Source organism: Notamacropus eugenii, chromosome 4 (assembly GCF_028372415.1).
Source record: "Notamacropus eugenii isolate mMacEug1 chromosome 4, mMacEug1.pri_v2, whole genome shotgun sequence".
NCBI lineage: Eukaryota > Metazoa > Chordata > Mammalia > Diprotodontia > Macropodidae > Notamacropus > Notamacropus eugenii.
In genome coordinates this window covers 370,967,255-371,039,343 of record NC_092875.1, presented here as the reverse complement: position 1 = coordinate 371,039,343, position 72,089 = coordinate 370,967,255, and positions in this window count along the sequence as shown.

Here is a 72,089-nt window from a genome sequence, read left to right as displayed (position 1 = left end):
CACTAAGAGAGTTCACAAGAGAGAGGGATCATGTCTGGCTCATGCTATCAGAGGACTTGGGAGGATGAGTAATATTTCAGGTGCCAGAGATGAAGGGGAAGAGTATTCAAAGCAGATGAGAATGGTGAGGGCATAAGCATGGAGGTAAAAACTCCTAGCAAATTTTAGGGAATGACAAGTACACTGATTTAATTTAGACTTCAAAAAAGATTTAAAATGAAATTTGAATTGAGTTCACTGTGTGATGGTTTTAGGAAAGCTTATGGAAATGAGGCAGCTTCCTTTTAAGTATTCCTATATCACCCCTCACCAGAGTACTTAGGGCTTGAGCAAGAAGCAATGAAGACATTTGACCTACTTCTATATTATAGCTACACTTTTTCCTGGGATTATGATTGCAACAATCTAAATTTTTGTTTTAGGATAAAATAAATGCTATATCTGAATATTAACTTTTATATGTCTTTCTATATAAGCCTGAGTTTTACTATTGTGTTCATTCTGAGTGTCGTAATTTAAGAAAAACATTGATAAATTGTAAAGCATGCAGAGAGGCAGCTAGGTGGTGTATTAGATAGATCCCCAGACCTGGAGTCAGGAAGACTCAACTTCCTGTGTTTAAATCTGGCTTCACACACTTACTAGCAATGTGACCTTGAGCAAGTTACTTAAGTTTATTTACCTCAGTAAATTGAGCTCCAGAAGAAAATGGAAAACCATTCCAGTATCTTTGCCAAGAAAATCCCAAATGGTGTCATAAAAGAACAACAACAAAAAATAGAGAGAAAAGGCTTTAAGACAATGTTCTATGAGGACTAGTTGAAGGAATTAGACTTATTGATGACTGCTAGGCTAAGATGAAGTAGGAGGAATATCAAAGCAAATCTCAAATGTTATAACTTTTCTGCTAGAAGGGATATTAGATATACTCCACTTCATTTACTTTTCAGATGAAGATACTGAGATTGAAAAAGGTAAGGATTATTGAAAGTCAAAGAGGTATTAAGCATTGGGGCCAATATTTGAACATAATAAACCCACTCACTGAGTTTGCAGTACCTTTTCAAAAGGAAGTGCTGGTAACTGTTCACTTGACTTTCTAAAAGAAATGTAATTCAAAATATTTTTACATTAATTTATATTAACATTTTCTCTCTCACTTTCTTAAGTTTGGACAATCAAGAAAACAATAAATCAAGCCCTGATATTTATTGCTTCACAATTTGAATATGAATTAAAAAGTTGTGAGCATATTATAAGTCAGTTGGACGTGACTCCATCCTTTCTACTCCACTATAATGGTTACATTTTTTTTCACTTTTCAGTCACTTATGCTGATTTGTTGACATAGCCTTAATAATGCAATTGAGCCTTTGGCATGTTAAAATAAATATTTCTCCATCGTCTATTATGTCTGTTGAGAGATATGTAACAATAAAAACTATTATTCAAATTCAATATTATGATCATAAATTCATACCCTCTGCTACCTCTATTGATATAATCCTAATTTTGGCAAAAATCAATTTATAAGTCCCAATTAAGTAAAATAGAAAAAAGTTTTCACCTGGGCATGAAATTGATTTCTCCAGATTTAAGAATAGCATTTGTAATAAATGTCACCATATGAAATACTAAAAGTACCCAAATTTTCAAATACAGACTAAGCACAAAAATTCAAAATCATATGGGAATAGAATGAATTATATACCATGCCTAACATTCTGCTTGCTACTAGAAATTAGATTTAAAATTCTTTATGATTATCAGTAAGTGTCATGTAAATATTATGATACTTTAAGGTACCCTGTTTAACAAAGTAGTGGAAAGTATAATAGAAAGAGAGTAGATCAGAATCATCAGTCTTAGATTTGAGTCATGATTCTAACACTAAGGAGCTGGCTGGGCATGGACAAGTCTTTTTATCTTTCTAATCTTTATGATTTTTAAAATCTGAGAAATGGAAATAACTGATTTCATTGTCATTAAGATCAAGTGAAATAGTATAGTAAAGAGTTTTATGAAATTAAATTTCTCTACCTCTGTATCTCTTATTTTATACATCCCCTTCTGTCCTCTGACACTACCTCCAGGCTGGTATAGGTCTTCATCATAGCACATCAAGATTATTGCAATAGCTTGCTTGTGGGTCTTCTTACCACAAGTCTCTGCCCACTCCATCCATCCTATATGCTATTCAGCTATAAAAAATTACCCTTCTTAAAATCACTCCTTTATGACAAAGAGAGAGCATGGCAAAGTGGATAGAGTTCTGGTCTTAGAGTGAGAATATGAGTTCAAGATCAGCCTTTGACACAAATTGACTTTATGACAATGGATAAATCTCTTCATTTTTCAGTGCACCAGAAAACTCCCAAAGAATATAAATTGCAGAGAATTAGCTATTAATCTGTCTTGTTTGAGGGATTTTCCTCACCAGGTTTTCTTATACCAAATAAATCACAGTTTCACCAAAAATAAGGAACAACAACAACAGAAAAAGACAGGGAGACCAACTACATCTGTGTTTATGGCTGAACTCTATCAATAATGTAAATGAGATAGTTAGACTATGTCCTTTGTAATAGAGACTTGAAATATAAGGAAAATACTCATTGCCCAGGCTTATGCATGTCATGGCATATTTGTGGATTGTTGTTTAGATGTCTGGAGCCCTTCCTTATAATTGCCCTTCATATAATTCCACTTTAACTGCATTTGATGATAGAAGTTCTAAAAAGCTGAGTGAAGATCCAACATGTACACATTAGATTAAGGGGGCCTTAGAAAATTCTGTCTTCAATATGACCAAATTAAGAAGGTGAGATATATTGTTTATTGCTTAACTGTGCAAATGGGGACATGAATGTACCTTTTTCATAAGCCTATGTTGTAGGTCTTTGTCCTATCATTTCTTTAAGCAGGTATGTGGTGGGGTGAAGGTTTATAGAGCATGTGTGTGTATCATGTGTGCTTGTGAGAGAGACAGACAAAAAAATGATAATAAGACCTAGAGAGACTGAAATAGGCAGAGACAAGAGAGAAACAGGGAAAAAGAGAGTGATTGAGAGTGGCTGAGAGGGAGGGATTTGGGACATGGAGAGAGAGAGAGAGAGAGAGAGAGAGAGAGAGAGAGAGAGAGAGAGAGAGAGATTAAACTTTTGCTTTATTGAGAGATTCATCAATTTGTATAAATGTAATTCCTCAGTCAGAAATGCTTGATGCTTACAGATAGAGATAATCCTGACGTGTCTAGAACCAAATTTTATGTGATTCATCAGACTGAAATTTTAAGTGAAAATTTAATTATCTTGACTGAGTCAATGAGGCTGACTGAAAAAACAAATATTTTCAAAAACACATTGAATAGTACGTATTTGAAGGTTTAATGCATTATTTTTGTTCTAATGTGTTCATATCACTAAAAAAGTAACAACTTGAAGAGAATGAAAAAAAACAGAGAAGTTATTTGGGTTGAACCGGATTTATTGTCTGATTGTGTACTGAGTTCAAAAGAATGAGTAAAATAAGAGGCTTTGCAACCCTTCACTGAGCACCATTAAAGATTCTGTCACAAGTATTTAACAGGCTTTGTTAAAGAGCATGCTCTGACAATTTCACAGCAATTAGTGCGCTTCTTAGCCAATGCCAAAAAGATGAGAAATGTAAGAAAACCAGCTGTAGTCAGGAAACTTATCTTATTTTCATATTCAGTAATAGAACTCTTAAATAGTGCATTTGGTGAAACAGGGTAGGTTTAAACAACTTCAATACCATAATAGCAAAATCCCTAAGCATTATTCCAGAAAATACCACCTAAGAGCCTTTTACATTACCTAATATTAAAGCATTTACTATACAAGATGCATTTGTCTAAGACAAGGGATATATTTTGTCAAAGCTGACGAAAATAGGTATGTTAAGCATAGAGAAGAAAAGACTCAGGGGTAACATCTGTGATGCCTTGAAGTATTTGAAAGACTGTTTTATGGAACAGGGAATAGACTTACTCTGTTCAAACTACTCGTTCTGCTTGGCCTCACATGACAAATTGAATTATGAATATGAGTTACAAAGAGGCAATTTAAGCTTGAAGAGAAGGATGGCATGGGGGTACAAGGGGGCAACAATCACAAAAAGTAAACATATAAATGAATGAATAAATAAATAAATGAAATAAAACAAATTTAATTAGAACTATTCCAAAATAGAATGAGCTGCATTAGGATCTAGGTACTTCTCTTTATTGGAACTCTTCTGGCAAAGTCTGGATGACCACCAACCTAATTCTGGTTCTAGAGAGATTCTGGTTCAAGTATGTGTTGGATTAGAGAGAGCCTCTGAGATCTTGGAACTTAGCATCTCCACTAATACCTAACACTTTGGCTTATATGTAGCAGAAGTTTGGCACATATGTATTGCTCTTGTTCAGTCATTTCCATTGTTTCTGGCTCTTTGTAACCCCATCTGGGGGTTTCTTGGCAAAGATACTAGTATGGTTGGCCATTTCCTTCTCCAGCTCATTTTATAGATGAGGAACTGAGGCAAGCAGGCCTGATTTGAACTCAGGAAGATGATTCTTCCTGTGCTCTATCCTCTGGGAAAACTAGTTGCCCCTGGCACATGTTTAATCAAGTGGTAAATCCAATTACAATCTCAGTTAAGGATTTATCAGACATTGACTTTTAAGGTAAAAAAAAAAAAAGCATCGGGGGCGGAGCCAAGATGGCGGAGTAGAAACACACAAATACGCTACCTCCGAACCCACAGCCCATGAAATATCTGTAGTAAAGAGCTGCCAATAAATTCGGGAACAGTAGAAGCCAAATAACAGCAGAGCGGATAAGATTTCTGTTCCAGAGTGACCTGCAAACCTCTCGCAAAAGGTCCGCAGCGCTGCGGACGCGGAGCCCAGCCCAGCCCAGCCCTGCCCCAGCCCCGGCACCAAGAGGAGAACATCCAAGCGGACTTCAGGGACGAGATCTCCAGCGGCCGCGCAGGTCCCTCCACCCACAGGTGACGGGGGTCGGTGAGAAGGTCTTTTTGGTGGGTCGAGAGGGGAGTGGGGTGCCCCCATACTCAGGCCCCCTCGGGAGGCAACAGCGGAGGTGGGAGCAGACAGGGGCTCCCCAAGCAGGCAGGAGCCCGGATCCATTGTTGAAGGTCTCTGCATAAACCCCCTGAGGGAACTGAGCCTGTGAGGCGGCCCTGCCCCCACCTGAGCACCTGAACATAATCTCACACGGAATAGCAACCCTGCCCCCGCCCAAAGCCCTGAGGCTGGGAAGCAGCATTTGAGACTCAGACCCCAAGCGCTGGCTGGGAGGATCCGGAGGTGAGGTGGGTGCGAGGAGAATATTCAGAGCTCAAGTCACTGGCTGGGAAAATGCCCAGAAAAGGGAAAAAAACTAAGACTATAGAGGGTTACTTTCTTGGTGAGCAGGTTTCGCCTCCCCTACCTTCTGATGAGGAAGAGCGGTGCTCACCATCAGGGGAAGACACAGAAGTCAGTGCTTCTACATCCCAGCCCACTCAATGGGATCAGTTCTGGGAAAAGGCCATAAAGAGCTCAAAAAATTTTCAAAATTATGTTAGAGAGGTGGAGGAAAAACTGGGAAGAGCAATAAAAGACTTGTAAGGAAAGTATGAACAACAGATCAGCTCCCTGCTAAAGGAGACCCAAAAAAATGCTGAAGAAAATAACACCCTGAAAAATAGGCTAACTCAATTGGCAAAGGTGATTCAAGAAGCCAATGAGGAGAAGAATGCTTTCAAAAGCAGAATTAGCCAAATGGAAAAGGAGATTCAAAAGCTCACTGAAGAAAATAGTTCTTTCAAAATTAGAATGGAACAGATGGAGGCTAATGACTTTATGAGAAACCAAGAAATCACAAAACAAAACCACAAGAATGAAAAAATGGAAGAGAATGTGAAATATCTCATTGGAAAAACAACTGACCTGGAAAATAGATCCAGGAAAGACAATTTAAAAATTATGGGACTACCTGAAAGCCATGATCAAAAAAAGAGCCTAGACATCATCTTTCATGAAATTATCAAGGAAAACTGCTCTGATATTCTAGAACCAGAGGGCAAAATAAATATTGAAAGAATCCACCAATCACCACCTGAAAAAGATCCAAAAAGAGAAACTCCTAGGAATATTGTGGCCAAATTCCAGAATCCCCCTGTCAAGGAGAAAATATTGCAAGCAGCTAGAAAGAAATAATTCAAGTATTGTGGAAATGCAATCAGGATAACACAAGATCTAGCAGCTTCCACATTAAGGGATCGAAGGGTGTGGAATAGGATATTCCAGAAGTCAAAGGAACTAGGACTAAAAACAAGAATCACCTACCCGGCAAAACTGAGTATAATACTTCAGCGGAAAAAACGGTCTTTCAATGAAATAGAGGACTTTCAAGCATTCTTGATGAAAAGACCAGAGCTAAAAAGAAAATTTGACTTTCAAACACAAAAATGAAGAAAACCATGAAAAGGTAAACAGCAAAGAGAAGTCATAAGGGACTTACAAAAGTTGAACTGTTTACAGCCCTACATGGAAAGACAATATTAGTAACTCTTGAAACTATTCAGTATCTGGGTACTTGGTGGGATTACACACACATACATGCACATGCACGCACTCATAGAGACAGAGTGCGCAGAGTGAATTGAATAGGATGGGATCATATCTTAAAAAAAGAAAATGAAATCTAGCAGTGAGAAAAAAATATATGGGAGGAAAAAGGGAGAAACGGATTAGGGCAAATTATCTCTCATAAAAGAGGCAAGCAAAAGATTTTTTTAGTTTGGGGAAAAAGAGGGGAGGTGAGAGAAAAACATGAAGTTTACTCTCATCACATTCCACTAAAGGAAGGAATAAAATGCACACTCATTTTGGTATGAAAACCTATCTTACAATACAGGAAGGTGGGGGACAAGGGGATAAACAGGGTGGGGGGGGACGATGGAAGGGAGGGCATGAGGAGGAGGGTACAATTTGAGGTCGACACTCATAGGGAGGGACAAGATCAAAAGAGAGAATAGAAGTAATTGGAAACAGGTTAGGATGGAGGGAAATATAGTTAGTCTTATGCAACACTACTATTATGGAAGTCATTTGCAAAACTACACAGATTTGGCCTATATTGAATTGCTTGCCTTCCAAAGGGAGGGGGAGGGGAGGGAGGAAAAGAAGTTGCAACTCAAAGTTTTAGGAATAACTGTCAAATACTGTTCTTGCCACTAGGAAATAAGAAATACAGGTAAAGGGGTATAGAAAGTTATTTGCCACAACAGGATAGAGGAGAGGATGGAGACCAGGGCAGAGAGGAATGATGGAGGAGAGAGCGGAGTGGTGATAGGGGCAATTGGAATGCTCGGTGTTTTGGGGTGGGGCGAGGGGACAAGGGGGAAGACAATTTGGAGCCCAAAAATTATGTGAAAATGAATGTTAAAAGTGAAATAAATAAATAAATTAATTTAAAAAAATAAAAAATAAAAAAAAAAGCATCAACAGCTAGGAAAGTTAGAAAACATTCCCTATAGAATGGAACACCTAACCTAAGTCTAGAGTAGTTATTTGGAAAACAATGTCTTGAATGTTACCAAAGTGATTTCTAAATTGAATCACTTTTGCACTGAAATGCAGGCATTGCCCAGATAATTGAATAATGATTCATATTGTTTATAATTTAACATATAAAGACTTCTAGAGACCTAGTTTCTGGATAATTAATAATTTTATTAATTATGGCTAGCAAATAATAAAAGGATGGTTTTGCAAACTAAGAGACTAATCATGGAGATATCTCAATGCTTGTATGTCCTTGGTGGAGTGGGTGTTCCTGTCAGGCAGCAGTCAGCTATGATTAGTTAACAGTAATGGAATGAATATTATACTGAGGTGGACCTATTCTAATGAGAAGAGCTTCCCAGATTTATTTGACGTACCCCCCCCCCTTAATAAAAAAGCAAAAAAACAAACAACTACTCTGTACACCTCTGGAAATCTACTTTCTTTGATCTTTTAACTTTTTTTTGAAATTTTGCAATGTTAATTAGATCTCCCCCCGCCCCAATAGGCCTAAACTACCTTTTGTTGATTTTATTGAGGCACTGGCTCAGAGGGTCCTGCCCTCTGATTCTGAAAAGTGCATAAATACTCTGAGGTAAAGTTTTACTTTGGAGCTTACTTATTGAAAGTGTTTGTTTGATCAAAGGAGACACTGGGCAGTGGCTAAGGAGCCCCCCTCCAGATGTTGCTTCTTCCCTCTCGAATAACTGTGTATGTATAATCAGACATTTGGATCAGTCCGTTGATCTGTGATGCATGTATTGCTTACAGTCAAACAATTGGAGACCCTGTCTGTTGATTATTATTTCCGTGTATTTTCTCTGAATTTCAAGATGCTGACTTTTTCCTCTAAACTAAGTGAATGATACATGTGCTTAATTAGAGTGATTGTTGACCACTCAAAAGTTGCTTTCCTTTCAGAAAAGCAAGTCTAAGAACCTATACAGCAGTCCCTCCTGAGTGTATTAAGGTCCTTGCTGAAGCAAATTAGCTTCATTTCAAAATATATAAAATATTTCTTTAAAAATGGTGCATGTTGAGGGGTGGAGCCAAGATGGCGGAGTAGAAAGATGCATACATGCTAGCTCCGAACCCACAACCCATAAAATATCTGTAAAAAAAGAACTCCAAATAAATTCTGGAGCAGCAGAAGCCACAGAACAACTGAGCGGATGAGAGTTCTGGTCCAGAGAGCCTTGAAAACCTCTCGCAAAAGGTCTGTTGCACTGTGGACGTGGAGCCAAGCCTGCCAGACCTAGAGGCCTGTGGGCTACCCGAGTCTTTCTTACCTCACCTCCCGAGGTCTTTGGCTGGCCACACTGGGTGCGCATATGAGAGAAAGGACGTTCCAGAGTCGAACAAGGGTTGAGCTTTATTTCAGGGTCTCGGTTACAAGTGCAGGGGATTCTTCCTTAGGAGGGAGAGAGAGAGGGATCTCCCAAGGAGGCAAAGATCTTACAATAAGAGATTGGAAGTAGAAGTATAAGTGAGGAGAGAGGGGGAGGGGAGAGAAGAGAGAGGAAAATGGGGAACCTAGTAAGCTCACACGTGGCCCTTCGCCCAAGAGGCTTTTTCGGGCTTTCCTGGACCTACTTAAGCCCTCTGTCGCGTAGTTTACATATCAATATCGAGCCTGTTAGGAGACAACAGGTGTGTCCAATCCGGGACAGCCTCAAGAGCAGGGAGGCTTCACCCATCACGTATCTCCCGGGAAGAGGCGGAAATACCCGAGCTAGCCGAGCTAGCTCGGTCTGACCTTCTCGATTCCCTGCAGTTTTCCTGGGGGGCCTCGTAAGAACTCTAAGATTTAGAAGCTCCCACCTTTACCCGCCCGAGACCGTCCACACGGAATTGAACTTCCAACCTTCACACAAGCCCAGCCCTCCATTGGCCACCTGGCACTGAGAGGAGTGGCTCCCAGCAGGCTTCAGGGACAGAATCTCCAGCGGCCGCACGGGTCCCTCCACCCACAGGTGACAAGGGTCAGTGAGAGGGTCTCTTTGCTGGGTCGAGAGGGGAGTGGGGTATCCCCATAACTCAGGCCCCCTTGGGAGGCAGCAGCAGAGGTGGGAACAGACCAGGGATCCTCAAGCAGGCAGGAGCCCAGATCCATTGTTGAAGGTCTTTGCATAAACCCCCTGAGGGAACTGAGCCCGTGAGGCAGCCCTGCCCCCACCTGAGCACCTGAACTTGATCTCACACTGAATAGCAGCCCTGCCCCCACCCAAAGCCCTGAGTCTGGGAAGCAGCATTTGAGACTCAGACCCCAAGCTCTGGCTGGGGGGATCTGGAGGTGAAGTGGGTATGAAGAGAATATTCAGAAGTTAAGTCACTGGCTGGGAAAATGCCCAGAAAAGGGAAAAGAAATAAGACTATAGAAGGCTACTTTCTTAGTGAACAGGTATTCCCTCCCTTCCTTTCTGATGAGGAAGAACAATGCTTACCATCAGGGAAAGACACAGAAGTCAAGGCTTCTGTATCCCAGCCCACTCAATGGGCTCAGGCCATGGAGAGCTCAAAAAGGATTTTGAAAATCAAGTTAGAGAGGGGGAGGAAAAACTGGGAAGAGAAATGAGAGACAAGCAAGCAAAGTATGGAAAACAAACAAACACCCTGCTAAAGGAGACCCAAAAAAATGCTGAAGAAAATAACTCCTTGAAAAATAGGCTAACTCAATTGGCAAAAGAGATTCAAAAAGCCAATGAGGAGAAGAATGCTTTCAAAAGCAGAATTAGCCAAATGGAAAAGGAGGTTCAAAAGCTCACTGAAGAAAATAGTTCTTTCAAAATTAGAATGGAACAGATGGAGGCTAATGACTTTATGAGAGACCAAGAAATCACAAAACAAAACCAAAAGAATGAAAAGATGGAAGATAATGTGAAATATCTCATTGGAAAAACAACTGAACTGGAAAATAGATCCAGGAGAGACAATTTAAAAATTATTGGACTACCTGAAAACCATGATCAAAAAAAAAAAAAAAGACAAAAAATGGTGCATGTTAAAATTAATAATTTAATGCAAATTTGTGGGGTTTTTCCTGCATTAAAATTTTGATGGCTCAATATTGGGTCATGAAATCATAGAGTATTATAAACAAGTCATTATATGCACGTATTCCTACCCATGCATGCTGGACTTCCCAACAATGCATGTCATGCTTGACTGCCAACACTTGCTTGTTAAGACCTTGACTTGACCGCTGATTGGCTACAATTTTCATTTTGTGTGTTTATTTGGAAAATAATGTAATCTCTGCTTGTTTAACTCTGTTACACAACAGATGAAACATGCAAAAAGTTTTTAAAAGATTTTTTTTTAATCTTCCTTTCCTGTGTTCCTACTGCCCCTTTATTTTGACCCAATGCCCTGAATATACTGTTCCAGTGCCCTGGGGTGGGGGGAGGGGGAAGTATCACCCATTTTGGGAACCTCCTACTGGGAGATGTTACTTTGATTGTCACTCTTACTCCCAAAACACTCCTCAGCCTATGACAATATGAACTAAGGGATCTACCCCCCCAACCCAAGCTTGCCTAAGTGGAACACAATGAACTCAAATTTACCTAGATTAGATTCCTTTTACTCTTTAATCAGAACTAACTTTCTCCAGTAGGGTAAGGTCTCAATCAAGATAACAAATTATATATCCTGTAGATTTGGGCAATCTCATCTATTAGCAATGTACTTCAGATATTGGCTGAGAAGCCTACTGGGTCCTGATTTCTGAATGAGGAAATGGAAGGGGGGACGGAAATCTTACTCTCAATTAATAATTGACTATTAATGTAAAAGAGAAATAATAATTTTTCTCAATAAAAATCAAATGAATGAATGGGATAGACCAAATCTGTCACATGAAGACCTATATGCACCTATATTGGTCTTTATTGAAAATTAGGTCAAAATTCTTCAAACCATTATTAAAAGAAGATGCACAAAATATTAACAACTATATGAAAGGATATTCAAATAACTGTGATAATGAGAAAAATGCAAATCAAATGTCCCTAACATTTCACACCATACCCAGCAAATTAGTAAAAATGAGATATCAGAGATAGGGATATGTACTAGATTTATAATTTTATTAGTCAGATGAACTCCTAATTCAGGAAACTCCCTCTTTCAACACAAGTGGGCATGTTGTCTGCTACACATTAATTCTTCCAGGGTTACCCAAAGCACTGAGCCTCACCCAGGGTCACACAGTGTACTTCAGAGGCAGAACTTAAACCCAAGCCAACCTATCCTTATCCCTGGCTTTCTCTGGCTCACTGGTTCATTCTATCATGATGCCTGCGCTACATAAACCTTACATAAATTTACGCACATTCTTAGTAACATTATAGAAAAAGAAAACAAACCTTTTATAAGAATGTGTTGTGTTAAATGCCTGTCATTACACCTGCCATTGTAATGATCACCAGTCCTTGTGTTCTGCTATTGACGTAACTTTAAATGAAAACACTGTATGTCATGGGAAAGAATGCATCCTGATGATGGGAGGTAGAATGAAATGTGTTTGTATGAAAACACCCGAACTGCAATGGATTCTTAGACATTTGCATAGTTTTCTACAAGATGGAGTATAGAATGTACACATTAATTCATCTAAGTACAATGTTAGTCAGTTTCTTCAAATTTATTTGTTAAATCAAAGGTCAGTGTAGTTATCTCCATATCAATGTCTACATCTTTTAAAATAACATTTTTAATGATTACCATCAGTATCCTATGTCTTCTCAGACACAAAATTTTAGCTATGATTTCACTAACATAATAAATTCCTGATCCTCACTTTGAAAACATATCTTTATCTCAATAACAGTTGTGTGTGTGTGTATGTGTGTGTTATATGTGTGTGTATGTGTGTAAGGCTAAATTTTAACCCTTACCATTTCAAGAAGTTGTGCTGTGTTAACCTGTGGAAGGTGTACTCCAAAGCCTCAAATTCTTTACCAGTGGATGACTCTTCTGCAGATATCACAATAGAATGTTCCTAAACACTTATTGTTTGAGTTTTAAAAAGAACTTCAGATATGCATAGTATGAAATATGACCTGTTTGATGTTACAGAAAAATTGTCAACTCTGTAAATATATGATTGCATACATGTTCTCATAAAATTTCTTCTACAATTATACTTAACATTTTGAAAAATACCCTAGTTCTCACAAAGAATAAATGACATGATGTTGCAAGAGATTTTACAAAAGTAACCAGAAAAATAATTCCTTAAAAAGATAATTAGACAGATGGAAAATGAGATGTAAAAGTTAACTAAAGAAAGTAATTTGATGAAAATTAGAATTGGACAAATGGAAGCTAATGACACTATAAAAGTCATACAAACAAAATCCAAAGAATTAAAAGATAAAAGAAAACATAAAATATCTAATTGGAAAAATAGCTGACCTGGAAAATAGATCCAGGAAAGAAAATTTAAGAATTATTGGCCTACCAGAAAGCCATGATGAGAAAAAGGGTCTGGACAATATCTTCCAAGAAATCATCAAGGAAAACTGCTCAGAAGTGCAAGATCCAGAGGGCAAAGTAGTCATCAAAGGAATCTACCATTCACGTCCTGAAAGGTATCTCAAATTAAAAACACCAAAAAATATTGTTGTCACATTCCAGAATTATCAGGTGAAGAAGAAAATACTACAGGCAACTAGGATGAAACCATTCAAATATTGAGCAGCTACAGTCAGGATCACACAAGGCCTTGCAGTTTCTACATTAAAAGATGGAAGGAATTGGAATACGATATTCTGCAAGGCAAAAGAGCTGGGACTACAACCAAGGATCAATTACACAGCAAAGTTGAGTAGAACATTTCAGGCAAGGAGATGGACATTCAATAAAATAAGGGATTTTCAGACTTTCTTGATAAAAAGGTCAGAACTCAATAGAAGATTTGATCTTCAAACACAGATCTCAAGAGATGCATAAAAAGGTAAAAAGGGGAAAAGAAAACTTGTTGCTAAATTTGGGCAAACTCTTTACCTCCCTATAAGGGAAGATCAAACTTGCTAATCTGGCGAATTGTTTATGTATTGTGAAATATAAAAGGGATATACATACATAAAGGGAACAGGTACAAAGTAAATTATGTAATGATAAAAATGTGATTTAAGCATGTGAAGAAATTGTAACAGGAGATGTGAAAAGGAAGAAGCAAAAAATGGTAAATTACCTCACAAGAAGAAGTACAAAATTACAATACAGTAAAGGGAAAGAGGGGAGGGTGATGAGCATTGTTTGAGAGGTACTCCCATCTGATTTGATTCAAGGAGGGAACAATAAACATAAATAAGTATATAAATCTACCTAGCTCTATTGGTAGCAGGAGGGGAAGGGGGAGAAAAGGGGAAGGGAGGCTAAAAGGGAGGGAAGAAGTAGCAAGGGTAAAGGGCAGTAAAATGGAGGGGGGGGTGAAAGAAAGAAGTGATGACTGCAGGAGGTGGTGGTCAAAAATTAAAACTCTATTACAGAAAGGAAGGGAGAAGGGAAAACTAAAAGCACAAACAGTGTAAAAGAGGATGGAGGGAAAGACACAGATATTAATCATAACAGTGAATGTGAATGGGATGAATTCTCCCATAAAACAGTGACAGATAGCAAAATGGATTAAAAAGCCATAATCCAACAATTGTTTACAAGGAACACATTTGAAAGGCAGGAATACACACAGGACAAAGGTAAAAGGTTGGAGCAGAATATATTGTGCTTCAGGTGATGTAAGAAAAGCAGGGGTAACAATCCTAATCTCAGACAAAGCAAAAGCAGAAATAGATTGAATTAAAAGAGATAAGGAAGGAAACTATATCCTGCTAAAAGACACCATAGAAAATAAAGCAATATCAATACTAAATATATATGCTCCAAGTGATATAGCATTGAAATTCTTAGAGGAGAGGTTAAGGGAGTTCCAGGACGAAGTAGACAGCAAAACTAGACTAGTGGGGGACCTCAACCTCCCCCTCTCTGAACTTGATAAATCTTACCTCAAAGTAAATAAGAAAGAAGTTAAGGAGATGAATAAAACTCTGGATAAGGTAGATATGATAGATCTCTAGAGAAAACTGAATGGGGATAGAAAGGAATATAACTTTTTTTCTCAGCAGTACATGGCACATATACAAAAACTGACCATATACTAGGGCATAAAAACTTCATAATCCAGTGCAGAAAGGCAGAGATAGTCAATGCATCCTTCTCATATCATAACACAATAAAAATATATGTAATAAAAGGCCATGGGAAGATAGAGCAATCTAATAATCTAATAGTAATCTAATAATCTAATCCTAAAGAAGGAGTGGGTTAAACAACAAATCATAGAAACAATCAATAACTTCATTCAAGAGAATGTCAATAATGAGACAACCTACCAAATTTTATGGGATATTGCAAAAGCAGTTCTTAGGGGAAACATTATGTCTTTGAATGCCTACATGAATAAAATAGAGAAAGGGGAAATAAATAAATTGGGCACGGAGTTGAAAAAGCTTGAAAAAGAACAAATTGAAAATCCCCAGTCAAATACCAAATTAGAAATACTGAAAACCAAAAGAGAGATTAATAAAATTGAAATTAAGAAAACCATTGGACTAATAAATAAAACTAAGAATTGGTTTCATGAAAAAACCAATAAAATTGATAAACTTTTGGTTAATTTGACTAAAAAAAGAAAGAAAATCAAATTATCAATATCAAAAATGACAGGGGTGAAATAACCTCCAATGAGGAAGAGATTAAAACAATATTTAGAAATTACTTTGCCCAACTTTATGCCCATGAATTTAACAATCTAAATGAGAAGGATGATTCTTTTTAAAAACATAAATTGCCCAGATTAACAGAAGAGGAATTTGAATACTTAAGCAACCCTATCTCAGAAAAAGAGATTAAACAAGACATCAATGAACTCCCTAGGAAAAAATTCTCCAGGGCTGGATGGATTTACAAGTGAATTCTATCAAACATTAAAAGAACAGTTAATTCTAATACTATATAGACTATTTGGGAAAATTGGGGAAGAAGGAGTCCTCTCAAACTCTTTTTATGATACAAATATGATTTTGATACCTAAACCAGGAAGAAACAAAACAGAGAAAGAAAATTATAGACAAATTTCTCCTATGAATATAGATGCAAAAATTTTAAATAAGATTTTAGCAAAAAGAATACAGTAACTTATCATGAGAATAATAAATTGTGATCAGATTGGATTCATGCCAGGAATGCAGGAATGGTTCTATATTAGGAAAACCAGTAACATTATTGATCATATGAACAGCAAACCTAACAGAAACCACATGATTTTCTCAATAGACGCAGAAAATTTTTTGACATAATACAACACCTATTCCTATTAAAAACACTTGAGAGGATAGGAATAAAGGGAACTTCCTCCAAAATAATAAGCAGTATCTACCTAAAACCTTCAGCAAGCATTACATGCAATGGAGATATGCTAGATTCACTGCCAATAAGATCAGGGGTGAAACAAGGATGTCTATTGTCACCACAATTATTCAGCATGGTACTAGAAATGTTAGTTGTAGCAATTAGAGAAGATAAAAAAATGGAAGGAATTAGAATAAGCAAAGAAGAAACTAAGTTATCACTCTTTGCAGATAATATGATGATATACTTAGTGAATCCCAGGGAATCAAGTAAAAAAACTACTTGAAATAATAAACAAGTCTGACAAAGTTGCAGGTTACAAAATAAACCCTAACAAATCTTCTGTATTTCTACATATTACTAACAATGTCCAACAGTAAGAGATAGAAAGAGAAATCCCATTTAAAGCTAGGGTAGACGCTATAAAATATTTGGGAGTATACCTGCCATAACAAATCCAGGGACTATATGAACACAATTACAAAACATTTTTTGCATAAAGTTAGATCTAAATCAGTGGAAATATATCAGTTACTCATGGGTAGTCCGAGCCAATATAATGAAAATGACAGCTCTACCTAAACTAATTTACTTATTCATTGTCTTACTAATCAAACTATGAGATAATTATTTTCTAGAGCTGAAAAAAATAACATTAAAATTCATCTGGAAGAACAAAAGGCCCAGAATAAGAAGGAAACTAATGAAAATAAGTGCTAGGGAAGGTGACCTAGCTCTACCAGAACTCAAATTTATTATAAAGCAGCAATTATCAAAACCACTTGGTACTGGTTAAGAAACAGAAGGGCAGACCAGTGGAATAGTTTAGTTACTCAAGACACAGTAGGCAAGGAATATAGCCATCCACTTTTTGATAAACCCAAGGGCTGCGCCTTCTGAGATAAGAACTCACTGTTCAACAAAAATTGCTGGGAAAACAGGATAAAAGTGGGTGGAAACTAGGTATAGACTAATGTCTGACACCATACACAAGAATAAAGTCCAAATGTGTGCATGATCTAGGTATAAAGATTGATACTATAAAGAAATTAGTGGAATAGTGTATTTATCACATTTAGGGAAAAGGGAAGAATTTTTGACTAAAGAAGAGATAGCAAGCATTATGAAGTCCAAAATGGATAATTTTGATTATATTTAAGCTGAAAAGTTTTTGCACAACCAAATCTAATGCAACCAAGATTAGTAGGGAAGCAGAAAACTGGGAAAGAATTTTTACAACTAGTGTCTGTGATAAAGGCCTCATTTCTAAAATGCGTAGAGAACTGTGTCAAATGTACAATAATATAACTCAATTCCCAACTGATAAATAGTCAAAGGATATGAAGAGTCAGTTTTCAGAGGAAGAAATTAAAGCTATCTATAGTCATATGAAACAATGCTCTAAATCAATATTGATTAGAGGGATGCAAATCAAAACAACTCTGAGATATCACATCAGACCTATCAGATTGGCTGACATGACAGAACAGGAAGATGATACATGTTGGAGAAGATGTGGGAGAGTTGGAACACTAATTCATTGTTGGTGGAACTGTGAGCTGATTCAACCATTCTGGAGAGCAATTTGGAACTATGCCCAAAGGGCTACAAAAATGTGCATACCCTTTGACCCAACAATACTGCTTCTAGGACTGCATCTCCAAGAGATCATAAAAATGGGAAAGGGTCCCATATGTACAAAAATATTTATAACAGCACTCTTTATGGTGGCCAAAAACTGGAAATCAAGGTGATGCCCATCAATTGGGGAATGGCTGAATAAATTATGGCATATGAATGTAATGGAGTACTATTGTACTATAAGAAATGATGAGCAGGAAGACCTCAGAGAGGCCTTGAAAGTCTTATATGATCTGATGCTGAGCAAAAGGAGCAGAATTAGGAGAACTTTTTACACAGCAATAAACACAGTGTGTGAGGATTTTTTCTGGTAGACTTAGAACTTCATTGCAATGCAAGGACTTAAAAAATTTCCAATGATCTTTTAAGGCAAAATGCCTTCCACATCCAGAGAAAGAACTATGGAATTCAATGGTGGAATGTAGCAGATCATTTTCTTTTGTATTACGTTTCGGTTTGTTATATGATTTCTCCCATTCATTTTAATTCTTCTATACAACATGAAAATGTATTTAATAGTAATGTATGTTTAGAACCTATATAAAATTGTATGCTATTTCGGGGAGGGAGGGGGAAGCTGGAGAGTAGGGAGGGGGAGGGAGAGAAAGAAAAAAATCTAGGTTGTATGGTAGTGATTGTGGAACACTGAATATAAAAAAAGAAAATATCTTCTATATCCATCAATAGCAGTTGAAAAAAATAAATATTGTTGCTTTTAAAATTACCACTGCATCCAAAGATAGGAATAGCTAAAGATTTTTGCACAAAAAGAAGCAAAAAGATTTCATGTATTCTTATATTAAGCTGCTACTCTGTTCTTTTGATTATAGGAACACTCCTTTAATCTACAATAGTACAACTTTTTCTATCACCATTTTAAAGTAAATTTATCACTATAATATGACATGGCAAATCCATTACCGTACTAGAGTGAATATTTCCTCAGGGTGCTAAATCCATGGTTTTCTTCCCATTTAGTGTAGCCCTTCTGGAAGTTGAGTTGGTGGCATAACAACTCCCTCTTTAGGACCTATAGGTAAAGCAGACCCAGAGAGGATAAGAATACAGGTCTTTCTTTAAAGCCAGAACTTTGTCCACTTTGTTATGTTCTTTAAAGTTGTCATAAATTTAACCTTTTGATAAGAGAAGTCCTATCAGATATTTATAGCTGAAATGGAAACAGGCAGCATCCAGTTCAACTCTTGTTCATGAATGAGGAAATTAATGCTGAGAGATAGCAAATGACGTGCAAAATCATGCAATTCATAAGTAGGAAAGCCCAGATTTGAACTCAGCCCCTGATAAAATAAAATATTCTTTTAACCAAACCATATTCATTTCCTAAGGTAATACTACTGATGGTTAGATAATTGGCTGTTCCTCAGAATATAATACAGTTCTGGCCTGTGTGCAGTTTCCTTCCGTTATCTATCTATCTATCTATCTATCTATCTATCTATCTATCTATCTATCTATCTATCTATCTATCTATATCTATCTGTCTGTCTGTCTGTCTGTCTGTCTGTCTGTCTGTCTGTCTGTCTCTCTATCATCTCTCTCTTTCTCTATCTATTTATTAGTTATCTATCAATCATTTATAATTTTATTTGCTTATGTGTTTATTTTTGGTCTCTGATATAGAGGCTTCATAGGCATGTGTATAAGAAGAATTTTTTGTTTGTTTGTAATGGTTATAGTGGATATTTCATTTACATCTGTGACCATACAGAACCAAAAGCTAAGCTAAGAGCTGCCTTGAATTCTAAGAGCAGCTGGGTTTTCTGGATGACAAGCAGCACCAAGAGTAGGTCATAATGTGATCTGCATAGAGATAACAAATGACTGGAAGTCACACAGAGAGTGACAAGCTGTGAAAATGCCCATAAGGGGAGAAGAGCAGGTGAAGCAGAGAAGACTAGACATAGCGAGCTCTTCACTGAAATTTTCAGTGCCATTGCCATCTGAGGGTATGTTCTATCTGACTTCAGAGAGACTGGACTCAAGCCTTCACAACTAGATACATTTGGAATAGTTTTATTTACAAAACTCCTGGGGTTGAGGAATAGATATATGCTCATCCTTTTACGTGAGGTAGTAGACCAGTAGTAGTAGTAGTAGTAGTAGTTCTTACTGTAGAGCAACAATAATAATAAGCATCAAGTAAGTATTCACTATGGACAAGGTACCATGCTAAATTCTGAGGAAATAAAGAAAGTTAGTAACATGTTCTATGTCTTAAGAGCAGGGATATTTCTTTTTATTTTTGTTTTCCTCCAGCAGATTGCTGGAAACTATCTCTCCATTTTCTTCCTCATTGATATCCTTTTTGTTTGCCTTTATCATTTCATTATTTGTATTCTTAACATAGTCTATTATGTGTATAATTTCCCGAATATTGAACTAACCTCACAGCCTGATGGAATTCCAACCTGGTCATAGTATATAATCTTTTCATGTGTTACTATAGTTTCTTTGCTAATATTTTATTTATCTTTGTATCTATGTTCATTAAGGATATTGGGGATTTTTGTGTCTCTAGTTTTTCCTTGGTTGAGAATATGTTTAACAATATTTCTTTAGCAATATTATGTTTAACAAAATATGTTTAACAATATATGATTAAAAGTGCATTACTTTGGTGTTTTTTTCTTACCTTAATCTGTTAACATAGTGAACAATTTAATATCTAGAACAGAATTAATTGGCAGTTTCCAGCTTTTGAATTGAATTGGCATTTGTTTACCACAATAGGAAAATGATCATTATAAACCTATGTGATTCAAAGCTGAATTCATGGGGTTTTTGCAGTGGATGGTCTATTGTTATAACTCTCTATGTGTGAGTGCACAAACACATGGATGTGCATGTGAAAATAATCAGAGTAGGATATATTTATTGTACGAAGTTTATATTTCACTCTATGGATCTGTCATGAGAGCTTCCAATAAGACTATCAAACACAGACAGTGTTATTAAATTTGCTGTTGGATAGATGCATTTATCATATAACATCATTCTTTGACAAATGAACAATTCCCTTTTAATAACTAAACTGCACTATGATTTTCTACTAAATTTCAACTTGTCAAACCATAACCCTCATTAAATTACCTACTGCAGGCATCTGAAAATTCTTTAATAGAAGTAAGAATGTCAAAGAGAGGCAGTAAGAAGAAAGTTGCATTTTTTTTTCTTATTTTAAGTCAGGAAATGTTTCTTGCCTTTTATAAAATTTCTAAATGCTTCAGATCCATCAGCAGTTATTTCAATTCTGAATTCTCTCAGATTGTTTATTCTGTATGTAAAATAGATGCCACTATTTCTTTGGAGTTATGACACTTATTTCTACATTGTAGAAATGAAAGAATGTTGCTGAGGAAAAAAAGATAATATTTTGAGTGCATTAAAGTATCAGTTGGGTGAAAAATTATTAGAATTATTGAACAATCAGGACTACCCTGAATTGAGATCCAAAAATTATCAACCTCCTGGCAGAAATCACACCCCACTTCCAAGTTTCCCAGCTTATATTTGTTTTTAATAGACAAAGGAGTACATACCAGTAGAACAATGCCATATGCATTTGTTCCCTGAATTCTGTCTTCACAACAACCCTTTTGCCTTGGTATTGCTGGTATGTTATCATCTATCTTTTCTGCATAAGGAAACTAAAGTCCAGAGATTAAGTAATTTACTCATACAAACTGTGACCATAATGGAAGGTGAACCTAGTACCCTACTGACTTTGAGTGAGTGCTTTTCTGCATAATAAATCAAAAATGTTTATATTCAAAAGTTTTCCTACCTCCTCCCCATTACCACCAACTGAGATTTGTTTGTGGGCAATGTATAGTTATATCCACATAACAGTAAGGACCCTGCCATACACAGGAGGGCCTGCTGTACAGGTTCTTAGATCTACTTTTCTAAAAAGAAAGCAACTTTTGAGGGGTGAACAATCACTTTGATCCAAGATATATACCAACGGAGAAAATACAAGCAGAGAAATAAAGACCAACAGACAAGTTTGACTATAAGCAATACATAAATCACAGATCAACAGACAGATCCAACTGTTTGATCATTATATATATAAGTAATTAACAGAGAGAGAAGCACCGATGTCTGGGTTTTCAAAGTTGGAGGGCTCCTTAGCAGCTACTCAGAGTCTCTTTTATCCAAACACTTCCATTGTGTAAGCCCCAAAATAAAATATCACTTCAGAGCATATATACACTTTTCATGACCAGAAGGCTTCACAGCCCTTGAGAACCAGTACCTCATTAGAAATTAACAAAAGATGTGGGCCTTCCAACAAAACAAATCTCCTCTAATAAGCTTCCCTTAATAGGAAGTACCATTAATGGGTAGGGAAGATCTTTAACTCTCATTAGCATTACAATCCACAATTTATAGTTATGTCAGGAAAGTATTATGCAACAGAACTTATTTTAAGAAAAGAAGATCATTTAGATTGTATGAATATTTTAAGTGAAGCAGAAATTTGAAGTGTGGAAATTTTCATAGAAATACTTTTAATATATCATAAAATTATATCTTTTTTGCTTTATGGCATAGAGTTGTGGCTGCATATTCAATTCTTTGGTCTTAATGAATTAGATAGATCTTCAAGTTATTATTTCAAATGTATCTGAAAAGACTAAATAAACTCTCTCATGAGCCAAACTCACCATGTCTGCCATGCATTAATGCCAGTATTTCTGATCTGTATGCCTAATCTCTACATATGGTTATGTGGGGGAAATAGTGGATATGGATAGGTCAATAAGGCATCTTTAGTCAAATTAATGAATAAATCATATTGTCACACACTGACTTTTCAAAGGGGTTAAAATGATCACTGGTGATATTTTCATTTTGGCATAGCATAAAGAGGAAATTTAGTCACTGTGTGGTTAATTTAGGTAGAGAGACTTACTAACCATAAACCACAAAAAAGTAAGGTATATGAATTTTATAAGTTAATTAGCAACATTGATCAAATAAATTGATGACAACCAAAACATTTTATCTAATCTTATGTAGGCAAATTGTGAGATTGTATGTGTAGCTATTGTTATTTACTTTTCTTCTGCCAGTGGGACTATCTTCTGTAATGCCCTGATCCCTATAAATTATTTTTGCCCAAATTGCATTTAGCGTTGGTTAAAGTTTTATCCTTTACTAAACAACCTTGTCAAATAAATTACTTATGACACATTGATGATTATGCAATCTGTGGAACAAATTAATATGTTTTCTTATATCATTCAGTTTATGAGATATGCTCAGTGCAGGGCGAATTTTTATTTTCCCTAGACATGGTTTACATATTATATACCTACTTATTACTCAGTGCCTATGTTACTCTGCTAGAACATGCAACATAACAGTTTCTAGTTTATGAAGGTTTTATTTTTTAAGCATTTTTTCTGGAAAGCTTTAATTGCCTTATACTATTGATTATTTCAATCATATGTAATTTTATTCAGTCAAATTCTCTCTAAATAAAGGCTTAATAATAGTAGCTAAATGGGTCAGTGGATAGAACAGTGGGTCTAGAGTCAGGATGGCCTGAGTTCAAATCTGGCCTCAGATACTTTCTAACTCAATGTCTAAGGAAACTATGCCTCCTTTTCCTCATTCTTAAATTGAGGACAATAATATAACTTACTTCACAAGGTTATTGTAAGGACCAAACCAGTGAATATTTGTAAAAGGCTTAACATAGTGACTAGCCCATAGTAGGTGCTTAATAGGTGCTTATTGCCCTTCCTTCTAAAAGCATGTATGACCTTCCATCTCCCTTTTCTTCTTCAGGTTATGATCCCAAATAAGATTCTGTTTCCCAAAAAATATGTAAGTTAGATAGTTACAAGATTGTTTTTTCACCATTGGTATAATGATGAGTAACAGAGGGAATACTTGAATCACTTAAACTTTATGTGCTTTGGTTACCTCATCTATATGTAAATGGGTTGAACTAGATGACCCTGATATGCTTTTTCTTTCTAGAGCTATGATTCTATGATCTTGTGGGTAGGTAAGGGGAGGCAGAAGACTAGGCATTGTTTTCCCTGTATAGATTGAAAACAATCATTTTTTTTTTTTTAGAATTTAAAAACTATTTGTTGATTTCTGGTTCATCACATTGGGTTCAATAGAAAAGGTTTTTCATCATTCCACACATACATACACAGAGATAATACAGTCAGACACACATACACACACACACACACACACACACACAAGCAACACACAAGGTAGAAAATAATCTTAGGAAACTCTTGGTCTATTAAAATAGAAGAGCCAGTCTTTCCATTTTGTAAACACAGAAGCAAGTTCACCAAGCTGCTCCCCCTGAAATGAATTGGTAACAGCATACTATGTGTGTTTGAAGGACTGGGCCACTTTTGTCCTGACATTTCTAAAACCAATCTCCTATCTTAAATAATCAGTGAAATGCAATTGTTTTCAGATGAAAATGAATTAATTTTAATTAAAGTTAATGATAGAATATAAATACCTAGTTCATTTATAAAATAGCAGTAAGTTCTCGGGAAATGTTGAAAACAGACCTGTCAGATTTCTTTTTTCTTTTTTTCTTTTTCTTTTTTGCCATTATCCCAAATGGAACAGAAGTTTACAGCAAAATTTGTGTCCCTGGCACATCATGATGACATCGGCCATGCAATACTAGCACAATATGCTTGACTCATGATGTAACCATCTTCCAAAGACAGGACAATTGCCTGAGCTGATATCGTATTGAGTGTACTCTGTGGGAGAAACAGAGAATGAGAATCAGAGTGCTTAAATCTTAGCTAAAGATGAGAATCTGACATAAAGATTTATAAGCAGATGACTGAGTGAACTTCAAAGACCAATGATTGCTTGTCCTGGTAGAGAAAGAAATTTTATTACTACAAACCACACAGGGAATGTTTGAAATGAATGATCACTCTAGCATGGAAAACCTATGGAATGCCTCTTTCCATTCGCCCCCACCCCACAAGAGTTACAAAACACTGCTACAGTAATGATCTAATTATTGAATTTTTGTACCTTTTTTTCTCAGAATATTTGAATAAATTCTATAGCTAAGATCATATTATTTTTATTATCTGTGTATTAATCAATCAACAATCATTATTTAAGTACCTACCATATGCCAAACATTGTTAGGCTGTATGTATAATAAAACAAAACAAACTAAATAAATAAACAGTCCCTGTCCTCCAGGAGCTCATATTCTGTGCTTATATAGCTGTATGACTGTATATCTGAAAGCTACAATTTAAAGCCAACCTTCAAGCATTTGTTTAAGTACTATCATTTTTCAAACTCAGTGAAGAGAAAGAAGAGATTTGAAATAATTGTTGCATGTAGAAGTCTGCTGATTTATTTTGGACTTTTAAGTTATTTAAAAATGGTTTTCTATCTATTCAATCAGACTAGGGTCCTTTGGGTCCTTAGTTAAATTTGCACTATTTCTTTTACTTTCTTTTTTTGCTACAAAAATGTATTATGCCAAATATGACTTTAAAATCCCCTTTATCAGCACACACATCAGTGAACTCCACTTGCTGGTGTCTGGAACCAAGCTAATCAAGATTAATAGATTCATTTACCAGATGGTTACAATGTTATTAAAATGCAAATGGTTAGTTTCTGCTAATTGTTTAACATCAGATACAATTAATCAGGGGAGTTTTCTGCTTTCTCTCAGTCTGAGTACAGTTCACCCCAAAGGTTTAACATAAAAGGCAAAAGTTTAAGTATTCTCTTCTTCCCCACCCATACACCCCAGAGGAGGCTCAATCAACATGAAACAAAATAGGATATTGATTATATATTTATGGGATGTGGAAGGAATCTTTTCGGACTATGATTTTTGCTTATGAATGACTAAGTACCCAACTGAGCTAGTCCATATAACCATATTCATTGTAATGCAGAAGTGAAATCCAAAGGCTTTTGGTTGCTAGAAATATTAAGGACTAAATTTTAACTAAATAAAGCTACACTTGAAAATTTGTTTACTCCACTGAAATATGAACTAACTCTTCCTTTACTCTAGGGATATCAAAGAAGAAGAAAATTAATAAAAAAGGGGGAAACAACAACTTTCCCCACCCTAAAGTTAGAATTAACAACCTTAGTAGTAATGATAGAAAAGGAAGTTTAAATAACAAAAAGAAAAGAATGTGGTCTTCCAAAGAGGGAAGGAAAACCCAGTTGCTCTACATGGGAGAGAGTAACTCATTGTTAAAACAGGGAAAGAAAATGCAAAAGGGAATTAAATAGAAAAGTGAATTCCATTATTGCTCACCAACAAGAATATTAGGAGATGGCAGATAACTCCAGGTCTCAAATCAAGGAAACTATAAAATATACCACACACAAATAAGAGGGGAGGTGGATCTAAATTTACTATGAATAGTGAAGAGTTTTGGGAAAATGTTAGATGGGACAATAAATCTCTTAGATAACATTCTTTTAAAATAGCACAACCTCCATATTTTTATTTCAATTTTATTTTCACAGGAAAGTATAAACAATATTTAAGTTTAAGAAAAATGAGGTGACTTGCATGTATTCAGACCTACAGGCCAAGTTCATTTAGATTGCAGTCTATTTAAATGAGCTACAAATTCAATTCAGAGCCTCACTTGTCTTGGTACTATTTGTTTTTCAATGAAATTGAAAAAAAAAAAATGTTGATCTGTTACCTGCAAGTGCTAAAATCACAACATGTTTATAACAAATTATAGAAAAATGTCTGAATATTGTATTTAACTGACTTGATTTTGGCCATATCCAGAGATTAGTTACTGTGGTAGAGTTTTTATTATATATTCACAAAGCTCTGTTGCCTCCTACTTCTCACAATACAAGTCACATATGTCCCCACTTCACTCTTTTGAAGATGTGGAAGATTCATGATTGTGGTACATTGAAAATATTATTAGGAAGCCTGGAAGGACTTATAAGATCTGATGCTGAGTGAAATGAGCAGAACCAGGAGAAATTTGTGTACAGCATGACCACAGTGTGTGAGAGTTTTTTCTGGTAGACTTGGAACTTTGTAATAACTCAAGAACTTAAAAAAAATAATTTCCAATGGTTTTCTAAGGCAACATGCCTTCCACTCTCAGAGAAAGAACTATGGAATTCATTTGCAGAATGTAGCAGATCATGTTTGTATATGTGTGTGTGTGTGTGTGTGTGTGTGTATTATGTTTTGATTTGTTATATGATTTCTCCATTTACTTTAGTTCATCTACACAGCATGACTATAGTGAAAACGTATTTGATAGGAAAGTATATGTAGATCCTATATAGAATTGTGAGGTGGAGGGGGAGTAAAAATCTAAGTTTTTTGGTGTTGATTGTAGAACATTAAGAAAACAAACAAATAAATAAATAATAAAAAATCAAAAAAAAGGAAATGACAAAAAAGGAAAATATTATTAGACTATTTCTGTATATTTGCAGGGACTTTTTTGTAATTTTTCTTTTCCTGTATTTTGAAAGTGTTATTTGTCATATGGGATGGCTCTCAGAGACAGAGAAGAAAACTAGAAGAAATTCTCTTGATGTGAAGAAAGATATCAGCAAAAAATTATTTTTAAAACAATAAAGAGAAGATGATGGAGAGAATCCAGGAAGTTGCCTGAACTCTTTCCAAAGTCTCTAAAAGAATTCTGCAGTAACAAAATGCACAAAAATATGGAGGGAAGCAATTTTCCAGCTCAAGATAACTTAGAAGGATTTCAGGAAAGGTTTGTCTCATTTGAATAGAAGGGGTACATAGCCCAACCCAGATAGTGTCCAAGCAAACCAGTGGGAGACTCAGCCACAGGCACAGATCAGCAACCAAAGTCCTATGGTCTAGGCTCAGCAAACATTGACACAACAGGTCAGCTACAAATCTTCCAGCCTAAAATAGCAGGCAAGTTACCAGCCCCAGAAGCTCCAGTGCAGAAGGTCAAAGACCAGACCACTGGACCCCAATGCAAGTAGCTTGGGACAGTGCCCACTGTATCCCAGAACAAATTTCCACTTCCAACATTGAGCAAAAAATGTAAAAAATAGACCTGAAAATAGAAAACTGCTATGAAGAAAGGGAATATCTAAAGACAAACTCAAAAAAGGACAACAACATAAAAATACCTATATGTGAAATCCCATAGGGGTGTATGAATTGGTCTCAAGCCCCAAAAATCCACTTGGAAGAGCTAAAAAAAGAATTTTAAAAATCAAGTGAGGTAGAACAAAAATTGGGGAAAAATAAGAATTATAGATAAGAATTATGAAAAAAAGAATCAACAGATTGAAAAAGGAAGCACAAAAATTGACTGAAGAAAATAACTCCTTAAAAATTAGAATTGGCCAAATTGAGGGGAAACTTCCACTGATGAAAACAATTCTTTTAAAAGTAAAAGAGACCAAATGGAAAAGGAGGTACTAAAGCTCATTGAAGGAAATAATTTTTCAAAAATTAGAATTAGGCAAGTAGAAGCCAAAGATACTATGAGATATTAAGAATCAGTCAAACAAATTAAAAGGAGAAAATGTAAAATAACTCACTGGAAAAAAGCAACTGACCTGGAAAAGAGATCCAGGAGAGAGCATTCAAGAATTATTGGGCTAACTGAAAGCCATGCTCAAAAAAAGAGCCTGGACAGCATCTTTCAAGAAATTACCCAGGAAGACCACTCTGATATCCTAGAACGAGAAGGTAAAAGTCATTAAAAAAATCTACCAATCACCTCCTGAAGAAAGAGATCTTAAAATGAAACTGCAAGGAATGTTGTAGCTAAATTCCAGAACTATCAGGCCAAGGAGAAAACATTGCAATCACCCAGAAAGAAACAATTCAGATATCCAGAAACTACATTCAAGATCACACAGGCCTTGATCATTTCTACTTTAAAGGATTGTAAGGCTTGGAATATGATATTCTGGAAGGGAAAAAAGTTTGGATTACAACCAAGAATCTACTACACGGCAAAAACTGAACATAATCTTTCAGGGGCAAAAGATGGACATTCAATGAAACAGGGAAAATTGAAACTTTCCTGATGAATAGAAAATTTGACTTTCAAATATAAGATGCAAAATACATAATAAAGAAAACAGGAAAGCAAAAAACCAAAACAAAACAAAACATGTTATTCGATAAGAATAAACTATTTATATTCCTAAATGTGAATATGATGCTTATAACTCTCAAGAACTGTATCTCTATTAAAGCAGTCTGAAAAAGTATACTTTAGAGATTGTAGGTATAAGTTGGCTTTGATGTGATGATAAAAAATTAATTAAGGGGTTAAAATATTATACTGGGAAAAGAGGAAAGGAGAGGCAGAATGGAGTAAATTATATCACTTGAAGAGGCATAGAAGATCTTTTAAAATAGAGGGAAAGATGAGAGAAGTGAGCATTCTTTGAACTTATTTTCATAGGATTAGAGAATAGAGAGAATAATATGCACACTCAGGTAAAGAAATCTATCTTAACCTATAGGGAAGTAAGGAGGGAAGGGGAAAAGAAAAGGGGAGCTGATAAAAGGAAGGGCAAATTGGGGGAGGCACTGGTCAAAAACTAAGCACCGGAGAAAAGGGACAGAGTGAAGCAAGAGACAGAGAGAGAGAGAGAGAGAGAGAGAGAGAGACAGAGACAGAGACAGAGATAGAGACAGAGACAGAGACAGAGACAGAGAGAGCGAAAAGAATAAACATGAGAAAATAGGATTGAGAGAAATATATAGGTAGTAATCATAACTGTGAATGTGAAATAGGATGAGGTTTCCCATAAAATGGAAGCAGATAGCAGAATAGATTAAAAACCAGAATATGTTGTATAAAAGAAACACGTTTAGCACAGACCTTCCCTTTGTACTTCCACATACACATACACAAAGTAGAGGTAAAAAGCTGGAATAAAGTGTATTATGCTTCAACTAAAGTAAAAATATACAAAGCAAAAACTGATCTAATTAAAAGAGACAATGCAGGAAACTACATCTGGCTAAAAGGTACTACAGATAAATGAAGTAATAAAATAATAAACATACGCATTTGGTGTTATAGCATCTAAATACTTACAGGAGAAGTTAAGTGAGTTACAGAAAGAAATACACAGCAAAAGTATATCATTGTGGGACCTCAAGCTCCCCCTCTCAGAACAAGATAAATCTAACCACAAAATCAAAAAGAAAGAAGTTAGGGAGATGAATAGAATTTTACAAAATTTAGATGTGATGTTCCTCTAGAGAAAATTGAATGAGGATAAAAAACAATATACCTTTTTTTCAGTAATACAAGGCATGTACACAAAATTTGATTATGTATTAGAGCATAAAAACCTCACAATCAAAAGTAGAAAAGCAGGTATACAAATGCATCTTTTTTCAGATCATGATGCAAAACAACTATACACATAATGAAATGTGATAAAAAATAGATAAAAAATTATTTGGAAACTAAATAAACCTAAAGGATGAGTGGATCAAACAAGAAATTTTAGAAATTATTAATAATTTCATCAGAGAAAATGACAATAGACAACATACCAAAATTTATGGGATGCTGACAATACCAAAAGACTCATGATAGAAAATGCTACCCACATCCAGAAAAACAATCTATGGAGTCTGAGTATGGATCAAAGCATATTATATTTATTTTCTTTTGTTTTTGTAGCTTTTCCTTTTTGTTTTCTTTCTTCTTTCACAACATTGCTAATGTGGAAATATGTTTTCATGATCACATGTATAAATGTATAACCTATGCCAGATTGCTTGCTGTCCTTGGGAGATGGGAGGGAATGGAGGAAGGGAGAAAAATCTGGAACTCAAAATCTTATTAAAAAATCTTATAAAAATGTTGACAACTATCTTGACATGTAATTGTAAAAAAATTATAAAATGCAATTTACAATAAATAAACAAACAAATGATTTAATAAGGGATCATAAAAACCTTTAAGGACACTTCCACATATGCAAAGGAAAAAAAAAAGCAAATGTAGCAATAATTCAAGTTATATCTTTTTTTTTGTTTGTTTTTACTAAATGAGCCACACAATTTCTTTTATTCTTTACTTTCCTTCAGAACAGACAGATGGTGAAAGACATGCATTCTAAATCTTGCTTGAGAATGATGTCATTATTCAATGCTCATGGAGTTGGTTTATTTCTAGTATTGTTCATTTGTTTTCAAGGGAATGATAAGTTGTTACAGTGTCCTCTGAAAACTCTTTCGTATACTTTAGGGTGGGGGAAAAGGTATGAAATGATCAGACTCATTCTGTGCCTTTTTTTAAAAAATCCTGTATAAAGTTAATTGATTTTGCCCTGTAACTGCCTAAATCATGGTTCTTTGGCGGTGAAATCAGATCAGAAATACTGAAGCCCTTGAATAAGTAAAATTTAGAAATCCACTTCTGCTAACTGCTCTTCTGTTCTTGCCTTAAGGAAATCTGTTATTCTTGAAGAGTACAGGTGGACACTGGATAGTTAGCTCTACTCTCTTTATATAACCAAACCATTCTTCAGTGATGTCTGGTTTGCTATCCAAAGAAGTCTGGTCCACTGTCTCTAACCTTGACATTTCTTAGGCACAAGAGGGAAAGAGGAGGTTGTTGGTAGCCCCTCATTCTCTATTTCCCATTCATGATCCTGAGCCAATCATAATTTGCTCCCCACCTAAGAAGTCCTGTTTTTGTTCTGTATTCCTCAAAACTGTAAAAGAGAGCTGTCCACCTGATTTTGAATCTTAGTTTTCCTGGGGAAGTTGAGATTTTATGTATTGCTAAATTCATGTTTTTCCAGTAAATTTATCACACTCAAAACTTTGTGCCTTAGTTTACCTTATTTTGACTATAACAGGTAAAGTACTCATAAAACCTTCTTTATTGATTAAAATGTATTTTATGTATATATAACCAAACTGTTCAGTCTTTTCATTTATAAAATATATTCAGTGTTTTCATTAATTTTATATTAGCACTGCATTATTAGTTATATGATATTCACTTCAGATTTTTCACTTCAAATATTCACTTATGGTATTAGTTTTCTTTCTGGTCTGCATTAACACTCTTTTCATGTCCTCATTCACTGACTTATTCTTCACCTGACATCAAAAGGGGAAGATATAAAATGGATTGAAGACCAAGAAAGAGGGCAGACACAGAATAGTTGAAGAATAAGATTTCTCCCAGGAGATCTCATAAGCCCGAGACCCACAATAAACCAGGTTATGTATGTATAATACACTAAATCCAGGTCAGTTTTTACTTGATGCCTAGAGAAAGAGTAAAATTCAATAAAAAAGAAGCTATAAAAATTTGTATTGCTGAGTATTGTATTTTGTTTTCACATATACTAGCTGGACATTAAATACAGACAGTAAAAGGAACCTTTGGAATTCAAGAGATTGTGTGAATAAATTACATAAACAAAGAGGAGACCAAAAATGGAATTCTTCTCTTTGTAGACCTGTCTTTTTTTTTTCTCCAAATCTAAAGAAATAGTTTATAACAAGTACAAAGAACAAAGCTAATTTTACAGTGCCCTACAAAAAGTGTGATATGTTTGTATTTCTATGACACTAAAGTGGTTGCTCAAAATAGGAGCTAGTCTCCTTCATATGAGAAAATAAGGGAGCTTTAAGCATTCCTCTCTACTTTCCACATTATCAGGAAGAATTGAACATGTACGTATAATGTAATCAAATTGACTTTAAATAATGAAGGAATTAGGTTCTTGGAATTTCCAAGCAAGATGAAACAGTAAGCAGGAAGAATAGTAGTAAAATTAGCTTGTAATTTGCAGGAATCAAAATCTAAGAAAAGATCAGAAATTAAAAATATAATAATTTCACATGGTTATACACAAATGTAAATTGAGCAACAAGTATAATGGAAGAAATCAAGTAAGCTCCCCTACTCATCTGATTTGCTAGACTATGATCTGTGGAGACCATTCCATGGAATACCTATGGCCAGGGATGAAATAATCCCTCTTTCCTTAAGGAGTTCTGCTTGCTGATTCATCTATCCATATTATTTTCTTAGTGGAGTGTAGTTTCAAAGAGATGAAGTCAGGGTATCCAGTTTTCTCCCCAGAATAGAACATTGTGGGGGGGGGGGGAAATTTAAAAAACTAAGCTTAAAATAGTTCCTGTAAAGGGTCACCTCAAACAGTCATTATCAGGGTCTCTCTTAGAAAGTTACTCAAAGTACAAAACAGACCATGTATAGAATGGCTATTTCTTCCTCCACAAAAGAAATGCTTCAGATTCAAAAATATGCCAAAACATAGATAGACACATCTTCACTCTTGTCATACAAATTCTCCCAGAAATCATGAAGCACACCTACTGAATAGGTGTTTTGCTTTCATTTAGAATCTATAATATTTGAACAATTCACTTAAGCTCTAGATCTTCTAGCAAAAACATTTCCTGGTATGGGATAACATTTCTTTTATCTGCAGTATCATCCTGGCAGTGGTCCTCACTTCTGATAAGTTGTTTCACATATCATCTTCCACTGGGGACTTGGATCTATTGTAATTGTTAGTGTCACACAAATCTGAACCAGAACCAATATCCCAAAACCAAAAAAAAAAAAAAATGATAATCCCACCACAAACTGTAAATTTAGGAAGCCACAAGGTTTTATTGAGTTCACCCGGAAGGTGGCACTACCTGCATGGGTTATGCTGTTTTTTATGCTTCAGTTTTGAAGGGAGCCAGAGACATCACAGGGTGATATCTTAACTCACGTTAGAACACTCCACGGCACATGCTTCAGCCACCTTCATGGTGATTGAAATAAATTGTTTTCATCTACCCATTTCTCCAGGGTAAGTCTTTACTTGCTTAGGGGTAGAGACCTCTCTAACTCATCTACAGTTGTGAGGCTCCTTGGTTACCCTCAATGTGGTTTAGCCTATCTGCCTGCTGAAATGGTTTACTGGGGTGTGACCACTATGCATACTATAGCTTTTGAAGCCACAGGTGAGTTGAGTGCTAGGGAGACAACAAAAGTGGATGAGCAGCCTTGAAAAAGGTTAACATCCACACACATTGGAGATGCTAGTCCTCCATGAACAACTCATACATCCCTATGTGGTCAGAGACTCTTCAAAGGAATGAAAGTATGAAACTTTTATAAAAATACCAATTTAAGCAATAGGTAAATTGCTTATGCAGTACTTTAGGACTGAACAAGGCTATTATTCAGGTGGGTGGGGTCTCCCAGGGTGGGAATTGGGGAGTTGATCCTTTAATTGAATTAGGCCTGTTGCTAGACTATTAGAAGGAAAAGCTCTAATTCAGGTTAGTTATCTTTTGTAATGCCCCAGTAACAGATAAAATTGTCCTTTATTTCTCAGCAGTAAAGGTTTCATACAGTGTGGGGGATTGAATACGAGGAGGGTCGGGCAAGGTGGAAGAACTGCAGACAAAATGCTGTTGATGTAGCTTTAGCTTCTGCCCACTCTCCCCACCTCTTAAATTCATAATGTTGCTACCTGACCTTGAACGTTCATCTGAGGAGTGCTATTTGTTCACCAATTATCAGAAAAAAATAGAGAAAGAAGCCTAGAGATCCAGGTTTAGGATTACCTAGACAAACATGTGCTTTCTCTTCTATATATAGAAGAAGCTAACAAAGCTGCTGGGGTGGAGGGGAGAGGAATCCCCTGTCCTTTTCTGAATTCTGAAGGAATGCTCAAAAGGTCTTGATGCACACTTCACAATTTGGAACAATAAGAGTTTCTAGCTGCTCCTGGAAAAAGGCTATTGTGTCCAGTTTACTGGCCAATTCTTTTTTATTCAACTCTAGCCCTCCAATCACAAGAACCAAGTAAATCAATAAGGCAGTGATTACTGCACTATTTCAAAGCTCAAGTTCAAAGAAACCAAAACAGGATTGCTGTATCATCCCAAATAGCAAGTACATAACTCTCCACAGTGATTGGGCACAAGACTAGCATGTTCTATTCAACTGTCCCTGTCATTCTCTATGGGATATCTCACAAACATCCCAGTCCAACAGATGAGAAGGATTCCTCTGATTCCTACCCCCGCATCGGCATTTTATTCCACACTCAGTTAAGTGTTTGCTGTCCCCAGAAAAATAACAGGTGTGTATTTTGCAAATTTGCATGTATCCTCAATTCAGAACAGTTCTATGGTAGACTTGATGAAGGAGGGTAAAGAGTAACTATACCTCTTCTCAGACCACACTATCTTGAAAGTTCTGAAAATTTACAAACCTTCAGAACTAACTCTGAAAAGAGCAGTGGAAAAAATGCTGAAGCTTGGAAGAGTTCCTCTCCAACTCCTATGCCAAAACAGGGCCCAATATTCGCATAGAGCTCACAATTAAGCAATAGTGTACAAAAGAGAATGATAACAATAGCAAAGAACCTTTTTCATCAAAAGCTATGATGGTGAAAGGGAAGAACAAGACATAAACTTGCCTTGATGAAGCCAAAGATGATGAAGTCAAAACAGACACAAGTAAAGTCTTCCAAAGAGAACTGTGAATTAGAACAAGTCAAGAAAAAATTCCTAGAGGTTCAAAAAAGTAATTTTCAAAATCAAATAAGAGTGGTAGAGGACAAATCAGGTAAAGAAATGAGGGAAAAGTTAAAAAATTATCATAAAACAATTAATAATTGGGTAAAAGAGATACAAAAATACTGAAAACAATAAATTAAAAATAGAATTAGTCAAGTGGGAAAAAAGATTAAAACTTCACTGATGAAACTAATTCCTTAAAAGAAAACAGAATTTGTTAAAAGGAAAAAAAGTTCAAAGGTAACTGAAGAAAATCAAAATTGTTATATTTGTATGTATATCCACACAAACTCAATTGGTAACAAAAATCCATATTAACGAATAAGGGAGAGCAGATAATAAGACAGTTATCAGAAACAAAGAAAAAAGACTTTTAAGGAGAGATGGGAGAAAGAGACAGAGAGACAGAGAGAGAAAGAAGAAAAGAAGAAAGAGAAGGAGAAGAAGGAGGAGGAGGAGGAGGAGAAGAAGAAGAAGAAGAAGAAGAAGAAGAAGAAGAAGAAGAAGAAGAAGAAGAAGGAAGGAAGGAAGGAAGGAAGGAAGGAAGGAAGGAAGGAAGGAAGGAAAGAAGGAAGGAAGGAAGGAAGAAGGAAGGAAGGAAGGAAGGAAGGAAGGAAGGAAGGAAGGAAGGAAGGAAGGAAGGAAGGAAGGAAGGAAGGAAGGAAGGAAGGATGGAGGGAAATGCACAATTAACAACCATATTGGTGAAGGTAAATGTGATGTACTCATTCAGAAAACAGAAGTTGGTGGCAGAATGGATTAGAAACCCAAATTCATCAGTATACTGTTTATAAGAGAATCACTTGAAACAGAGACACAGATATAGAATAAAGGGCTAGAGCAGAATCCATTAGTCTTCAGCTGAAACAAAAAAAAAAACAAAAAAGGCAGAGGTACTAATAATGACCCCTGATGTAGCAAAAACAAAAACAGACCTAAATAAAGGAGCTAAGTAGGGAAACTACATTTTGATGAAGTGTGCCACAATCAACGAAGCAACGGCAATAGGAAACTTATTTACACCAGATGGTAAACCATCCAAAATCTTAAAGGAAAAGTTAAATGAATTACAGGAAAAAGCAGACAGTAAAACCACACTAGTTGGTTTATCAAAGATACCTACTGAAATGTTTTCCATCTATTTCTCTTCTACTTTTTGCAGCATTTGATTTATTTGTATAAATATATATATATATACATATATGAGTGTGTGTATGTTTGTGTTTGTGTGTCTGTGTCTGTGTATATATTTATGCATATATATATGCTATACACACATATATACATATACAGAATCAAAATTATTCATTTCCATCTTGCATTATCCTATTACTTGTTTAGTTCTAAGCACTTCTATGTATATATCTGAAATATAATTTTTCTCTGGCTCATCTAATTTAGCATGTGACTTTTTATATCACTTTTGTAGATTAAATATAAGAATGCTGATGATTTTTCTAGATTCATCCATATACTGCAATTCTTTTGGAATTTTTTGATTGCTTCAATTAGTTTTAGTTGACTCTCTAAGTCTCTCTATGTGGAACATCATATCATCTATCAAAAGTTTGGTTTTCTCTTTGCTTATGCTTATTCTCTCAAATATTTTTTCTTATTTAATTGATATAGCTGGCATCTTTAGTCCTTTGTCAAAAAGTAATGTTTAAAATGGTCATTCTTGCTTTACACCTAATATTCCTGAAAAGCTTAATTTTTTTTCCCCTTACATATAATGTTTGTTCTTGGATTTAGATAAACACTACAGACTATATTTAAAATGTCAACTGAGTTGTATGATTTTTAGAGTTTTTGATAATAATAAATATTAGATTACCTACATTTTAGCAGATCATTTGACAGAATCTCTCTTGCTGCCCTAGTAGACAAGGAGAACTGGCCAAACCTAAGACATATTAAGGCTAAATTTCAACCTGAAAGAAGGTCTCTTGTACCTCTCTGACTTCAATCTCAACTAAAATCTTACTTTCTTCAGGAAATCTTCCTTTACCTCTGTTAATCCCAGTGTACTCCCTATCTTAATTGTCTCTTATTTATCCTGTTTATATCTTGTTTTGCAGATACTTTTGTTTTGCAGGCAGTTGTTTGTCTTGCCTTTGTTTGTATCTCATTCCTTAGCATAGTGTCTGCCAGATAGGTTCTTAATAAATATTTATTAATTAATTGAAATATTTATTTTATAAGAGCCTATTTGTGCTCATGTTTCTCTAACTAGAAGAAAACCTCTTCATCTCAGTGTCCTTTTTTTTTTTTTTTTTTTTATTTTTGCCTTGGTATCACCAGTATGTAGCAGCATTTGGTTTCTTTTCCTTCGTTCTTGAAGAGGACCAAAATGACATCACTATGCTAGAGTGAAGTTTCAATGTATCTGACTGTGGCTCATCAGACCAACACTGAACTTGGAATGCTCTACCACAGTCTGGGCACAAATACCAGCATTTATTGGTGGTAATGAATGGTTTCATAATTTCAGATTAAAAAGAGACAATCAAGGTCAGCTAGTTTATCCCCTGAAGAGCCCAGATGAGATAATTCCGTGTCAGTGAAATGAAATGAGTTGTTCAAAGTCACATAACAATTAAATAGGAGAGCTGGAATTTGAACCAAGTGTTTTGGACTTCAAATGTAGAGCCCCTTTCCACTGTAAAATTGTCTCTATGGATTAATTGATCAAATAATGTCCACCATGATGGCAGTTTCATTTCCTTTGGAATAAAGTATATTTTAAATCTCTATTGCAATTCTCATTACTTCTAAGACTTTAGATAAAAAATTAATCTCTTTAGTTGATTAGATTTTCTAATTTAGTTGTATGGATTTTGTTTTAGATTTGTCACAGGCATCGAAGCACTTCTCTTCCTTATTTTTTCCAGGTTTTCCTAGTTGCATATTTCTCTTTCTTTTGAAAGAGGGAAACTGAGACTTAACTCTTCAGAGAGTTCCTTATCTTTATAAATTCTCCAGAACTTGCTGTACCTGAAGGGCGAGCTCCTTGAAATGCCATATGACTTGAATTTAATCTCTGTAGCATTTGACCATAGTTGCATAAACATGAAGGAGAAGCCTCTTTAACTCTGTAGGGTAGATTTTAATTGCAATTTTATTCTTCATTCATATGAAGAGGTAATGTGATAAGTGCATTCTATTGATATGAAATATGAAACAAATATTTTAAAAGGTTGCTTGTTTTGTTTCTTTATAGCTAGTTAATGAATTATTCATGATCAAACACTAAAAATTTGTGTTCTTTCAACGTGTATTTTTCAATAAATTTCCACTATTTGCCCCTTTTAAATTATTATCTCACTTGCCCTACAATTTATTATGTTATAGTTTTCATAATACAATGCATTGGAAAATATACCAATAGTGAGCTAAATCTTAATTATTATTTTTACAGAGAAGATCTTTTAAAAATGTTAGCTCAACATCATTTTTTGAGCTTCCAGTAACAAAGTATACAAATTTACCCAACAGTAATCAAATCTAACATATGGACCTGATCTTTTTAAACAAATCATTGCATTTTTAATTCATGGAATGAAACAAGCATTTTCATAACATAGTACAATAAATAAATGAATAAATAGTTCTTTTGCTTTGTAAATCTCCCAAATGTCAGTTAACAATAATGAATTTGCTATTTTTTTTTCCCAATTGTTTCAGTAAAGTCTGATTCTTTGTGACCTTATTTGGAGTTTTCTAGGCAAGGATAACAAAGTGATTTACCATCTCCTTCTCCAGTTCATCTTATAGATGAGGAAACTAAGGCAAACAGAGTTAAGTGACTTGTCTAGCATCACACAGCCAATAAAATTCCAAGGCCAGATGTGAACAAATGAGTTCCTGACTTCCTAGCTTACAGGCCTGACATTCTATCCATTGTGCCACCTAGCTGCCTAACACCAGAAGCGAACAATAAAATAAAATTAATTCAACCAAAAATTGCTAAACCAATCAATTTCATGAAATGATAAAGTTACAGGGGAGAAGTTACAAGGAAGGAGGGGGAAGGAGGGAGAGAAACAGAGACACACACACTCAGAGAGAGAGAGAGAGAGAGAGAGAGAGAGAGAGAGAGAAATCAAAAGAATGTAAGGGAAAATGTTCTTTCCATTAGATCTGTACAACATTGAAATGGGTCACCTGAGTAGTAGCAATTTATATGTCTCTGGAAGTCTTCAAGTGGAAAACTTTTGCAGAGGAGATATTGTAGATAGGCATATAACCTCCATGTGGATGATAGCTAATGCAAGCCTCAACTTTAAAATTATATTATTTAATATTAGGGTTTGGGGTTTTTGCATCACAAAATAATTTTTATTTTATGAAACAGTATTCATCATAGTGTTCTTTTAAAGAGAACTTCCCTCTATCACTCCATTTAAAATAGAATTGTGTTTTAATAATGGAAAACAATATTGCCCATTCACAGGGATTATGTTGATGACAGTGTCTGGAGAGTATAAACTTCCAGATGTTTCTTTCGTTTTATTGAAGATGGACTTTTGCCTCACTAGGTCATTCTGATTAGCATCTCAAAAGGCTGTTCTGACTGCCAGCATAGTCATCCTAGAATATCTAGTGTTACTCCTCCTGAGTTTTGTTATAACATTCTAAATACTCTGCGTGATGCCCCTATCTACATCCCTGAGTATTTCTTTGAAAATGCCATGACAATCAAAAGCAAATGAACACTCTCAATTTTTCACTCAATTATTTGTTAAACATATATTCTAAGAGAAAAGAAAAGGAATATAAGGCAGAGTAACTATACATAAAAAGGGGCAAATTTCCTCCTCCACTATCTCTCAGACCAAAGCAAATAGCATAAATTAATATTGAGTACCTGACACTACATTCCTCAGGGAAAACTTAATGTCAAGGGTATTATTTGAACAGAGCTTTTAAGAAATTCAACAGTTACATAGATTTGTGGGGTGAGAATGCTTAGCTTAGAGAAAAGCACAAGAAAATGCACAGAGGCAAAGCAACACAGGGATAAATAAATAAATGTTGTGTAGTTCTTTCTTCTTGGAATCTTGAGTACCTAGAAAGCAACAGTATAAGAGAGGTGACAAAGGACTGTGTAGGCCTTACATGATAGGTAAAGGAATTTTAGCTTTACCTGGTAGTCAATAGGCAAATGTTAGAAAATTAGAGATATGAACAGATTGATGCATAAGGAAAATTAGCATGACAATGGTGTAAATTTAGGGCCAACAGAGGAAAAACTAAGTATTAGAAAAATCTTTTGGGAAGTTTTTGGGATAATCCAGGCACGTATTCCTGAAGGCTTGTATCTGATCTCAGTAGGCAAGAGACTTTGTGCAGCACTGGGAATAACACGTAGGACAAAGTCAAGTAGAAACAATAAACCTGCCCAAAAGGAAAAGTAATTCCTGGTGGCTATTGCATTATTTTAAATACCTTCAAGAATTTATTTTACACATATTTCAGAAAGGGTGATGATTGTATAATTAAAGAACCAGAAAGCAAGTTAGATATCATCCAAAAGAATGGAAAATATGACTGAGGGTAATTGAGATAAAAATTAAAATGAAAAATTGAATAAAAGGACAAAATAAATTACCAGTATGGTTACTTTGTCAATATTAAAAGAAGTTTCTGAAAGTGACCTTTTTATACATTGAGGTCATCCTCTATGAAAATAAATGTCAGTTTTTGGCACATAATATTTTCATAGTCACAACTGATTGTGAAATGTTAGAGATATGGTATACAGAAAGAGGGAAGTTGCATTCATACATGGTCAGACAGTGTTGCATTCCTGTTATTTTACTTTAGGAGAGACATTGAAGGATACTAACCCTTTCAGAAAACAGTTAAGAGCATGATGAAGTGGCTGGAAAACATGGAATACAAAGATCATTTGAAGGAACTAGTGAGATGTTTAACTTGAACAAGAAAGATAATGGAGAGAAGAGTACGAAACCATCTCCATGTGTTTAACGAGGGATGTAGAAGGAGGATTAGATGTTTGTTTGTTTCTAATTTGGTCACAGTGGGCTGAACTCAGAGTACTGGTTGAAAGCTATAGGGAGTATCAAAAGTCACTTCCTGATGGGCATTCACTTTCTTTTTAGGTCTTCATCACTAAAGAAAATAGTACTCTGCATATATTTGTATACATGGGACTTTTCCCTTTCTTTGACTTTTTTGTTAGTGTGACTAGTGTTTATCACTGAGTCAATGGACACATCCAGATTAGTGAGTTTTTTTTAGTATACATCTAAATTATTTCCTAGAACTAGTGAACTAATTTACATTTTTGAACAGTATAAACATTAATAAACTACTGGGGGATTTTGAATTCACACTCATCTTATGTCATTTGATGTAATCTCTGCCAAAGAAGAATCCCTTCCCTGACAAATAGTCATTCATTTGAATCCTTCCAGTATATCCAAGGGGGTAGTTTTGGAAGACTTTAGTTTTTATGAGTTTTGGTTTTCTTTTTGTGGAGCTGAAATCTACTGTTTTTGCAGTAGTCTGAGTTCAGCCCACTGGGATCAAGCAAGACAAATCTAATTCCTCTTCCAAATCCTTTTTTGTGTTATCATACCCTTCTCTCAATTACTTTTCTTGTTCAAGTTGAACATTCCATTGGTTTCTTTAAATGATACTTGTACTTCATGTTTTCTAGCCATTTCTCCACCCTTTTAACTATTATTGTTCTGTGAAGAATGTTAAAGGGTAGCTAGATGATATAGTGAATAGAAACCCAGACTTGGAGTCAGGAAGACTCATCTTTCTGAGTTCAGATCTAATCTTAGACACTTACTATTTGACATAGGGCAAGTCACTTCACTGTGTTTGCCTCAATTTCCTCAACTATAAAATAAGCTGGAGAAGTAAATGACAAACCACTCCCATATCTTTGACAAGAACACTCAAAATGGGGCCACAAAGAGATGGACACAACTGAAAAGAATTGAACAGGGAATGCCAAATATGATAAAATTCAGAGAAACACTGCAAGAATATCTAATTTAATGTATACTAAACAAAACCGGAAGAATGACTTACACCATGACCACAATAATATAAAAGCTAACAACACTGAGAGAGATAAGAATTGTGATCAGTGAAGTGATCATCATATTGCTACTTCAAAGGAATGATTGTCAAACATGCATACTACCTCACAGTCATGGAAAAAGTCTTACATTCTCAGATACAATGCATGTTTTGATTTGTTTTGCTTATTTCACATTGCTTTCGAGAAAGAATAATGGGGGAGTAATAATACTATTCTAATATAGCATCAAATTATGCATTTTTTACTAAAGAATGCATATTAATGTACCTGTATATATATATAGGTATTTCTGTCTTTTAACATCTTTGCAAATCTGATGAGATGAAAGTGAAACCTCAGATTAACATCAATTTCCATTTCTCTTGTACTAATTAATGTAAGAGTTATTTGGACAATTTCCAAAAGCTACTTTTCATGTAATTCCTCTTGACAAAACTTGTTTTCAGGGTTTTTAAAAAATTTATTGAATTTTGTTACCTATTCTACTTCAAGGTTAGAGCATCATATGTATAAAATAGCTTTGGCCAAGTAGTTTATTCAAAAAATAAAATGGTATTGCTCTGCATCTGACACCAGCCAGCTAACCAGTCTCAGCAAATTATTCCCATTGACAGAAAATCCAGTGTATTTGGAACAAAACTGTGGTGATGGATGGAGTTGATGGTCATTACAACTTTAGTGATTTAAGACTTTTTACAAATAACAATTCTAGCTTTGAAGTACATGGCCTCATAATTCATTTTTACCACACATGATACATGAATCCAGAACTAGACAGACACATTTAAAATCACCAAGAAGAAATTGTGCACAATGTGCAAATAGTAAGCATTTTTGTCTAGTACTTTCTGAGTAGTTAATTTTGTTTATTTCTTTTTCTTCATGTCATGGTGCTGTTTCAGGAGTAAAAGTTCTTAAACTTCCATATACCACCAATTTAGGGCAGTACTGACTTATGTTCCTATGCTAATTTATTTGAGATCTAATGTTCAATCATTGACATATTTTATATATCCCTCACAAACATCTTCACTCAGTTATCAAGCTCTAATGGATTTCTCAGAGTTATCCTGATCAGCCAATTATTTTCACAAATTTGCTGGCAAATCTTGGGTCTTCTGCAAGAGTAACATTAATTTCAATTACTTCTGGTAGTGGAGAATAGAGTTCACTGAAAACTTTCATGCTTTTCAAAGCTTGTTTCATTCATCTGGTTTGTTCAATTTTGTTCCAAATTCTGGAAGACTGGACATTGCATTACCAAATGCTTCCTCTGCAAAACTGCTGATTCCTACTGTTCCAATATTATTTTAAGTTGATATTCATTCATGCTTGCCGACTAACTTTTTTAATAGCAGGATGCAGAGTACTAGTACAGAGGCCCCAGCCAGTTAAGAAAGGAGGAGAGACTGGGCCAAGGGCTTAAAATCCTTCGTAGCCTTCAAACTATTGTCTATTATTTCCCATAGAACTCTGTTAATTTTGCTTTATTCTACCATTTTAAAAAGTCCTACATAGGTGCAAATAGATTCTCTTGCTCCCTTAAATAAGATTTTATATCATCAGAAGCAAAGGGCAAAGGAGACATATTGAGGAAAAGCAATTTCACCACCATGTGAGGAGTCTAGTAGAAAATTATATTTAAAGGGAAATTCATGAGGCTTCCATGAAGTGATAAAAGAATTTCAAATAATCAATACCTGTGTTTACTTCTTTATCAGATAAATTTTCTAAAACTGATTTCTAGAAATATTGAAGTAATTACCTGCCAAATCTATGGATAGGGAATAGTTAATCACTCAAACAGAGATAGAATGGTTCACTGCAGATAAAGTAGAAGACTTTTATTCACTTAAATTTAAAAAGTTTTGCATAGATAAAAATCAATGTGTCCAAAATTAGAAGAAAATCAGGAAGCTAGGGAAATTTTTGTTATAATTTCTCTTTTTTTTTTTTATTTTGTAATGTTTAACAGTCACTGCCATACAATTGTGATTTTATCCCCCCCACCTACCCCCCACTCCCCCCCTCCCTCCCCACGACTGCATACAATTCTGTATAGATTCTACATATACTTTCCTATTGAGTATATTTTCACTATAGTCATGCTATGTAGTCAGACTAAGATAAATGAAAGAAATCGTATAACAAATCAGAACATGATACACAAACACATACACATACACAAACATGATCTGCTACAATATGTGAGTGACTTCCATATTTCTCTCTCTGAGTGTGGCAGGCATTTTGCCTTGAGATCCTCCATTGGGATTTTTTTTTTTTTTTTTGGTAAGAAGTTCTTGTGTTATTACACAAATCTAAGTCTACCAGAAAAAACTCTCACACACTGTGGTTGTTGCTGTGCATAAAGTTCTCCTGGTTCTGCTCCTTTCACTCAGCATCAGGTCATATAAGTCCTTCCAGGCCTCTCTGAAGTCTTCTTGTTCATCATTTCTTATGGCACAATAGTACTCCATTACATTCATATACCATAATTTATTCAGCCATTCTCCAATTGATGGACATCCCCTTGACTTCCAGTTTTTGGCAACTACATAGAGTGCTGCTATAAATATTTTTGTACATGTGGGACCCTTTCCCATTTTTATGATCTCTTGGGGATATAGTCCTAGTAGCGATATTGCTGGGTCAAAGGGTATGCACATTTTTGTAGCCCTTTGGCATAGTTCCAAATTGCTCTCCAGAATGGTTGGATGCGCTCGCAGCTCCACCAACAATGAAGTAGTGTTCCAACTTTCGCACATCCTCTCCAGCATTTATCATTTTCTTGTTCTGTCATGTTTGCCAATCTTATAGGTGTGATGTGGTACCTCAGAGTTGTTTTGATTTGCATCTCTCTAACCAATAGTGATTTAGAGCATTTTTTCATATGATTATAGATAGCTTTAATTTCTTCCTCTGAAAATTGCCTGTTCATATCCTTTGACCATTTATCAATTGGGGAATGACTTGTATGATTGTACATTTGGATCAGTTCTCTATATATTCTAGAAATGGGGCCTCTATCCCCGAGCTTAGCTGTAAAAATTCTTTCCCAATTTACTACATCCCTCCGGATTTTGGTTGCATTGGGTTTGGTTGTGCAAAAACTTCTCAGTTTAATGTAATCAAAGTTATCCATTTTGCATTTCATAATGCATTCTATCTCTCCTTTAGTAAAGAATTCTTCCCTTCTCCATAGATCTGATAAATACACTATTCCTTGCTTCTCCAGTTTATTCATGGTATCAATCTTTATACCTAAATCATGTACCCATTTGGACTTTATTCTTGTGTACGGTGTCAGGTATGGGTCTATGCCTAATTTCCGCCACACTGTTATCCAGTTTTCCCAGCAATTTTTGTCAAACAATGAGTTCTTATCCCAGAAGCTGGGGTCCTTGGGTTTATCAAACAGAAGGTTGCTATATTCCTTGCCTACTGCATCTTGAGTGCCAAGTCTATTCCACTTGTCTACCTCTCTGTTTCTTAGCCAATACCAAGTGGTTTTGATAATTGCTGCTTTATAGTACAGTTTGAGGTCTGGTAGCACTAGGCCACCTTCCCAAGCATTTCTTTTCATTAGTCCCTTTGATATTCTGGACCTTTTGTTTTTCCAAATGAATTTTGATATTATTTTGTCCAGCTCTAGAAAGTAATTGTCTGATAGTTTAATTGGTATGGCACTAAATAAGTATATTAATTTGGGTAGAATTGTCATTTTTATTATATTAGCCCAGCCTACCCATGAGCAACTAATGTTTTTCCACTTACTTAAATCTGACTTTATTTGTGCAAAAAGTGTCTTGTAATTGTATTCATATACTCCCTGGGTTTGTTTTGGCAGGTAGACTCCTAAGTATTTTATACTGTCTACCCTAACTTTAAATGGGATTTCTCTTTCTATCTCTTGCTGTTGGACTTTGTTGCTAATATATAGGAATGCAGAAGATTTGTGTGGGTTTATTTTGTACCCTGCAACTTTGCCAAAGTTGTTTATTAATTCTAGTAATTTTTTACTTGAATCTCTGGGATTCTCTAGGTAAATCATCATATCATCTGCAAAGAGTGATAACTTAGTCTCTTCTTTGGCTATTTTAATTCCTTGGATATCTTTATCTTGTCTAATTGCTACAGCTAACATTTCTAGTACCATATTAAATAATAGTGGTGATAATGGACAACCTTGTTTCACCCCTGATCTTATTGGGAATGCATCTAGCTTATCCCCATTGCATATAATGCTTGCTGAAGGTTTTAGATAGATACTGCTTATTATTTTATGGAAAGTTCCCTTTATTCCTACATTCTCCAATATTTTTAGTAGGAATGGATGTTGTATTTTGTCAAAAGCTTTTTCTGCATCTATTGAGATAATCATGTGGTTTTTGTTAGCTTTGTTGTTGATGTGATCGATAATGCTAATAGTTTTCCTAATATTGAACCAGCCCTGTAGTCCTGGTATGAATCCTACCTGATCATAATGTATTAATCTCGTGATAAGATGCTGTATTCGTTTTGCTAGAATCTTATTTAAAATTTTTGCATCTATATTCATTAGGGAAATTGGTCGATAATTTTCTTTCTCTGTTTTGTCTCTTCCTGGTTTGGGTATCAAAACCATATTTGTATCATAGAAAGAATTTGGGAGGACTCCTTCTTCCCCAATTTTCAAGAATAGTGTATGTAGTATTGGAATTAACTGTTCTTTAAATGTTTGATAGAATTCACTTGTGAATCCATCTGGCCCTGGAGATTTTTTCCTAGGGAGTTCATTGATGGCTTGTTCAATTTCTTTTTCTGAGATGGGTTTGTTTAAGTAATCAACTTCCTCTTCTGTTAATCTGGGCAATTTGTATTTTTTAAAATATTCATCCATCTCATTTAGATTATCGAATTTGTGGGCATAAAGTTGGGCAAAGTAGTTTCTAATTATTGTTTTAATTTCCTCCTCATTGGAGGTGAGTTCACCCCTTTCATTTTTAATATTAGTAATTTGGTTTTCTTCTTTCTTTTTTTTAATCAGATTGACCAAAGGTTTATCAATTTTATTAGTTTTTTCATAAAACCAACTATTGGTTTTATTTATTAATTCAATAGTTTTCTTAATTTCAATTTTATTAATCTCTCCTTTGGTTTTCAGTATTTCTAATTTGGTATTTACTTGGGGATTTTCAATTTGTTCTTTTTCTAGCTTTTTCAACTGCAAGCCTAAGTCATTGATCTCCTCTTTCTCTATTTTATTTATGTAAGCATTCAGAGATATAAAACTTCCCCTAATAACTGCCTTTGCAGTATCCCATAAGTTTTGGTATGTTGTCTCGCTATTGTCATTCTCTCGAATGAAATTGTTGATTGTTTCTATGATTTCTTCTTTAACCCAACCCTTCTTTAGAATTAGATTATTTAGTTTCCAATTGATTTTTGGTTTCTCTTTCCATGGCCTTTTATTACATGTAATTTTTAATGCATTATGATCTGAAAAGGATGCATTGATTATCTCTACCTTTCTGCACTGGATTGTGAGATTTTTATGTCCTAGTACATGGTCAATTTTTGTAAATGTTCCATGTACCGCTGAGAAAAAAGTATATTCCTTTCTATTCCCATTTAATTTTCTCCAAAGATCTATCATATCTACCTTATCCAGAGTTTTATTTACCTCCTTAACCTCTTTCTTGTTTATTTTGAGGTTGGATTTATCTAGTTCAGAGAGGGGGAGGTTGAGGTCCCCCACTAGTATAGTTTTGCTATCAATTTCTTCCTTCAACTCCCCCAACCTCTCCTCTAAGAATCTGGGTGCTATACCACTTGGAGCATACATGTTTAGTAATGATATTGCTTCATTGTCTATGGTGCCTTTTAGCAGGATATAGTTTCCATCCTTATCCCTTTTGATTAGATCTATTTCTGCTTTTGCTTTGTCTGAGATTAGGATTGCTACTCCTGCCTTTCTTACATGAGCTGAAGCACAATATATTCTGCTCCATCCTTTGACCTTTATCCTATGTGTATCCCCCCGTTTCAAATGTGTTTCTTGTAAGCAGCATACTGTTGGATTATGGCTTTTAATCCATTCTGCTATCCGTCTCCGTTTTATGGGACAGTTCATTCCATTCACATTCACAGTTATGATTACAATCTGTGTATTTCCCTCCAACCTCTTTCCCACCATTTGTGCTTTGAGCTCTCCCGTCTCCCTTCCCCTCCTCAATAGTATTCACTTTTCTCCCCCTCCTCCTGCAGCCTTCCCCTCCTTCTTTTGACCCCCCTCCCTTTTAGTTCCCTTTACTCTTATTGCTTCTTTCCTCCCTTTTAGCCACCCTCCCCTTTCTTCCCCCTTCCCCTCCTACTACCTATAGAGCTAGTTAGGCTTATCTACTTAAGATAATTGTTCCCTCCTTTGAACAAATCAGATGAGAGTACCTCTCAAACAATGCTCATCTCCCTCCCCTCCTTCCCTCTACTATAGTTTTGTACTTCTTCCTGTGATATAATTTGCCATTTTCTGCTTCCCCCTTTCCACACCTCCTATTACATTCCCTTCTCATACTTAAATCATATTTTTGACATGACATCATTTACTTTATGCCCGTTCCCTCTACATATATCCCTTTTATCATAATAGCTGCACAGTTCTCAAGATTAACAGGTATCATCTTCCCTTATAGGGAGGTAAACAGTTTGCCCTAATTGAGTAGCAAGTTTTTGTTTTTGTTTTTTCCCCTCTGTTTACCTTTTTATGATTCTCTGGAGACCTGCATTTGAAGATCAAATTGTCTATTGAGTTCTGGTGTTTTGGTCAGGAAGCTCTGGAAATCCCTTATTTCATTGAATGACTTTCTCCTTGCCTGAAATGTTATGCTGAACTTTGCTGGGTAGTTGATCCTTGGTTGAAGTCCCAACTCCTTTGCCTTACGGAATATTGGGTTCCAATTCTTTTGATCTTTTAATGTAGAAGCTGCAAAGTCCTGTGTGATCCTGACTGTGTGTCCTTGATATTTGAATTGTTTCTTTCTGGCTGCTTGTAGTATTTTCTCCTTCACTTGATAGCTCTGGAATTTGGCAACTATATTTCTTGGGGTTTTGAGTTTGGGATCCCTTTCGGGAGGGGAACGGTGGATTCTTTCGATGACTATTTTGCCCTCTGAGTCTAGTACTTCTGGACAGTTTTCCTTGATGATTTCCTGGAAGATATTGTCCAGACTCTTTTCTTCATCGTGGGTTTCTGGCAGGCCAATAATTCTTAGATTTTCTCTCCTGGATCTGTTTTCCAGGTCAGTTGTTTTTCCAGTAAAATATTTTACATTTTCTTCTATCTTTTCATTCTTTAGATTTTGTTTGACTGATTCTTGTTGCCTCATGGAGTCATTAGTTTCTACTTGCCCAATTCTAATCTTCATCGTAGTGTTTTCTTCAGTTAGCTTTTCCATCTCCTTTTCCATCTGACCAATTTTTCCCTTTAAGGAGCTATTTTCTCCATTTAATTTTTGTACTTCTTTTTCCAATCGACCAATTTTCCCAGTTAGGTTTTGGGTTTCCTTTTCCATCTGATCAATTTTCCCAATTAGGTTTTGGGTTTCCTTTTCCATTTGATTAGCTCTTCCTTTTAGGGAATTATTCTCTCCAGTTAATTTTTGAACTTCCTTTTCCATTTCTTCAATTTTCTTTTTCAGGGTGATGTTCTCATCAGTGAATTCTTTTTTTATAGTTTTAAAATCATTGGCCAGTTTTTCTTTTATATCCTTCTTCAGACGTTCCAGGTAATCTAGTTGTGCTTGCGAGAAATTCATAGTCCCATCTGAGGTTTCAGATGGAAGTATAGTCTCAGCTCTAACCTCTTTGGTGTTTGTGTTTTGGTCCTTATCCCCATAGAAAGATTCTATGGTTTTTTCACTTTTCATCTGCTTTTTCCGATTCATGATGTTGGCTGAGTGTTGTAGCTTTTGGTTCTTTCAGTCAGAAGGTACAGATCTTTAAGTTGAGCTGATGTGTGTCTAGGCTAAAAGCAGGCTTTTGTTTTTTGTTTCCCCGATCAACCCTGGGGTTAGCTTGTTAGGTGTGTGGGAGGTGTGGTCTGGTCTCAGGCTATCTCCTCAGCTGACTTGAGGCAAAGGCAAGGTCAGGGGATGGTAATCCCAGCTTCCCTATTGTCTTCCCTTTTCCCCTGGAGGGCTGGGGCACGCCTAGAAGCTAACGTGTGTTCCCGCCCCTCCTGGGGCTCGTCTCCCTGCTCTGAGGCTTGCCTGGGTCTCAGTGCGAATTTTCTCTGCCCTGGGTCGTCTGTCCCTCCAGATCGCCTCCACCACAGTAGGAAGAATCCCCCTTTGCCATTTTTCCAGCCTCTGGTGTTATGAAACCACCCGCCCCCTTCTGCTGTTCCCGCTGATCCAGGATTAATCTGGGGAAGAATTTTATGGTTCCCTCAGGGTCATCAGGGGAGAGGAGAGAGCACTTACTGATCACTCTGCCATCCCAGTTCCTGGAATTTCAAGTAGTGACCCACCAAAGTCCGTCTTCAGGCTGAAGATTTCAAGGACTGCTGCGCTGATGTCTGGCACTCAGCGGCTCTCACCGGCTCGGCCTGGCTTATCTCCTGCTCCGCTGGTCTCGCCCGCCACTCTCAGGCTCCTCTGGTCCCCTCCGCCCTGCCGCGCGCTGCGCTGTGCGCCGGGGTCTTACCCCCGCCGAACAGATCCTTCCCGTGGACCCTCCGGTCCAGCCTGGGCTCCGAATCCGTCAAAGTCCGTCACCCACTGGATTTTACACCTCCAAAGTCTGGTCAGACTCTCCCCCCAGATATATCCAGAGGAGTTTTTCCAAGAGCTTAGGTGAGTCGTTGCTTTCACTCCGCCATCTTGGCTCCGCCCCCCTATAATTTCTCTAATAAATGTCTCTTTTCTAAAATACATGTGACACTGAGCCAAATATATAAAAATAAGATCTCTTCCCCAATTGACAAGGGATAAAATCAAGTAGTTTTCAGAGGTAGAAATCAAAACTATTGATAGTCATATAAAAATGCTCTAAATCAACAATGATTAGAAAATGCAAATTAAAGCAACACCGAAGTAACACCTCACACTTGCAATAATGTCTAAGATGACAGAAAAAAAATGACAAATTATTGAAGGAATGTGGTTAAAGAGTCCAACTCTGTGCAACCAATGCACTGTTAGTAGAGTTATAAACTGGTCTAGATATTCTAGAGAATAATTTGGAAATATATTCCAAAGCTATAAAACTATGAATATTTTTTGACCCAGTAATGCCACTATTAGGTTTATACCTGAAAGAGGTCAAAGGAAGAGGGAAAGGATCCATATATGCTAAAATATTTATAGCACTTCTTTTTGTGGTATAAAAGATTTGGAAATTAAAGAGATACCTACCCATCAATTGGAGAATAGCTGGACAAATTATGGCATAGGAAGGTGATAGAATACTACTTTTCTATAAGAAATCATAAAGGGGATGCATTCAGAAAAACTTAAAATAATTTATATGAACTGATGCAAAGTGAAGTGAGCATACCCAGGAGAACAATTTATACAATCATAGCAATATTGTAAAGATAATTACCTCTGAAAGACAGTAACCTTGATCAACACAGTGATCCACCACAATTAGAAAGGATTCTATTATCAATGTCCATATAGAAAGCCGAAAACTAAGACTAGTTTCCCCTCAGCTTTGTATGTATTTGTGGCAGAATGCCTCTGGTTTAAGAGTGTGATGTTTAAAAGCGACATAGTTCCTAAGTAATCTATCATCTTATTAATAAGGCAAGCATATTATTAATAAAAGAAGTCAGTGGAACTCTTGAATGCCAAAGACCCCTCATGAGGATGAGCTCACAGTTTATGTGGTCTTGGAAGAGCAGGTGTTCCTGTGGGTGGCAATCTACTTTGGTTAATAATTAATGAGAGAATGTATATTATAATTACAGGTTGGTGAGGTACATGACCCTGAACTTTAAAATATTGGTCAAAGAGACTTAACAATTTTCATATCATCTGTCCGTCAAAAGGAAGATTTGACATTTTCCCAAAGCTGTCTGAGTAAATATAATGAGCAACAATTCACCATTAGCCTAGACTTTCTTTTACTCTCTTTGATTAGCCTGGGTAAGTCTTTGCCTAAGACTTCTCACAATGGTTGATTTCTAGGCGAGGAAAAAGAAAAGGAGAAAAAAACCTTGGTCCTGATTCAATAGTTAATTATTAAATGCAATAGAGAAGTAATTATTTCTCTCAAGAGAGCTTTATTTTTCACCAACTATTTTTATTAATATCTTAGTAAGTGCCCTGTTATAGGAGTTAATTTACATTAATTGGCATTTAGGAGATAATAATTCTTTAATGTATATATGGGCATTTTAATCTATATATGGACATATAGATTTTACCTCATGAGTGACAATACTGTTGCTTTATTTGTTTTATGCAATTTTGTTTGTTTGCTATTATGCCATTCACATTCCAAAGGTATCTGAGGGGCCAGATTTTGTTCAATAGATTATGCAGCATTAGATAAGGCTCTTTTTTCCCTGTTATGAATGTACATAAACTCTGCCAACTCTAACCCAAGTCAAAGTAAAAATGGCCAGTCTCCATGTACTTATCAACAGTTATACCAAAGAATATATTATTTCCCATTGCTGGATTTCCTCATTCTGTATGTTCTGGGTATGCTGCTTTTCTGCATTTGTAGTTCTACAGTTTCTCCTTCAAGTTTCACATCCTTGTGTTTATTAGGCATCTTCCTTTTTGGTCTTTCCAATTTAACTTTTTCTCTTGACCAACATTTATTTTAGCAGCTTGCCAGAAGCAGCTTCATAATAGTCTCTGTCCTTAAGCTTATGAAATAATGGAATACTTTTACAGGCACCCCTTTTTCTTTTGCGTTTGTTTTTTATAGGCCAAACAATTAGCTGTGGAAATGTGGTAGTATGAGATTGCTTCCAGATTACCTGATGACCAAACTCTTGGCAAAAGCCCTCATTAGGATGTGTCCGATCTCCTTGTGGGTTAATTGTTTCAAAAATATATTCAACCTCATCTAAGTCTTTGCCATAATCAATATCATCTTCACCTATATTCCCCCACAAATCAGTTGTGTATAACTCTGTGGACCATAACACACCAATATCATTATGGGTCTTTCTTGGTAAAGATAATAGAGTGGTTTGCCATTTCTTTCTCTTGTGGGTTAAGGCGAATGAAGGTTAGGTAACTTGCTCAGGGTCACACAGCTAATGAGTGTCTGAAACTGGATTTGAATTCAGGTCTTTCTGACTCCAGGTTCAGCACTCCATCCACTGAGCCCTCTAAGTGTCCCTAGAACACCTCCTGGATCACTGCCTTGTCAAGGCAGAGGGGCTGGCATAGCTAATGAAACTTTGAGCTATGCCATGTAGAGTTCAACAAGGTGGACAAGCCACAGCAGAGAATTGTGAAAAAGGTGATCCACTGGAAAGGAAATGGTGAGCCACTCCAGTATCTTTGCCAAGAAAACCCATGGACAGTATACAGACTAGTGGAAGATAGAAAGGCCTGGTATGCTATGGTTCACAGGGTGACAGAGTCACACAGTACTGTAGAACCCCCCAAAAATCTCTGGGTTACCCCCTAAGTCCTCGAAGAGAGTACTTGGAACCCTCTGGGGTACAACCATATTAATCCAAGTAAAAATTGAGTGAGCCCAAAGCCTTTACTATACAAACATTTAGAACAGGTAAGGATCTTAGAAGTCATCTAGTCTAGTACTTTTAGTTGCCATATATTGAAACTCAGGATGAGGGAATGGTTCAATATAAGACAAGTATCAAATAACAGTTTCCATTAGAACATAGCTCTTCTCCTGATTCCACATCCAGAATGTCCACTACCCTTTTAGACACTGTTGAATAAAGGATATAAAACATTCCTTGATAGTTTCAACTAGTGAAATAATTTCATGCAGTGATCTTTTGATTATTTATATGTGGTAAAGCATAAAATACAGAGATATGTTGGCTAAAGTGATCCTAGATGATGGTCCCTTTGTTCATCCTCTCCTTGCTAACCCCAGTCTCATTGCCTTAGTTCACACCCTTCTCACTTCCTTCCCGGATCAGTGTAGTAGCTTGCTAAAGTGTCTTCCTGTCTTCTTTCTGCCATCCTCCAAAACTTCTTCCATGCTGTTGCTGCATTTACATAAGCATTGAACTCTTTTGTTTAAAACACTTAAATGATTTCTTTTTTTAACTTTTATTTAAAGTTTTGAGTTCCAAATTCTATCTCTCCCTTCATCCTTTGCCTTCCCCTTCCTGAGATGGTAAGCAATCAGATATAGGTTATATACGTGCAATTTTGTGAAACATTTCTATATTAGTCATTTTGTACAAGAAGACAAGTAACAGAAAAAAAATGAGAGAGAAAGAGAAAAAAAAAATTATGATTCAGGCTGTATTCAATAAATATCAGGTCTTTCCCTGGAGACAGACAACATACTTCATCACTAGTTTTTTGGCTCCAAGACATCTTGATTTCTTAAGTTCTTGGATTTTTTGCCCCCTTTAGAAAAGTGGAAAATTGTCTTCCAATACTTATCACCAACTTTGGTTTTAAGAACTCTCTTCTTCCTTCCTTCCTCCCTTCCTTCCTTCCTTCCTTCCTTCCTTCCTTCCTTCCTTCCTTCCTTGCTTGCTTCCTTCCTTCCTTTCATCTTTCTTTCTTTCCTTTTTTCTTCCTTTTTTCTCTCTCCTTCTTCTTCTTTTAACATTTTTTTACTCATTATCCCCCTTGTTCATGTTTGGCACTTTCTTCACTGCATCGTTGCTTATGCTGTTTCCTGTTCCCTGGAATGTTATCTGCCTTTCTCATTACTGAATTTCTCTCTGATCTTTAAAGTCCAAGTTAATATCACCTCCTTCTTTATTGATTCATCATGGTAATAATGTTTTTCCTTCAATTGACCTTGAAAACACTTTGAAACTTTCTCATGCATTTCACATGCGTTATTTTTGGTTCAATTTTTCATATATATCATTTCCTTAAGACTATGTGTTTCTTGAGGAGCCATATTATGTATTATATAAAATTTATACATCTCTTTGCACTTAGGAAGTGTTTGTAAGACTGAAATAAATTTGTGATTTGATGACAAGAATAGTATTAGTGTGTTTTCCATTGATATGATTGTATAAAGCACAGATTATTGATTGTATAAAGTTGATTTTATACCGATTATATAAAGTACAAAATTTATGGGTCATTATATGCACCCAGAACCATTTGATTCCATGACAATTATTGCTCCTCACTTCAGACCATCCTGCACTAGTACCTCTTCACTAAAATGCCAAGGTAGGAAGACTTAGTTTTTAGCTTCCCTCAACTTCATAGGATTTCCACGTTGATATGTAATTTAGTCTTTGTTAAGCTCACCTTTGACTCAATTGTCCATCTGCCCAAATCTGCAGTTAGACATAGTATTTTCATCATAACCCTTTATAAATCCATTTGCTCAAGTACAAATCACATGACTCCATTGTCAGCAAAAGATATCTCCAAGTATCTTTCTACTTCATACTTATCTGTCTTCTTTTTTGTTGTTACAAAAATGAAATTCTTTTAAAAGATCTTCTTTAATTCCTTGATTACTTTTATCCTACTGAATGAATCATATAAAGGTAAAAGGTAATTTATATAGCAGTAAAATTAAAAAAGAAACTGATTGGAGATCAATAGTATGATGACAAGGAAATTAAGTACATTTTGGTGGAGATAGATATTTTAAGTTTGATTAAACATAATAATGAAGATTAGCATGATATAGTATATGTTATTTCAAGAGTTTTTTTTCTTTATTGAAATCATATTTCATAGGTCTTAGATTAAAAACATTTTTATTTGAATATTTTGTCTACTCCTCTGTTTTAACTGATGTTACAAGAGGCAGGAAAATATGTGATTTACCTTCAGTCTCAAACTTCATTAATACCTTTTTGGACCAAAAAAAAAAAAATCTTCCCAACAATGAATGCTGAGAATTTCTGTCAATCAGGGCCCTGTGGAAGGATTTTAGTTGGCATACTTCCCTTTTCACTTCTGTCATTTTCTATCCCACTGTTACTAACGGCAGGATATTGGTCTCATTTCTGTCTTCTGGGTTTTGATGTTCGTTCAAGACTAAACTTGTGATCATTCAAAATAAATATCAAAGGATGCCTATGTAGAAAAGATCGTGGAGGGTATTCACTTACATTTCCTTTACCTATGAAGAAAGTCTACCTGTGAAGAAAGACTTCATGCTAGGAAACTTGAAGTTCAAAAACTAATTATCCTAGCAAAAATAAATTGTATTTTTAAAAACTGTGTGATTACTGACATAAAATTTTTTAAATACATAAATCATATTGAAATTTAGGATAAAGTTGCCTTAATAAAACTAACAATTCAATAATTCACATTTTCATTTTAACATGCAAAATTCAATGTATTTGCATTTTCTCCTAGTGGCATAATATAGATTATATGAGAGATGAGAGAATATTATTTTGTGGGGATCAGGAGGTGATTCAAAATAAATGTGTTTCATGTCATACCAATTAAACTATCAGATAATTATTTTGTAGAGTTGGAAGAAATAATAGCAAAATGCATCTGGAAGAACAAAAGAATATCAAGGGAACTAATGAAAAGAAATGCAGAGAAGGTGGCCCAGCTCTATCAGATTATCAAACTGTATTATAAAGCAGCAATTAGCAAAACAACTTGGTACTGACTAAGAGACAGAAGGGTAGACCAGTGGAATAGGTTAGGTACTCCAGACACAGTAGTCAATGAATATAGCAATTTACTGTTTGATAAATCCAAAGATCTCAACTTCTGGGATAAGAAGTCACTATTTGACAAAAATTGCTGGGAAAACTGGATAACAGTGTGACAGAAACCAGGCATAGACCAAAGTCTGAAACCGTACACAAGAATAAAGTCCACATGTTTATATGATGTAGATATGAAGATTGATACTATAAACAAATTAGTGGAGCAAAGAAAAGTGTCTTTATCAGATTTATGGAGAAGGGAAGAATTTTTGACTGAATAAGAAATAAAATATGAAGTACAAAATGGATAATTTTCATTACATTAAATCAAAAAGTTTTTTGCACAACCAAGTACAATGCCACCATTATTAGGAGGGAAACAGAAAACTGGGAAAGAATTTTTGCAACTACTGTCTGTGATAAAGGCCTCATTTCTAAAATATATAGAGAAGTGAGTCAAAGGTACAAGAATATAAGTCATTTCCCAATTGACAAATGGTCAAAGGATATGAATAGGCAGTTTTCAGAGGAAGAAATTAAAGCTATCTCTAGTAATACGAAAAAAATGCTGTAAATCACTATTGATTTGAGAGATGCAAATCAAAACAACTCTGAAATACCACATCACACCTATCAGATTGGCTAACATAACAAAATAGGAAAATGAGAAATGTTGGAGAAGATGTTGGAAAGTTGGAATATTAATTCACTGTTGGTAGAGCTATGAAATGATCTGATCATTTTGTAGAGCAATTTGGAACTATGTCCAAAGGGCTACAAAAATGTGTATACCATTTGACCCAGCAATACTGCTTTTAGGACTATATCCTCAAGAGATCATAAAAATGGGAAAGGGTCCCATATATACAAAAATATTTATAGCAGCTCCTTGTGGTGGCCAAAAACTGGAAATCATGGAGATACCTTTTAATTGGGGATTGGCTGAATAATTTTTTCTTTGTGAATGTAATAGAATACTATCAGGCTATAAGAAATGATGAACAGAAAGACTTCAGAGAGGCCTGGAAAGAGGTATATGATCTGATGCTGAGCAAAAGGAGCAGAACCAGGAGTACTTTGTACATAGCAACAACCACAGTGTGCAAGAATTTTTTCTGGTACACTTAGTACTTCATTGCAATGCAAAGACTTAAAAAATTTCCAGTGGTTTCTTAAGGCAAAATGCCTTCCACATCCAGAGAAAGAACTATGGAATTTGATCGCAGAATGAAGCAGATAGCTTTCATTTGTATTATGTTTTGGCTTGTTTTATGATTTCTCCCATTCATTTTAATTCTTATATGTAACATGACTAAGGTGAAAATATATTTATTAGGAATGTATGTGTATAACCAATATAAAATTGTACGTCATCTCAGGGAGGGACTGGGGAGGTAAGGGGTAAGGGGGGGGGAGGGGAATAACGTAAATTATTTGGAAGTGATTGTAGAACACTAATAACAAATAAAAAAATAAATAACCAAAATGCCTTTCCTTGCTTTTAACTCATTCTAATGTAGTTATATATTAAGAAATGATTTTTAAAATTATGTTATTCTAAAATCATTTTAATCATGACTCGTTTCAACTCTCTACCAGGAGAAATTGTATTCTCTTTGACATTACAATTATACTTTGTAGATATCTAAGCTATATATTCTAATTATATCATTTACTAGTTGGATGACTTTGGGCAAATAACTTTCCAGAATCTAAGTTTACTAATATGTGAAATTTTTGGGAAAAGGCTTTGTGGTTTAGAATAGATAATCTTTTTTTTTTTTTAAATTCAGAAGTTTCTGAGAAAAGGAACCTGGGGAAAAATATAAAGGGTTTGATTGTCCACTTTGATTCACATGTGAAGAAATGATGTAGAGAGAATATAATCCCATTTTATTTTTAGGCTTGGTTTTTTTTGACTCACTTTTGGAAACCGTGGTTGGATGAAGTGATAGGTGAGTAGCACTAGGACTTGACAATATACTTGATGATGTGTCCCAACTTGTTTCGTGCTTAGAAGAAGAGACAGAAGAAGAGACACAGTTCTAAACATGGGTCATAATCCAAGTAACCAGGGCACTTTATTCTTACTACCCTCACATCAAGTTTCTTATCACATCTCATCTGCAATTGTCGTATGTGCCCAGTGTCATATTTATAAACAAATAGCATGCCACAACCCTCAGACCTTCCTCTGATATGATTAATAAAAAAACAATCGGGAAGAAGTTTCCTGTGCCTTTAGAGAGAACTTAGCAGCATTCCTGTTTCAACAGGAGTCACAAGAAGGAAGGGGTGAGAGTTGGGGGAGTACTTATCCCTTAACAAATTTCCATAAGCAAAGGAAACCTAAAATCAAATTATCTGTAAAGCAGAGAACCTTTCATCAGAGAGACATAATATTTTATATACCTTTGATCAAACTGACACAATTCCTTGCCTCAAATGAAAGCTTAACCAGTGTAGAACCAGTGTCCTTTGGGGAACTGAGGCTTCCCCTCCTACAAGTGTGATACTCTGCATTTTGATTAACTTTGTTTTACTAAACATGAAACACACAACTGCTTAGCATCCTTAGCTAAGAACAAAACAAAAGAAACAAAAACCCCTCAATATCTCAACGCAACTCTAAAGGCAGATAACATACTTCACCAGCAGCCATTAAGAATTCTAAGTGAATTTCTTCACAATTGTTTTGCATAAGATTTTCTTTCCATTAGGTCATCACTAGGTCAATAAATAAGAATTGGATTATGATAGATGTGGGATAAACATGTAGGTCCTTCAAAAAATCACTTTTAAAGTAAATCAAATATTTAATAAACTACTACAGGAATGCGTTGAAAGTTGCTCATTCCTGTAATGCAGCACTTAGCACAGTACATGAAACATAGGCACTTAACAGATGTTTATTGATTAATAACAATTACTCATCTTTACATACTACTTCAAGTTTTCTGTAGTCTTGTGGACCTTAAATAATGTATGTTTTTAGTAAATATCTAATTTATTACCAGACAATTTGAGGAAATGAAGAGTATTCTTTTCTTCTAGTATAGTACTAGAGTAATCAAAATTTAAACATCAATGTATTTCATTAAAAGAAGATTAAAGTTTATATGGAGAACATAACTTTGACCATCTTATAGGGGGAAAAGTTGTATTTCATATGATATAAAATTTTAATAATGTTCTGGTGAATGTAGAGTGAATATACAGCATCATGAGTAATAATATTTCCCAATATACAGAGTAGGTTCTATTTTCTGCTCTCTGGTTAGAAAACAAATTACTTTACAAAGGGAGAAAAATTCCTGGATTCTGAGTTATGCATTATAAAAAAAAATCCTGTTTTCTCTCATTTTAAATAGATTGTAAATAAGTAAATGTATTGGATTTAATGAAGCAAAGAAACAAATTGCATTCTATGTTTACATTTTAAGAATACATTATTTCTTTCTGAATGAGATGTGTAAATGGATTTAATGGGGGTGGGGCCTGTCTAATATAACATTTTGTCCATTTTTAGTCATAATATAGAGTGGTTGAAATATTATGATGCTTTCATCTTGTGTAACATTTTATTCTATCTATATCCATCTATCATCTATCTATCTATCTATCTATCTATCTATCTATCTATCTGATCACAGGAGAACGTACATTTCTGAGACAAAAATTTCACTACTGACATGTGGATGGGAGAATTACAACATGCACATTAACTGACACTGCAACCATCCTAGCCTATGCCCTCATCACCTCACATGGGAACTAATCCAATCATCTTTCTTTATTGAATTATATGTATTGACTTTATATGGGGGAAAAAAGTTCATTATATAAAAAGACCTGTGATTTGGAAGAAACTAAGTCTTGATATGTCATTTTGGAGATCCTATCCATTGGTTGCTTACAGTTATACTTGTTAAGGAAACTTCAAACTTGAACAAGAACAATAAAATATATTTGATTTTTAAATTTTCCCAGAAAATGCCCTGTGCAATAATGATGTCACAATTATTTTTTTTTTCCTTTCCAGATTCTTTGATCGCAACTATCATTAGCAGTTTCCCTTTATGGAAAGAATTTTTAAAATAAACACTATGTAATTATATTTATCAGTCTTCAAATTATAGAAAAATAAAGCATAGGCCTGACTATGTCACCCCTTGCCTCCCATTCAATCACTTTAGTGGTTCCCTGCCACCTCCAAGGTGAAATGATCAAATCTTGTGTTAGGCAATCAAAGCCCTTCACAACTCCTTTCTTCCCCACCCCCCACTTCGCACCATTTTGATCTTCTTACAACTTACTTCCCATCCTATACAGCCATATTGACCTCCCTGATGTTCTTCATGCAAAACGTTCCTTTGCCTGATTCTGGGCATTTTCTTTGACTATTTTTCATGCTTGGAATAATCTCCCTCCTCATTTATCTTTCTGGCTCCCCTCAAAGCCGTACTAAAATTCCATCATCTACAAGAAGCCTTTCTTGATCTTCTGCCCCCTTAGTGCTAGTATTTTCCCCATTTTATCCTGTATGTATTTTCTTTATTCAAATCATTTGCATCTTGTCTCCCCATTAGATTATGAACACCATGAGAGTAAAGATAGCAGTTTTCTTCTCTTTAAAATACTCATGCTTAATACAGTTCCTGGAACATAGTAGGTTCTTGAAAAATGTTTATTTACTGATTGACTGAAAGGAGTCATGGTATATTTGTAGGAGTGGGGAACTTGCAGCCTAGAGGCCACATGTGGCCTTCTAGGTTCTTGGCAACAGCCTTTTGACTAAGTCCAAGTTTTACTGAACAAATCTTTTAATAAGGTGATTTGTTCCTTGAAATTTGGATTCAGTCAAAAGGCTACACTTGAGGACCTAGAGGGCTACTTGTGGCCTTGAGGCCAAAGCTTCCTCACCCTTCTTGTGGGGAAAGAGTAGGACTAAAGGCATTAAGACCTGGCCTGCCTCTCATCTAAACTAATACTGTAGTAAAATACAAGAAGGGGTCAATATGCATTGGTAGATGGAGTTCTCTTACCTAGAATTCCTTATACTAATGAAAATGCAGGTCCTGTGCTTATCTCTATCTCCACTATGTCATTTAGATATCATTTTGCCTTTGAGCAATAAATACATAAATCCTTTTTTAAAAAAGTATCTCACTAAATCAATAATTTTAAAAATATATTTTGATTACTTCCTATGCAAATATTTTAACAAGCTGCATGATTATAAGAGATGAAACTGTTAATATTCATGAGTGATCATATATCTTCCTATAGCTGAAAGCTAGGAGAAGAAATGTCAGGTTGTTTCCCAGAGTTATCATTTTAGTGGCATCTAGTATATCATTGACATTCAGGCTGTTTCAATATTAGTGAAAAGCAGTCACCAAAAAAAGAAAAAGTTAAAGAGCAACAACTATTATTTATTATCTGATTGACAAGTCACCATCTAGGCAGAAGTAAAATGCCCATGAGACTTCTACTGAAATTACTGTCAGAGAAGATATAAGTGATTGTCATACCCAAAATACTGTTGTTGGAGGGGTAGAGTTTTCCAGTTTATGGCACTGCGGTAAAAGAGTTTACTTTCTCTTTTTTAACTTTGTTTAATATTTTATCTTTTTCCAGTTACATGTAACAAAATTTTAACATTTTTCTGTTTTTTTTCAAAATTTTAATTCCAAATTCTCCACCTCCTTCCCCACTTCCCACATTGAAAAGGCAAGTAATTTGAGATAGGTTATGCATGTGTAGTCATGAAAAACACATTTCCATGTAAGTCATTTTGTGACAGTAAACATAAACATAAAAACAACAAGAAAAAGAAAGAAAAAGTCAAGACAAATGATCTGCATTCCAGCTATGATATTTCTTTTTCTGGAGTTACTGTCTTTCATCATAAGTCCTACAGAATTGTCTTGGATCATTATACTGCTGAGAGTTACTCATGGTAGATCATCATACATTATTGCTGTTACTGTGTACAGTCTTGTCCTGGTCCTGCCGATTTTATTTTGGATCAGTTTATTCATCTTTGTATGTTTTTTCTACAGCATCTGGTTCATTTCTTAAAGCACACTAATATTCTATCACAATCATATACAACAATTTCTTAAGCCATTCCCCAATTGGTGTACATCACCTCAATTTCCAATCCTTTGCCACTACTAAAAGAGATTCTACAAATATTTTTTACTCATAGGTACTTTTCCTTTATGTTGCCTTATGTCTTTGGGATACAGATTTAGTAGTGGTATTATTTGGTCAAAGAGTATTCATGGTTTTATAACCCTTTGGACATAGTTTCAAATTCTTATACAGAATGGTTGAATCAGTATATTTCACCAAGAGTGCATTAGTGTATTAATTTTCCCACATCCCCGCTAACATTTGTCATTTTTCTTTTCTGTCACATTAGCCAATCTGACAGGTATGAGGTAATAGCTCAGGGTTGTTTTAATTTGCATTTCTCTCATCAATACTGAATTAAAGCATTTTTATATGACTATAGGTGGCTTTGATTACTTTGCCTGAAAACTGTCTGTTAATATTCTTTGGCCATTTATCAATTGGCCCACTAAGCTAAACTAAATTTAGTTTAGTTTTCTGTATGGTTGAGAAATGAAGTCATTATCAGAGAAACTCACTGTAAATTCTTTTCACAGAAATGATTACTGATTGTATATTTTTCTCTATTGTTTATCCCCTTGTTTATTATATTCTCTTCTTTTACCTTGTCCACTCTTAAAAGTGTTTTCCTTCTGATTTCTATCTCTCTCAAACTATTCTTCCTTCTATCAGCAACCCCTCTTGTCTGTTCCCCTTCCCTTCCTACTTTCTTGCATGGTAAGATAGATTTCTACACCGAACTGAGCATGAGTATTATTCCCTCTTTGATCCAATTTGAATGAGAATAAAGTTCATGTGTTCCCTTCACTGCCTCCCCCATCTCCTCCCCCTCATAAAATCTCTTTCAGACCTCTTATGGCAGATAATTTGCCCTGTTCTACCTCTCCCTTTTCCCTTCTCTGAGTACTTTCTTCTACCTTATCCTTAATTTAATTTATTTTTAGATTTTAGATAATCATACCATCACATTTTGTTCACGCTTTTATTTCTGTATATATATACTTCTTCTAACTGCTCTAATAATGAGAAATGTTTATGTTTTATAATTAACATTTGCTCATGTGGGAGTATAAACTGTTTAACCTTATGAAGTCCCTTATGATTTCTCTTTCCTGTTTGTATTTCTATTCTTCTTTTGCATCTTGTATTTGAAAGTCTAATGTTTTATTCAGCTCTGGTCTTCACATCAGGAATGCTTGAAAGTTCTCTATTTTATTGACCATTCATTTTTTCCCCTTAAGGGTTATACTCAGTTTTGATGGATAGGTGATACTTGGTTTTAATCCTAGTTTCTTGACCTCTAGAATATCGTATTCCTCTGATCCTTTAATGCAGATTTTGACTGTGGCTTTATATTTGAATTATTTCTTTTTGGCTGATTGCAGTCTTTTTCCCTTGATCTGGGAGACTTGGAATTTTGCTACAATATTCCCTCAAGTTGCTATTTTGGGATCTCATTTAGGAGGTGATCAGTTGATTCTTTCAATTTCTATTTTACCTTCTGGTTCTAGGGCAGGTTCAGGGTAATTTTCCTTGATAATTTCTTGAAAGATGATGTCTAGGCTCTTTTAAAAAACAAATCATGACTTCCAGGAAGTCCAACAATTCTTAAATTATTTCTTCTGTACCTATTTTCCAGATAAGTTGTTTCCCCAAGGAGATATTCCACCTTTTCTTCTGTTTTTGTTTTTCCCATTCTTTTGATATTGTTTGATTGTTTCTTAATGTCTCATAAAGTCATTATCTTCCACTTACCTAATTCTCACTTTTAAGGTATTATTTTCTTCACTGAACCTTTGTGCTTCCTTTGACATTTGGCCAATTTTTTTTAAGGAGTTCTTTTTAGTGAATTTTTTAATATCCATTACCATTTGACCAACTCTGTTTTCAAGACATTCTTCTCTTCGTTGGATATTTGTGGTTTGTTTAACATTTGGCATATTCTGTGTTTAAAGTATTTTTTTCTTCAGTATTGTGTGTGTGAGTCCTTTACTAAGCTATTGATATACTTTTTTATGATGTTTTGCATCTCTCTCATTTATCTGCCCAAGTTTTCCTCTACCTCTCTCACTTGATTGTCAAAATTTTTTTTGATCTCTTCCAAGGCCTGAGACCAATTCATATTTGTCTTGGAGATTTTGGACATAGGAGCTTTGACTTTGTTACCTTCTAAGTGTGTGTTTTGATCTTCCTTGTCACCATAGTAACTTTCTATGGTCAGAAATTTTTTCCTCTTGTTTGCTTATTTTCCAGTATATTTCTTGAGTTTTAACTCTATGCTAAAGTCGGACTCTGCTTCTCAAATGGAAGGAATACTTTCCCAAGCTTCAGGTCTTTTTGTATACCTGTTTTCAAAGATAATTCTGGGGACCTGTAAGTTTTTGGCTTTTCAAAGGTGATTTGATCTACAGAGAGGTGTGTTGATTAATCTCCTGTATTTTGCACTGGTTTGTGAGTGACCACAAGGAACTTTTTTAACCCAGGAACTGTGACCAGAGTCCCTTTTCCCTTGTGGTCACAAGCTCTTCTCTCTTAGTGCCCCTCTTCTCTTTGGGACTTCTACGGAGGAAAATGTGACCCAGATCACTGTAGGCAATGCAACAGAGTCCAGCTACATCTCCTTCTGACCTATTTTTTCTGATACCCTTACTGTCTGTGAGCTGAGATGTCTGGAAACTGTCACTGCTGCCACTCATGATCCTAATAAGGACTGTTCCTGGTTTACTGGGGCTCCTGAGCTTCTCCCGCCTTTGCTAGACTAGGTCTTGGGAACTCTTCTCTTGTTCTGGTGCAACAGACCTTTCCTGCCAACTTTCTAAGTTTTCTTGGATTAGAAAATTATTTCTCTCCATATTTTTGTGGGTTCTGCTACTCTAGAACTTGTTTAGAGTAGTTTTTAAAGATTTTTAGAGGGGTTTGGGGGAGAGCTCAGGCAAATCTCTGCCTTTATGCTTCCATCTTGGCTCCACCTGCAGACTTTCTATTTACTCTTTTGTTACAATTGATAATTTCTTTTTCCTAGGCTGGATTGATTATCAGAATGGGAAAAATTAAATTTCCATGAAGCATTATGAAATGTGGAGGACCTTCAGAGCAAGATTGTTTCACTGTACTAAAATATCAATCTCATTGATAGACTAATGTGGTCTAATAACCAGGACAGTTCATCCATGGCTATAATCAAATCATATACCCATGAGCACTCTCAATCATTCTCCCTTCATTGTATTCACAGTAGTAGAAACACTTGGATTCTCTAGTATTTATTTAGGAACATTAAGCTACAAATGAAGTTAATTATTATTTTATTATATTAAATGTGCCCTCAGTTATCTGAAATTTGTCAGGGCTTCATTGAAATGCAGTCCTTTAAAACAGGGGTTACTTAGCACTGAGAGAAAGTGGTCCAACACGCTTAAATTGCTATAGTATCAAAATTATATCAATTAGGAAAATTCATGAATACGGACGATTAAAGAACTGGTGGTGGAAAGGGTTAAAAACGAGAAAGACCTTTTGTATCATGTATAGGAAAAATCTCTGTCACTCAAGCAATCTAGGAAAGTTTTTCATTAAAAGGTAATTAGAAGTTACACATTGTATGTGTTTTTTGACTTCTTCAATAAAATATCAGATATGTAAATTTATTTTTCTTTTTCTATTTAAAAAAATACTTTATGTTACATGATATGACTGTGACTGGAGGGGCAATAGATATTGGGGAAAACTATCATGATATAAAATAGAATATGTCAATAAAACCTCATTTTATTTTTTTAAAGAAATGAAACTTTCCTCATATTTAATTGATAGTCATTTAACCATTGAGGTAATAGGAGTTAAGAATTTCTAAGACTTGACAGAGTCTTCCTGAAGTGACAAGCAAAAGTACATACTTTATCCCAGAGTCAAGATAGAGTCAGGGATGACATTTGATCAAAATACAGTAACAATAAAACAGTGCTTTAGAGATAGCAATATGGCAGTGTGTTGAGGACATATATAACAAGAAAAAGACAAGAAGAAGTGATTTCAATAATTCAGTTGAGATGATATGGATCTGACTAGAGTGACTATGGTATGAGTGGAGAGAAGCAGAAGGATATGAAATACATTGGCAAGGCAGCATTAACAGCACTTGTCAACTGAGGGAGATTGAGAATAATTCTGAGGTCATGAATGTAGTTGAATGAAAATTGGAATGATTGTGATTCCTCAATAGAAATAGGCAAGTTAGGAAAAAGAGTGGGTCCTTGGGAAATATCATTTCTATTTTAGACATGGTGACAGTGCGTGTGTATGTGTTCATATATGTCCTTGTGCTTATGTATACTAATATGAACCTAAAGTTTATATGTATAATATATACAAAGTAATGTAAATAACTACATTTAATGAGAAAAATAAATACTAGATGTGTAGGGTTTGGTGGCTATGAGATGATAACTGAACCAAATGGAGCTAATCAAATATTGAGAAAATGTGTAGAGAAAGAAGTGAAGAAATGATCAAAAGATATGAACAGGCAATTTTCAGAGGAAGAAATTAAAGCTATCTATGGGCATATGAAAAAAATGCTCTAAATCACTATTGATTGAAGAGATGCAAATCAAAACAACTCTGAGATACCATATCACACTTATCAGATTGGCTAACATGACAAAACAGGAAGATGATACATGTTGGAGAAGATGTGGGAGAGTTGCAACATTAATTCATTGTTGGTGGAACTATGAGCTGAACTAACCATTCTGGAGAGCAATTTGGAAGTATGCCCAAAGGGCTGCAAAAATGTTCATACCCTTTAACCCAACAATACCATTTCTAGGACTGTATCCCCAAGAGATCATAAAAATGGGAAATGTACAAAAATATTTATAGCAGCTCTCTTTGTGGTGGCCAAAAACTGGAAATCAAGGGGATGCCCATCAGCTAGGGAATGGCTAAACAAATTATGGCATATGAAATGGAATACTATTGTGCTATAAGCAATGATGAAAAGGAAGACTTCAGAGAGTCCTGGAAAGACTTATATGATCTAATGCTGAGTCAACGGAGCAGAACCAGAAGAACTTTGTACACAGCAACAACCACAGTGTGCGACGAAATTTTCTGGTAGATTTAGAACTTCATTGCAATGAGAGGACTTAAAAAATCCCAATGGTCTTTTACGGCAAAATGCCTTCCACATTCAGAGAAAAAACTATGGAATTCAATCGCACAATGTAGCAGATCATTTTCTTTTGTATTACGTTTTGGTTTGTTATATGATTTCTCCCATTCATTTTAATTCTTCTATACAATGTGATTATGGTGAAAATGGATTTAATAGGAATGTATGTGTAGAACTTATATAAAATTGTATGCTGTCTCAGGGAGGGAGGGGGAAGTAGGGGGGAGAGTGTGGGAGATAAGAAAAAAATTCTATGTTATATGGTAGTGATTGTAGAATATTGAAAATAAATAAAAAAAAAAGATCAACTGAACAAACTTTCCAAACAAAAAAAAAAAAAGAGAAAGAAAAAGAAGTGAAGAAAGTCTATAATAAAACCTACATATAAAGATAAAATACATATACCACAGTTATATAGCTGGAAGGGACTTCTGAATTCATCTAGTCCAACTCCCTCAGATGAGGAAACGGAGAGACACAGGAAGAATAAGTTACTTTCTCAAGGTCATTAATGTAGTAAGAACAGGATACAGGGATTAAACCCACGTCTCCTGATTTTAGTTTCCATTCTGCAATGTTACAGATCATATAGAAACATGTTCCTGAGTAGAAAAATGGTAAGAACTCAAGTTGGAGAGAGTAAATAATAGGAACATAGTGGTCAAGAGTAGTAAGTGTGATAAAGATTATCAAGAAGAAAGTGGATTGAGAGAAGTCTATGATATTCCTTGATTAAGATGAAATTGTTTACTGTTTTCAGAGAATAGATGATAAATCAATACATTCCTCCCCTTGACAGAATGTTAGAGGAGTAAGGAGACAGAATTTAACTACATTTTTACTTGTGGTATTATTACTTGTTTTCATTTAGCTACATTATGTTTTTTGTTGTTGAAGTGTATTTATTTTTAAAACTCATTTTTTACAATTTTAAATACTAAATCCTCTCCCTCCCAAATGCCCCTCCCCTACCCACTGAGAAAGCAAGCAATATATTATCAATTATACATGTTAAATCATCAAAACATTTCCCCATATTAGCTATGTTGCAAAAAAAAATTAAAAATGCAAGAAAAATAAAAGAAAGTAAAACAAAGTTGCAGTCATTTTGCATTCAGAGTTCATCAGTCTCTTTCTGGAGGTAGAGAACATGTTTTATGAATCCTTTGGAGTTGTCTTTGATAGATCAGCATAGCTAAGTCTTTCAAGGTTGATTATCATTACAATATTGCTGTTACTGTGTACAATTTTCTCCTGGTTCTGCTCGCTTCACTTTGCATCAGGAGGGAAAATGGAAGATGATGTTGAGGTGATTTGAAGTTTAGTGAAAGCCTCTGGAAGAGGAAACTCCTGAAAAATGAAGACTATATTTTTGATACAGCCAATGATATCCTCTATTGACAGAAAGTCAGGAGAGGGTATTATGTTGTTTGGTCATGTTCAGTTGCATCCACCTCTTCATGATCCTATTTGAGGTTTTCTTGGCAAAAATACTGGAGGATTTTGTCATTTCCTTCTCCAACTCATTTTATAGATGAATAAACTGAGGCAAACAGGGTTGTGACTTTCCAGTGTCACACAGCTAGTAAGTGTCTGAGGCCAAACTGGAACTCAGGAAGATGAATCTTTCTGACTGAAGGCACAGAATTCTATCCTTTGTACTACCTGGCTTAGGGGTGGGTACCCTGTGGCCATGAGGCCACATGTAGCCTTCTAAGGTCCTTGAGTGCAGCCTTTTGACTGAGTCCAAGTTTTATAAAACTAATTATTTTATTAAAGGAATTTGTTCTGTGAAGCTTGGATTCAACAAAAGGGCAACACTTGAGGACCTAAATGGCTGTATGTGGCCTAGAGGCTGAAGCTTCCCCACTCCTCACCTAGCTGATACAGGAAGTATGAAAAGAAAAGAGAGCTTTTGGGATAATAACTGTAATGAACATCGTTGAGAGAAAATAAAAGAAGAATAAATATCACCAAGAACAAATTAAAGTCTATTTGAAATGAGATAATATACATATAATATAAACTTAGGTGACATGGATATATTCATTACTATAGCCATATTCATCACTGAGTGAGCAGAGGAAACCTATGGTGGTAATAACTCAGGGTTAGCATTTGGTGTGGTGTAGGATATAGGAGAAAAAGGGAAGAGAGTTAAGGCATTAAAGTATAAAATAGAATGGTTAGCTATGGGGTCAAGATTTTTAAGAGATGAGACAGAGTGAAAGCAAATAATCTGGAAATTAAACATTTTGATGAACTTAGAAGCCAGGTTGTTTGTGAAGGTATCTACATACATATTGAAGTCCCTACATGTGAGAATAGGTTTTAGAGTATAGAGGAAAATTGTGAGCCAGATGCTAAGTTCTTTGAAAATGAGGTAGAATGCCTAGGGCTAGTAAATAATAATAACCAAGATCTAATTGATGAAGAAAGACAGGTACACCTGTTAGGAGGCCACTGTCATTCTTTATGCAGTTTGTAATGAATGATTGGACTAATGTGGAAGGAGAGGGCATTTAAAAAAGAGGAATCAGATGTGAGATATATCCTGGAGGAAGAAAGTGAGGATTAGTATATTGTTATATCCAAAATGACAAAAGTGACTACATATTTCATCACTAATTGAACAGCTTTTATGTATTGGTAAGTTCCTATGTAACCAATAGTTCATTTGGTCAGCTTCATTTAGGCAACAAATTCCAGGTTTCCCTGATAATAATCATTTTATCAAACTTCATCTAATTTATGTGTGTGAATTTAGCAAATTTTCCTAATCAAAATGTCCATATGATCATTAAGAGAGGTCACAGTCTGGGCCAGCTGAGAAGTGGAATTTTGCATTTGACATGAGATGTGATTAGGGACTTCTCATTTGCTTCCTGTGAATCTGCCCAATAACTACAATCAGATATAACGGCAGAGACCCAGAGGTCTGTCTCTTAATCCTACCATATGCCTATGGCATAACCTATGATTGCTCTTGGAATTGAAGAGCTTGGGAAAATGTACACTTGCATGCCTATGTAGTCCTTCAGCAGCTGCATTGTTTTTTAGTATGTTACCTATGATCTCTTCACACAGAATCTATAGGATTCAGAGTTCAATTGAATATGAAGGATGAGAGTGAAAATGAGAGATTAAAGGTAAAGCTGACATTTTGAATATGGGGAACTGAATGAATAGTGGTGCTACTTGAAAGAAATAACAAAGTCAGAGGAAGGGCTGTATTACTAGAATATATTCTTGGAAGTTCTAGTTTTCCCAAGAGTGATAGGAATAAATGAGATTAAAGAGTTAAGAGTTGGCAATGATTCACATGGTTTAGTGACTAAATCAGAAAGGCATGAGTTCTAAAACTGATGTTGACACTTATTGTCTCTGTTACTGGGGGCAAGTTAATTAACCTTCCTCAGCTTTAATTTCTTCATCTGTAAAATGGTGAGAATAACACCTGTAACACTTGCTTCACGAGTTTCTAGCTAAGGCTCAAATGAGATAATGTGTAAAGGCTGCTTTGAAAAGTTTAGAGTGCTAATTAGATGTCAATTATTATTATTTTCCCCAGATTTATGGAATAGAATCATGTAAGGTGATGTTTATAAAGTACTTTTAGTTTTACAATACATACCTAAAGTG